Below are 72,089 nucleotides of genomic sequence, written 5' to 3' on the forward strand. Positions count from 1 at the left end.
TATACAAGACCCAGTTACATTACATTGAATGATATCACATTGCACCCTTACCGTGAGAAGCAGATGATCTCCAGCCATACAATACTCATATCCCTGATGAGACCTTGTGTGATGACTCCACAGCAATAATATCAGGTTAACCAGTTTGGCCAAATACAAAAGCACAGGGCTCATGGTCAGAGCTGTAGTGTAGGACTTTTAATGTCACAAAGAATTTAGGCATGGATAGAGGATTGTCTGCAGTCACCATCATGGAAAGTTTACTTGACCAACCATACGGCACCACCCAAGCCTTGAAAACAAGGGTCTTTGAATCCCTCCTTGCTCAACTGCCTTCCCTTGCCCATCAAGGTACTCTGAAAACATCCAAACAAGGTATGAGCACAATAAAAAAAAGTCCCTCAGTTAGAAAAGAGGAAAATATAACAGCTATATCTAGTTTTCTCATTGAACAAATATCAGTTTGTTAAAGCATGACCTCTTTAGTAAACTAAAAATGACAATCTCTTTTACAGACCAGGGATAATATGTACTACCCCAGGAATGTGTGCCATGACAGAAAAGGAGATTATACAGACAAGAGAAGGGGAGGTGGTGGTTTGTGGCATTCCTGTTGATCCTGATATGTTTATTTATGGGATTACAGTGTTACTTGATGGAATACCCCAGATTGGGAAGGCATGTTGGAGGATACCATCTGATTTTATTTTCAGACCAGTTTTGACCTTGGAATTTGTGGCAGGGACAATACTCTCATTTGATTTGTAAGGGTTAGTTGTGTCAGAGAAAATAATTGTTGTAGTTGGGACTAATTCAGACGGGTGTGAGTGGGACACTGTATTGTGCATTGAACTGACAGTAGCCTTATGAGAAGTGACAGATGCAAGATTGTTTGAGGACTGGGTTGATGATGGAGAGATAGTGTTGGCTATTTGCATACCCTGTAAAATAATGGTAAAATATCGTGGAGTGCAGTGTTCTTTGATGGCCTTCGTGACAGCACCCTCCTTCACTGAAACCAATCTAGAACAGGTGGCCGAAAGGCTATGGACAATCAGTGCCCACTATCCAAAGAGGCAGAGGAAGGCATAAGCGATACCATCTCTGCACTCTTACATTAAGGGATTATTGTACCTGCTAACTCCCCATGCAACACTGCTATATAACTGATTAAAAAGGCAAAAGGGGCAAGTTGGAAAATGATCCAAGATATATGCCCCTTGGATGGCATTATACTGGCAGAGTTCCCTGTAGTTCAAAATCCTATGACCATTTTGTGCAGCATCCCCAAGCAAGCAACACATTTTACTGTTATAGATTTGAAGAATGCCTTCTTCTCTATACCTTCGCACCCAGACTCTCAATACCTCACTGCGTTTACGCATGGCTGCCAGCGGTACAAGCACACAGGACTCAGGGGTACTGTGAATCCCCTAGTATCTTTAACAGGATACTTACATGCAGATTTGTGAAATATCCAAGTACCCAGCACCATTATTCAATATGTGGAACATCTGCTAGTATGTAGTGGCAATGAACAATAGTGTTAAAGGGACTCCATCATACTGCCGTACAGATCCGGTAATATTGGTCACAGGGTTCACTGTCACTCATGGACATTAAACCATTTTGGTTCATCAGCATTTCCATAATTCAGCACGTATCCTATGTCGACATGATCGGATTCTATGGGTTTTACTGTCACCCATAAACTTCAAACCACTCTGGTTCCAATAAAGCTTGTCAATATTAAAGCACATATTCAATGCAGATTTGTTCAGACAGTTAACCTTTTTGAATATGATGTATGCGCAGAGATTGTCTGTTGCTTTTTGACACACCCACCTGTGCAAGAGGATGTGTCCCAGCAGCACTGAACTTGATTGGTAACTATGCCAGCTGTTTACGTGGGGTATTTTTCCTATTCCCCGGCTGAGAGTTCGGCAGAGTTTCAGGCTCTCTCTCAGCCGTGGAACCCAGGGGCTCATCATAGTGTGAGCCTATCAAATGCCAGACCCATAGTTTGCTTGACTGCAAGCGCTTAGCCTTCCTGCAGCAAGTGATATTGCTCTGATCCAATGATCAACGAGGTGGAGCTTTTCCGGGTCCATGGCTTTTTGACCAACCACACTCACGTTCAGCCGACACACCCACCACTTCACAGCGAATCACAGCGCACTGCTTTCTCAGTTCCTTTGTCTGTGACACCCAAACTATGACTCAGCCTTCATAAAGACAGCTCGCACTTAGCGTTTTCATTACCCATGGCAGGGCCACCGCATCTAGTTCACTGAGACTAGATCTTCGTGAACAGAATACAAGCAGGTATGCAAGGTGAGCGCCTGCTTATTACTACCAGCACACAACACCACAGAAACAAGCGTGCATCGGTTCAAATAGACACGCCTTCTGTCCGCATAGCATTTTATCCAAATTCATAGCATGTATCCAAACTCACAGCTTATCCCTCTTTTACCCACCAGGATATACGAAATCAGATGACCTTGTCATCCCCATGGGACTGCGAGATTGGAGCCAATAACTAGAACGCCCAAATCCTACAAGTCGCAAATCTTCACTGAGGTTTCCAATTAAGGTACCTTGTTGCTCCCTTATCACAAAAAGATCTTTCATTTAACGTTTTTGCCAAGACAATGCAATACAAATAAAATACTGTCCCCTCATTTGAAAATATGCAATATCAGACCAACCTTTGGTTTGATTACTATTTCAGAATTACGCCTCCTTTGAGACATGAGCCTGTTTGTCTTCTTGCCCATGGCGTGCGCCTCGAACCACAGCCAGTTTCCAGCGAGCATACACATATTTTTGCTCTCTACTAAGGTAAGAATTCTCCCCTCTGAGTTTTCGCAATGCAATCTAAAATATGACATTTACTCCAGTGTAGCCCACAAGACTCTGAAAACAATCTTTTAAAAACTTATTTTTCTTTATGTGTCTGCTTCCACCTAGGGTCCAGTTTCTTTTTTTCGTCCTGATGAAGGCTTCTATCAAAATGTTGTGCCCAGCAGGTGGCATTTTCACCGAAACGTGATATGGATGTTGTTGCAAAAACCATTGAAGTTCATTTGGACTCTTCTCTGATGCAATTCCACCTCCGATACGGATGTTTTGTCTGAATAATTTTATAGTCTAGTTAATTTGGACTTTTTCTGACACAAGCACGTCGGCAGACCTGCATTTGACAAACAAAGTTTGTCCAACCAAACAAGTGGTTACTAATTGTGATATCTGTTTTGGATACACATCATTTGAAATCAATTTAAATTACTTTCAAAAACTAAACTTAGCTCAGTGGATACCATTGTTTGTTTTTTCTCTTTAATGTCCCGATCCACTTTTGCTTTAGGGACTCTCCCTAATTTCCTTTTTTGTATGAAACTCTATCATACTCTTGCAGCAGTTAGAATATAAAGGGTACAAGGTTGACAAAGCTGAGTTATAATATTTCCTCCAAGAGGTTCTCTATTTGGGACAACTGATATGTGTCCACAGAAACTAAATAATACCAGAACGCGAGGTGTTAGCTTGCTGTGCCCGATCCCCTAAGCCAACAACTGTGAAAGAAATGCAGAAATTCCTTGGACTGTGTAATCACTGCAGGGTGTGGATTCAAGATTATGTTGCATACACTAGGCCCCTGCTGCAGGCCCTCAAAGAAGCTCAAAAAGCAGACAACAAGATAACATGGACAGAGGACATGCTTACAAGCTTTAATGAACTGAAAGAGGTCATTTCCACTGCCCCAGTGTTAGCAACCCCTGACTATACTCAAGAGTTTTATTTGTTTTCCCATTCCAGTACTGGCACAGAAAAACACTATGGGCCACAAGCCATTGGTCTATTACAATGGAGTGCTACATTCATTAATGCAGGGCCAGTTCCCCTGCAAACAAGCGCTTGCAAACGCTGTGTTTGCAATTGAGAAGAGCTCCACAATTAACATTGGGTGTTTCGTGACACTGTAGGTGAAGCATGCAGTATTTGCAATCCATGTATGATACAAATCTTCTCTGACTCCACAGCGGGCATCAGCGTATGAAGTAATTTTATCCAGCCCAAACATCCACATAGTGAGGTGTAAAACAGTAAATCATGCTACTTTTATAACTGTACCTTGAAGAAGACCTGGCTAGGCATGATGGCCCAACATTCGAAGGGGAGGAGATGACATACCGAAAGCAAAAGACAGTCCACTTGAGGGTGGAGATGTGCCTTTCGTTTGACGGGTCAGCAACTATTGACCAGGTGATAGGCCACACACAGACTAGTGTGGCAGTGGTCCGCCTAGTAGATGGATTGTATGAGCTGGTGGTGCAGAAGAGATTACCCATGCACTACTCCGCTCAAGCAGCAGAGCTCATAGCACTGATTCAAGTGCTTCTCACATCCAAGGGGTGCTGTGTAACTATCTACTGTGACTCCGCCTATGTCACCACATCTGTGCATTCAGGGCTAGCATGATGGAAAAGGAAAGAGTTCAGAAGACCTGACGGGTCCCCAGTCCAACATGCAGCATTATTGGATAGACTGATTGAAGCACTTGCCCAAGCCTCTGTGATGGCGGTGGTTAAATGCACCACCCATTCCAATAATATACACAAAGTTTCACTTGGTAATGTCACTGCAGATGCATCAGCCAAACAAGCCACTATCTCCCGGTACCCGTCATCTCTGAATATATAGTGACACCACAAGGACGAGAACAGTTGCCAGCACCACTGCCAATACACAAATCATTTGAATACAAGGTCAAGCCCCCACGTCAAGAGAAGGATTTGGGTCAGAAAAGGGGATGCACACAGTCCCCTACTGATGTATTATGGCGGCAGAAATGTACGAGTAAAGTTGGCATGCCATATGAATTATTGTTGATTGCCTTCGAGAAGTTTCACCATCCATCTCATTTGTCAAAACAGCACATTGCTGCAGATATACAAGAGTTTTGGGTTGTTCACAAACTCCAGAGAATTCTTACTAAATTGGTGATAAACTGCATCACATGTCAAAGCTACAGTACGGGTCACACAATAAGAACAATACGAGGCACAATGCCTCACACTAATGGGCCATTTAGGGAGCTCCACATTGACAGTGCTGACATTGGAGAATGGTATAATGGGTGTAGATATTTGATTGTCGTTGTATGTCCCTTTTCCTGGTGGATAGAGACTGGTCCTTGTGCACATCCAGATGCTAAATGCGCTACCAAAATGCTAGTGTTCCCACGTAGGGGTGTTTGTGATGTGTTACGGTCTGATAATGTCACCCATTTATTTAATTAACTTTTCAAGGAAATGACCGTGTTACTAGGCATCAAGCATCGGATGTGCATAATTTACCACCCCGAGGGCAATGTGATTGTGGAGAGGATCAATGGCCTATTGAAATCAAAGCTCTCAAGCTATGCAACTCCCTACAGAGAAACTGGTTCCCTTCGCACTGTTCTGCCTGCACATGCAGCCCTGTGAGAATCATCATTTATCACCACATGAGGTGGTAACAGGCAGGCGAATGCACAGGCCTCTATCCCCTGTAAGGAGGATGTCTGATACTCACAGGAAAGTGTCTGTTTTAGGGGAGGAATTCAGGGATTATTTGACTGCATTAACTAGTTCAATAAAATGTAGTCCTGAACAGATAGCACCCCGGCGGTCTGAAAAAACAACCAGCGCTGCTACCACTCTAACAACTTTGCAACCTCTAAAATTGTCACCTGGTAATAAAATATTCTGTGAGGAACTTCGTCCGCAGGTGTAGTGAACCAAGATATAACGGCCCAATTCCCATTGTCTATGCCACTGCATTTGCGGTAAAGGTCCGGGAGCTGCAATATTGGGTGCACCTTTCAGATGTTCAGAGGGCTCCGGATGCCGCAACCCCCACTAACGAGCAAGAAAATAGTACATGAGTAAAAGTGCACATATATTTGCAGAATAACTTATCAGCTGTAGATAAAAGTTAGAGTATTGTTGCCGTTCGGTAAAGTGTTTTTCATACGTATTTTTAGTTCTCTCTTTGTTTCCATTTTACAATGTCAGTTATGCTGCTTATTGATGAACCAGTTCCCAGTGTACAAAATGCAGCAAAAGCCAAATATAATATGGCGATGCTTTTATCCATATGTGCATGATGCATTTTACACTGAAAATATTTTGTGTCTTTGTTTTTGGTTTAGCAGGATATTTAGTTTGTAATATTATATGATTGGGACATACAAAAGGGGGGTACACGAGGGAGGGGCTCCAGGGGTGGGTATACATATCAAAAAGCAGCTAACTATACAATACAGGGAATTTATACTAATCTACCGCCATAAGGGGACGTGATATACCCAAAAATGAATAACATAGTACCAGATGCAAAATGACAAGTGCCAAATGCAAGCATATTAAAACATATCAAAGGACAATCTAGGAGGTGATATGATGAGTACAGAGGTTTTGATATGATAGAGGATGTGCACCACCCAGAGATGAGTAACAGTTGGCACGCGGAGAGGAGCTCGGTGCAGAAACAGAGGGTAAATGGGAGTTGTTATATTTGCTCCTTAATAGCACAAGCGTCAGGAGCACCCAAGGTACTATTACCACAAGAGGTTCCGTTTTTGGATACTCAATGTCTTGTCCATCTAGCACTATGTAGATTGCGTAGCACATTCTAATTGCACAGCATCCACCTTGTGATGATAGATTCAGATGAACAACAGCGTGCTCGCAATGCCGGAAGTCTACAGGGATTGCAAAGACCGTACATGCAGCTAGAAGGAGTGAGATTCATGGCTAATCGGTAGGAATAGACTGTATTAAGATGCATGACAGGAGGACTTATTGGAAAGAAATAAGAAGTGATTCAGAGAGTGAATGAAGTATGCCAAGAATACTGAGGGAAACACGTGGAAAAGCTAACATGGATCAAAGCAAAAACAAAGTCAGTGAAAGTGCAGAAACAGGAAGAATATCAACTGTGCTTCTATAATGCAAGAGATGTCTCTGTGGTACCAATGACAAGTGCAATGTGACAATAAACATCCCAGATCTCAAAAAAAGGAACAGCTGCAGTAATGGATACCTATTGGGTCTGCGGCCAGCAGGCGTTCTTGCACCCCTCACCATCATATGGGACGAATGCTTGCTGACCACGCTGCACTCAGCATCCCCATTACAACCTCGAGTCTTCCGAATTCTTTCAGAGAAGAAGGGAAACATACTTCTGAAAAAAAGAAAGGGTCTAACTATCTATCGTCAAACTCAGCTTAACTGCTCAAAGAAATACCTGAGCAATACAGACTGTATAAAAGAGACACGGTTTGCTTCTTATCTTGTGCCAGGGATACAAGCAGCAACCAATGCCAAATGGCTGCAAATAGTTAGATACAAACTGATACAGCTGGCGATTGATACTGAACAAGGCTTCAACACAATCAAGGGTAAACTGAGAGCCATCCGGGTAAGGCCATTGCAGACTCGGCATTTGCTCGATCTGCTTAAAGCCTTGGAAGGGGAAGTTAGTAAAAAAAATTGGAGAATCCTGCTGTACATATGTTCCCCCAAATGATGCAGTGAATGTCTCTCTCACACAAATAAAAGAGGCTGTGCATACCCTCAGAGAACATATGCAGACAGAGGCTGGAATCCAGGAGAGTGACTGGTTCGATGATCTTTTTTCATGGGCACCATCGTGGATGTGAGTGATCATCAAGATGCTAGTGCCAGTGCTGGTGTTCGTGCTGATGATTTTGTGCATGTACCAGTTGGAACTTCGATGCTGTGCAAAAGCAATTCCTAATAGTGTGATGATGATGGTTTCAATTGGGGTCAGCAGTGCACTACGTGGCAAAAATGATGGGCAGGTACAAACAGATTACCCAAATAAGCTCCATATGGTGAGAACAGAGCAAATAATTGACCCCCTGGAACAGTTACTATGGCCCCACCTGACCCCGAAAATTGTGTGGAACACTGGGTTGATTGAGAAGGAGATGAGGGCTGTATATACCTTACATGCACCCCAGAGCAGTATGCCCAAGTGAGAGAAAGTTTGCAGTCAGAATGCAGAGTGTTGGTGCCAATGGAAGGAACATGCAGGTATGAGGAGGCTGAAAGATTGGCAATGGAATTCATTAATATGGAATTAATGAAAGGGGGTATGTTGGGAAGCAGGGGTGAAAGTCTCAGGCCCCCAGGCAATTTAGGATGAGGCGGTTGTAGAATGAGATGCTGTAGAGGAGCTAGGAGAATAGAGTGGGCCCACTCCTAGAAGCTGTATTGTAGTGGACATGTGGTGAATTGCGATATTAGAATCATGTGGGTAAGGACATTCCATTTTATAATTTCGGCTTAGTGCCACGGCTATGCTAGGACACATATATTCTGCTCTGAGGGTTAGAAGGATGTGCGTGCACGTTTTGCACACAGCTCTGGTAGCTTTGAAGAAGATTAATTTCTTGAACAACACACACAGTTGTTTGTTGCGTCTTATCAGCAGTGCATGCAACCCAGAAAGAATGTACCCTGCAAGGCCACAAGAAGGGCCCGAATGGGTCTTTGAAGAGTTATCCCATAGGGAAGAGGGTGAGGGCTCCAGGCCTTCACTGTCCTGACCTATAAATTATAGCAGCCCATGACCCCCAAACCCCCGTACACAAATATTTGAATACACTGACCAGCCCAAGAACCCCGGTCATAAAACTGTAAAATGACCAATTGATCAGCAAGATCAGAGAACATGAGCAGTGTCTTAGAGATAATTTGTATGTTAGTGCTTAATTCCTCCCACCTTAGAGACCACCATCTCTTTTGCTGGACTTTAGGACTTTTTCATTTTAATCCTGGAGTGAGTGAGACCATTTTCTCACTCCCTCATGTGTTTTGACCTGATTTGGACTATGTGTTTCCTCTGTTTTTTGAGTTTGACAAACTCCATAAGCATCTACTTTTTGTATGGTGAAACACAGCCCTGTCAGTGCAGTGTCACAGAGAAATCCTTTCGATTTCTGATAAGGTTTATTTTCTTGTATGATCTACCATTCCCAAGAATAGTAAAGTGAAATTGACTTTACTTACCTTTTCTCTTTATAGGTCCAGCACACCCCATCTTATGTGGAGTGCTGGGGGGTTACGTAGTAGCCCCTTATCCCACATTCTCATGTAAAAAATGTATGCTACCCTCACTACTTTAAATGGCTGGTGGCAGTGGTTTAATTTTACTACCATTGTGCTTTTCTACCACAAGCTTAATCCTCGGCTGCAGTATAGCACCCATGGGTGACCATTTTGTCAAAATGGCCCTGGTCTTCTTTTTTCACGAGTTTCTGTTTGTGAGGTCTTTCTTGGGGTTTAATATGTGTGTTGAGCCGGGTTTGAGCCTTTTGTTCATTTTGCCTTTGGCGGGCTTCAGGTCTGTAGCCCGCCTCTAGCTCCAGTGTGTCTGGAAAGGCAGGATGTGAGGGAGGTTCCCGAAACTCCAGTTTTTTTTTCTTTTTAGGAGTGCCTGAATGCAACCAGTCCTGACTGGCTGGCTTATCCTTTTAAGACAGCCACCCTGCTGTGTGATTGACAGCCTAGGCTCTGCAAGAATGGGAAAAACCTGCTTAAAAGGCAAGGGTTTTGGGACTAGAGGCAGAGTCAACCACTGGGAGAAACACCCAGTGAAGATACCGTGAACAAAACTTGCTGCTTCCTCCTGGATTTTTGAATTGCCTGGTGAAGCCCTGCTACTGTGCTGAAACTCCTTTTTCAATTCGACAGAGAAGCTCCGGAAGGGACAACTTCTTCCGTTGGGTTAGTGGGACCAACTAACCCCGAGACGAACTCCACTGGACCATCTTCCCTGATTGGCTGTACTTCTTCGCTGCTGCAAGAACCAAGTGCCAGGGATTGAGAAATCAGTAGTCGAGTGCAACGTCTGAAATCCGGCCAGGAGCTCCAGCAGTCTGTTAAGGACCCTCCAGAAGCAGGATGACCAGAGCTCGAGTCCCCTCACCAGAGTGCAGGAGCCAAGGAGTGAATGAAGCCCAACCGGTATCCGCGATCTGCAACAGTGTTGCTGAATCGAAAAGAGACCCTAGCTTCCCATGATCTCCAAACTACCGCCGCAGGAGCCCTCCAGACGTACTCCCTCTTGTCTCCATGACTGAGGCTCAGGTACACGGGGTCTGCACCTCTGTAATAGTACAGGATCCAGCTGTACCGCTCTTCTTCCAACCAGAGGTACTGTCTAGACTTGGGGTACCTACCTCATTGTCTTTTTAGCTGTGCTCTTCTCAGTTGGGAATTACATTGGCTTACCTTTAGAGTTGATTCCAACTCTTTTTTCACAGGCTTACCAGCTTGTGACCCTACAAGTGTTTTATCTTACAAACTCTCTAACCTTGTCCAAGACTTTGATTCTAAGAAGTGCCTCAGCTGCACAGACTGTTTTAAATTGACTTTGGCCGTCATGGCTCCCTGCAGACTCTTCTAGCCCATTGACTTTGATATTGCTGTGCCTTATAGGTGGTTACTTGTTTTAGACTGTTATTGGTGGCAAAGGCGTGCCTAGATTTCATTGGAAGATTTAAGTGTTCTCACATATACTGAGATCCTATTTAACATTTTTACTTCTTTAAACCTCTTCTTTCTGCAACCTCACAATCTGCAAAGTATAGCTAGTGTGATATATAAATGTCATTACTGTCCTTGTGAATGAAGATACCTCAGGGTGTAGGAATTGTGTAAGAAGCAGATCCAAATATTATCCACTCACTTGCTCTGATTCTGAAAAGTAATTTTAAAGTATATTTGCATTGTTACACAAATTGCTTTGTTAAGGAATGCTTATTTAAAACTTGACACAGTGTGACTACATCAATTCTTACCTAGCACTGTGAAATGATGGTCTGTATAAATACTTGCCAAATACTGTCTTTTTGTAGCATGATGCCAGAAGAAGATCCCTACGTGGAAAAAGAAGGACAGAAGATCCTGGGACAATCGCCTGTCATCCCATATGGAGCAGGCTATATGTGTACAGGGTCACATCAACCAGCTACCTAGATTTGTAGCCTATGTAATGTGTGTCAGTTATGACGCTATGTATCCTTGACGCGTACTTGTATTTTTGTAGATTAAACCGTGTTCTTCTTGCAAGAGGTGTGCTCGGCTTTTTTCCTAGTGGGTTGTATTTTTTCTGGTGTGAACGTTGAGGGGTTACTCTACATGGGTAATAGAATGGTGCTAGAGGGATGAATTAATGATTTGGAAGATGGCTGAAGGAATGAAAGCTAATGAGCATATCTCGTGAGAGGATGCATGGAAAAATAAATGCACAAATGTAGTTTGAATGATTGAATAAGCATTTAGAGATGGTATCATGAGAGTGATCGTGGACAGAAAAATGAAAACATGGGAACGTTTGAATCGTTGAGTTTTAAAATGGATGGATCAGTGAATGAGTTTGATGAGTGAGTACTCTGAGAAAGAACACAGTAAGTGAGCATGGGAGGGACGAAAAACAATAGGATTTTGTAGGTGGAGATTATAGTAAGCAGAGGGATGTGAGAACGGAGAGGGCAGAGAACTCCCAGGTGATAGGGGTGCACATGCTTGGATAGGGTGAACACAGAGCAGAGAGGAAAAGACAAAGCGAGAGAGAAAGAATGAGAGGAAGCAATAGAATGAGAGAACACGAGGTAGAGCAGCAGCTCAAGAGAGAACAAGAGGCAGAAAATGATATACGAGTCTGAGAGAACAAAATAAAGAGAATATAAGAGACACAGAATGAGAGAGTGAGAAAAAAGACAGCAAACTCACGATCAAGAGAGAAAGAGAGGGAGCAAGAGAAAGAGACAAGAGCAGAGGTCGAAGAGGACTTATTTTTAAGTCTCACCGTTCCTATACTTTTATTTTAAAAAGAAACCGTTCTGGAACAGTTTAGTTTTAAAATAAAAGTGTAGCAAGAAGTTGAAGCTTGCACTTCAGTGCACTGCACTGAATATGCACTTAAATATTAGGTGCGTTTGTTTGTGGGTTTGGATTGTGTGTGTGAGGGTGTGTGGCAGTGAGGTTTGTGGAGAGCGGGGGCAGACCGGCAGAAAATATAGTTCCACTACTTCCTTTCATACAATTCGACCACTGGACAAGAGAGAGAAAACAAGAGACAGTGAGAAAGAATGAGTGAGAGAATGTTAGAGAGGGCAAGAGAGACTACACAACGGTAAGTAACAGCTCATTTAAAGGAGGGAGACAGCGTATGGCCATTCATGCATCCATCCTCAAAAAAGTTAATTCAACCCTCGTTCACACACCCTCACACATTTATCTATCTTCAATCATTCAATCACACATACTCCCTGACTCTCAGACATTAATCCTCACATTATCTTACAAGAAATGTCACATGAGAAACTTCGATTGGGTTGGTAAAATACACGTCTTCACCAACGAAAACTGTGAAGCTAATAAGAACTTTTATTAAATGCAACAGAACACAAAATATCGATATGCGTTTTCTCAAGCAGAGGAACGTGTCACTATAAACATTAAATCGTGCTTAAGAGCATGATCCTGCGAAAAATATGAAAGCCATCAAGTGGGCTTACACCGATAGCTGTGAAGTACTGCCTGTGAAGGCTGTAAGTCTGGGATGGAAAAGGGATTCCTGAGAGTTGTGAGCTTAACATGGTAGGGGTGAGAGTCTGGATTGTAGATGTGATGCCAGAGAAAGGTGGGAACACAAAGTGGATAAATGACACCTTTTTAGTGACCAAAGATTGGTGTGAAGAGGTTCTTCATCAGAGGGGTGCAAGTAAGTCTGGAATGGTGGGAGTTGACTGAGAGGGTTCAGGCCTGGGTTCCGAGGCTCTCTATGATAGATACTTAAGTCTGTAGTGACAGTGCAATGCCGGGGAGGGGTATGAGCATGCAAAGTGCTTTCTTAAAAATACTAATGTTTTTAGTGCAGTGTGTATTTGTAACAGCATGGGTTAGTGCCATTTGTCCATTAATCCAAAGTGCACTTCACTTTACACTGTTTAAATAAATTAGAGGACTCCTGTAAATCAAAAGAGACTCCCTTCAACTCTGGAGTATTGTCTCTGTTAATGGCTGGCATGAGTTGAGTGTTTTGCATTAGTGAGTGGAATACTATTTTATCTGATCTGATGCATTGCATAAACTCGGGGTGTTTTGCGAGTCGTCTCTTCTCCATCTTTAACAAAGTCGGTCATACTCCCCTTATTACTGAACGTCACTGTTGCCAGTTCAGTAGTTGCAAGAATGTATTTTCATTTACTTTTGATCATGTGTTTAGTCACAGTCCCCCTCACCTTCCTCCTATGCCACAGATCAAGATAACTTAAAAGAAGACTGCTCACCTCCAGTCCCTGCCATCTGGATCATTTTACCGAGTGGCCTTGCAGCAGTGGCGTGTCCAGGCTCTTGACTGGGGGGCCCAAGTGGGGCACTGACTTATGCAAGGGTGTCATGAAGTAGGAGCATGCACACGCTTGCACACACACACATACAAATAGTCCTGCAGGTAATTGTCATAGTTTAGGATAACGGGGTGGCACCTGGGGCGTCTAAGCAGAATCCAGGGGTAGCACGTGTGTAGTATAATACCTGAAAGGATGCGCAGGCGGCTGTACGGCTCTGAATGATGTTGCTTTTTTTTATCTCTGCCAGCAACTAACGAAATACAGCTCTAATGAAACAATGCCAACAGGGCAACGGACCCTCAAACATAGGGCTGTGACTGAGAGTCTCAGGATTGCTTTATTAAGGCCTGTAGGCCAGTCCGGTGGAGGAGCAGGCAGGAGCCGATGCTGCTCTGTGCCCTCGCTCCAGGCTTCTCGTCCCACGGGAAGAGCCGGGCAGCATTTCCGCATCAGCGAGATCTCACGAGACCAGGAGGTCTCGCAATATCTCTACACACCTCCCTCTGATAATGCAACAGCAGTTATTGCAGAACATAGTCATTGTATCTCACCGGTCTTCTGTGTTCCCTTTTCGGCCGGTCATCTCTCTCTCTGCGAGTATCTTGCTCGTGATCATCTGCTTGCTCTTCTATGGGTGTATTTGCTTCAACTTCCTCTTCTCCGACTTCTCTTCTGCCGGCTCCTGGCTCTCTATCTCTCTCTCTCTCGTCGTCCATTACTTCCTCAGCTTCGGATCTTTCATAGGTCTTTTCTCTCCCTTGCTTCTTTTCGATCATGGCTACTCTCTCCATGTTCCATGTGCGCCCATCTTCGATGCAAACGTAATTGGTTCCTCTGCGAACCACCCTTACCGGTCTGCTGAACCTTGAGCCTGTAACTTGATGCTTGGCCGGCATCCGTATTTTGATCCAATCTCCCTCCGTTACATCTAACCTTTGCTTTGTTCGTCTTCCTCTGTCGCTCCACCTTTTCATGCGTGCTTTGCTGTTTTCTATCCTCCACACCACTTCTGACATGTCCACTTCCTCATCTTCTCTTACTCTGACCAACCATGGTGGCACAAGTGTGGAGGCTGCCCTTCTCCCTCGCAACATGCGAAAAGGGGAGATGTGGGTGATCCCGTTGGGAGTCAGTCTGTGAGCACAATGGCCTCCTTGGTCGTCTTGAGGGGATCCATTCCCGACGCAGTCGCTAATTGGATGGCTCTCTTGATAAACCTGTTGGCCCTCTCCACGAGCCCATTGGCTTGGGGATGATACAAAGCCGCTTTCTTCTGATGGATGTTGTGTTTCTTCAAGAATAGTTCCATGTCTCTGGATATGAGTTGTACCCCGTTGTCTGTTACTAACTCGATGGGGAGCACTTCCCGCTGGAAGATGGCGGTGAGAACTTCTATTACGGTGGTCGTCGTGATGTTGGGAACAAACTCGGCTTTGACCCACTTTGATAAGTAATCTACCAGCACTGTGCCAAAGCAATGTTCAGGTGCCGTTGCTTCCAGTGGTCCTATAAAGTCCAGGCCTACTTTTGACCACACCGCTTCAGGGGTTTCAGTGGGAATCATGGGTGCTTGTCTGATTTTTAGGCTCATGTCACTGTTGTGACACTCATGGCACCTCTCAATCATGGTGTGAATCTCTTGATCCATAGATGGCCACCAGTAGGCTTCCCTCACTCTGCACCATGTCATGGTATTTCCCAAATGGCCTGTATGGGCCCTGCACAGGATGGTTTTCCTCATGCCTGTGGGTGGAATTACTTGGTCGGTCTTCATGACTATGCCGTCACTCTCAGAGATTTCATCAGCCACTTTCCAATATGGTGTCAATCCTTCTGCCACTGCTCTTTCATCTGTCCATCCTTTCTTGACCCATTCTCTGATCCTTGCCATGGTGGGGTCTTTTCCGTCCTCTTCCATCCAATGTCTCTCACTCAGCTCTAAGTAGTCTGGGGCCTTGAGGTCAGTGGTGGATGCCACGATACACTCTTCCTGCAAGAAGGTGGTGGCATTGTCTTTTCCTTCTGGTAATCGTGACATGCAGTCTGCCTGCAAGTTCTTCCACCCTGAAATGTGTTGCACTTCAAAAGTGTATTCTTGCAGCTTGGCAGCTATGCGTGCTAATCTGGGCGTCGCCACTTTGGTGCCACCTGGGCTGAGCATGTGGATGAGTGGTTTGTGATCGGTAACTAACTTGAACTCCGTGCCCCACACGTATGTCCTGAAATGCTCCACAGCCCATGCACACGCAAGCATCTCCTTCTCGATGGTGGAGTAATTTTGCTCGGCTGACGATAAGGCTTTAAAGGCAAACGCTACCACGTGTTTCGTGTCGCCCTTTTTCTGGGTAAGAACAGCTCCTAAACCGTAGGCACTGGTGTCCGTGGTGATGACCGTACTCCAGTCTGGGTTAAACGGCTGTAGGCATGGCGCATCCACTATGTGTTGTTTGATGCTTTCTACCGCTTTCTTCTGGGCTTCTTGCCATATGTATTCTGACCCTTTTTTGAGAAGTTCGCGGAGTGGCACCGAGGTTTCGGGGATTTGGGGATGAATTTGGCGTAGTACTCCGCCAACCCGAGAAATGACCTCACTTCGTCTTTGTTGGTGGGTTCGGGGGCGTTGATTATTGCTTGTGGTAAGTTTTGCTTGGGGCTTATTCCTTGCTCCGATATCTTGTACCCCAAGTACTCAACTTCTTGTGCCTTGAACACACATTTTTCGTACCTTAACCTTACTCCTGCTTCTTGAAGTTTGGTGAGCACTGTTTTCAATGTGGCGTCATGTGTCTGTTCGTTTGCAGCGTATACTAGGATGTCATCCTGGAAATAGGATACATTCTTGACATTCCATAGTAAGACGTCCATCATGCGCTGAAACGCCGAGCCTGCAGATGATAGGCCAAATGGCATTTTTGTGAATTGATAGGTACCAAACGAAGTGATGAAGGCAGTTAATGGTTTGGATTCTTTGTGTAGCTGTATTTGATGGTACGCGTTCCTCATTTCTAGTTTCGAGAACACTCTGGCCTCCTTCATCATGAGGATTAATTTATTGATGTTTGGTAAAGGGTAACTGTCCGCGATTACTTCCAGGTTTAAACTGCGGAGATCGATGCATACCCTCAGCTCTTGTGAGTTCTGTTTTTAATGAGTACGACTGGGCTCAACCACTCAGATGCTTCAATATCTTCGATTGTGCCATCTTTCTTCATGTTGTTTAATTGATTTCTGAGGGTGCCTCTTGCGGTTGCCGGTACCGGACTTACCCTGTGTTTGACCGGGACTGCGTTGGCCTTAAGTAGTATTTTGTGGACAAAGCCCTTGATGTGTCCCGGCTCTTCCGAAAATAGCTTTGGGTAATCTTCCTTTGCTACCGGCGCTCTTCTGTACCTGACCAATAGTACTTGATCCTCTGTGTTTGGTCTAGTTTGATTTTCAGTTTTGCTTGGTCATCCCAACCTAGCACTACCGGGACTTCTTGGCTGAAGTAGACTTTGGTGGTGGTCTCTCTCCCTTTGAACTCCACTTTGCCCTTGATGTAGCCAAGCAGGTCTACTGACGCACCACCGAACACTGTAGGCCTGTGCCGTGTGCTGAGTGAGCACCTGGACTGTCTCTGCGCCCATCATCTCCTTGTATGTGCGCAGCGGTATTATGGTTAGGTCAGAGCCAGAGTCAGCCATGACTCTCGTTTCCAATCTATTGATTTGATGGCACAGTGAGGCTTCTCTCTTCTAGCTCGCGTGCTGTTCACCATTATGACGGTAGGTCTCCCTTCTTCGTCCGAGGACGATTCCCTCTCAGTATTGTGTTCGGCATTGACACTGGCGATTTTTTTTGTTGCCATTGGCACACTATGGAGAAATGTCCAATCTTCTTGCACACCGAGCATTCTTTGTCTCTTGCTGGGCACTCTTTGTCATACGCTAAGTGTTTCGTGCTGGTGCACCTGTGGCATTTCAACAGTTCTTTTCTCACTCATTTCCCTTCTCTCGAGTCGGGGACTGGCCTCTCTTTCTTGGGGCGGAAGGTTACCGCTTGTACTTTGGCTTGGCTGTGCCCACTTGCGTATTCTTTCCTCCTGCCTGCTGTCTCCTCCACTGCTCTCGCTATTTCAACCACTTTCTCCAGTTGCAGCTCTTTCTCCAGCACAAACTTATCCTGCACCTTCCTACTGTTGGTATAAACCACCAGCATGTCGCAGATCAAACTCTCAGCATTGTTTCCGAAGTTGCATAGCACCGCCAACTCGCGCAGCTTGTTCGCGTAGTCGTCTACTGGTTCCAACACTTCTTGTTTGCGGCTGTAAAATCTTATCCTGTGCAGGACTGTATTCTCTTTACTGGCGAACCGCTTGACAATTCCTCTCACAGCTTCTTTAAACATGTCATCATTGTCACCCGCTACCGGCTCTTGGGTGAGACTCTCGAACACCCTCTGTCCTTCGACGCCCAGGGCATTCAATAGCATCGCCCTGCGTCTCGCCGCCGAATAGCCTGCACCACCCAAGGCCTCCACATACGTGGTGAATAAGGGTTGCCATTGTGGCCATGGAATGGCTGGCCTACCTGGAGTCTGAAGGAAAGGTGGTGGTGGCGTTGCCCCTTGCATGGCACTGCGCAGATCCGGTGGTGATCCACGTCGCCAATTATGTAGTATAATACCTGAAAGGATGCGCAGGAGGCTGTAAGGCTCTGAATGATGTTGCTTTATTTATCTCTGCCAGCAACTAACAAAATGCAGCTCTAATGAAACAATGCCAACAGGGCAACAGGCCCTCAAACATAGAGCTGTGACTGAGAGTCTCAGGATTGCTTTATTAAGGCCTGTAGGCCAGTTCGGTGGAGGATCAGGCAGGAGCCGATGCTGCTCCGTGCCCTTGCTCCAGGCTTCTCGTCCCGCGGGAAGCGCCGGGCAGCATTTCCGCATCAGCGAGATCTTGCGCGACCGGGAGGTCTCCCGATATCTCTACAACGTGCCACCCCAGACCACTACCTGGACACGCCTATGCCTTGCAAACAGCCAGGCCGAATTGGTTGTGGTTGGGGGGCGATGAGGAGTGTTGAGGTGTGGGTGTGTGTGTGTGTCTGCTCCTCCTCATGGCATCATCGCATCCCGGCGTTGGCCGCGGAGGCACCTACTAACCTTGATACTCTGCTGACAGCTATGCCATGTCCTCAACGAGGCCTACCACTTATATATTCCCCTCTCCTCACTTGGACACCTCGAACCCGATTACACTTGCTTGTTTTGTAATTCTCTGAGATTGAAATTCAATGGCAGAAAACTCAAAACAAAAGCTGGGATTAAGCAGGATTTTAATTCTACATTTTATAACCTCCTGTCTAAATTGGGTGGTTTAGCATTCCAGCCTTGTGGGCATCCCATGCTTGGCATGTATGCATGAAAGGAGTGAGAGAGCGAGTGTGACCAGGGGAGAGAAAGAACAGTAGCACATACTCCCCAGGACAACCCTGCTTAAAGCAATTGCTCCAGCAGCTGACCCTCATATCAAGGCAGTGGTGGACGTGAAGAAAAGGAACCAGTGGTACTCTGGCTAAATACAAACAACAGTGAGTGGGGTGGGGGGAGAAAGAGAGGCAGGACGAGTTTGAGCAAGACAGTGCTTGACCTTTGGTTTGCAATCGTTATTGGCCCTTCTTGCATTGCGTCTTGACTAGACAATGCCCGTAATAATAAAACAAATGTCACTACATTAATTCTCGACAGAAATGTCCCAAAAATATATTGTGTAATAAGCTTAGGTATGGAGATGGTTTGTAACAAACTTTCAGCTCGTGGTTAAGCATGAGGTTAAGAACATTTGAGTATAGACATAAAGCAAGCCTTTTTTTTTGCATGTGAAGCTGGTGACATCAACGATATAAAAACAATTTAAATGGGGTCTTAATTCTGTTACTCACTTTAACCGATTTGGAAGTGGACAAATATTTTCAAGATAACCGGTACTGTTTGGGGTCTTTCAGCCAGAATGTCCCTGCCAACACACATAAGAAAGGCTATGTTCATTAAAAAAAAGAATCGAATATTAGACTGATTAACTATCAAATGCAGGAATTCAAACCTCAATTGATGTTTGTACCACAGATGCCACAAGACAATGTTATAGACACTTTGCAGAAAGCGTTAACAAATGACATTAATAAAACTCTACAAGCATGTAATAAGAAGTAGAGAAAATTCCAAAATACAGGCAATTTATTACATAATGAATTGATGGCTCTTAAAGATCTAAGACATGACAAATCAATCGTGGTCAAAGAAGCAGTCAAGGGAGGGAACATTGTCATAATGAATAGAACTGACTATATTTCTATGGCTATGCAACACTTAGAAACTCCAGGTTGCTATAAAATTCTTAAAGAAAATCCCAGGTAAGAAGTCATTGAACGTTTAGGTGAATTGATTTTGAAATGGTATAGACAAGGTGTAACAACGGATGGAGAGAAGGCGTTCCTTAGTGTTAAGGAACCGGTACTACCACCTATGTATTTCCACCCCAAGATACACCAAGATTTCATACATATTCCAGAGCGAGACCCATTCTAAGTGGAATAGGGTGGGCCACAGAACCGATTTCTGATTATATAGACTCCATGATCTGACCTTATGTCAGTAAGCTATGTGCATATCTCAAGAACACAACAAATGTACTTAATATTCTTAAGGAAGTCATCTGGGAACCATATGTCTCTTGGTCACACCAGACATTTGGCCTTTATACACCTCATTGCAGCATGAGTAAGCCCTTAAGACAATAGAATATACTTTCAGGGATAGCTCTGCCTTGCACTACAACACAAAAATATGCTCATGGCAATGCTGCAAGTAACCTTGCAGCACAACAAATTCATCTTCGATGAAACTTACTATCAACAAAGGGAGTGGCCATGGGCACCAAATATGCACCATCACTAGCTAATCTCTTTATGGGCCCATTTGAGGACACTGTAGTCTCCACGAATCATAGCTATCAAAAATATCTTTTGATGCAGACTAGATATATTGACTATAGCCTGATAATTTAGAAGGTAAGTTCAATCAACTTGGAAAAGTTTATAATGGAGTTGAATGCCAATACCTTTGGAATAACATTCACTGGAACGCACAATGAGAAGGAAATAAACTTCTTGGATTTAACGATTTATGTATCAGGACACAAATTACTGACTCACACATTCACAAAACTGACAGAAGTATATTCAACCTTATACACAACTAGCTGTCACTGTTACTCAGTGATTTGAAACATTCAGGTAGTAGAATTCATCAGGGCGAGAAGAAATTGAGGGGAGGAAACTATTTTTGAACAAGAATGCAATTTGTTACAGGCAAGATTTCAACAAAGGGGATATTCCAAAGAAAATATACTGGAGGCACAGAAGAAGGCAAAGCAAATTGCCAGAATGGAAACCTTAAAGCAGAAAGACAGGAGCACAGATGGAGCAGAAGCAAAAGTCAAATTTATTACAAAACACGGTCAGTCCCACTTCAAAACTAGAGATATTCTCAAGAGGCATTGGCATCTGCTCTGATTGGATTAAGATCTTGTTAAATATTTGGATGATAAAACTATGGTCATTTTCAAGAGAGCAGAAACATTGAAGAACAAACTGAGTCCTTCCTTTTTACCAAGTATTGACATTGAAAGACAAATGGCATGGCTACAACCGCTGAGACCAGGTTTCCACAAATGTGGAACATGCACGATATGCAAATTTGCACATAGGAACACAGACACATTTAGAGACCAGAGTGGAATAATGTTACAAAATCAAGGATTACATTGATTGTAAAACACCATTTGTAGTATATGTGTTAATATGTGTCTGCAAAAAGGTTTACATTGGTAGCACAATCAGGTCATTAAAAACCTGTATAAGGGAACATATGTCCTCTATCAGCAGCCAAGACCCTAAGCTGCCTTTGGCTCAGCATTGGCGAAAGGATCACCAAATGCAGAATAAAAATGAAATGAGATTTATAGGTCTTAAGAGAATCACATTAAGTAAGATAGAAGGCAATAAAGAGTGTCTTTTAAGACAAACCAGGATTGTATGTAGGTTTCTAGAAAAAGAGCTTGGCTTAAATGTGGATAATGAGATTAGCTCATTCCTCTAAGGGACAGATTCATGATACTTAGAGGTGTTCCTCTTTAGCAAGTTCATATAGACAGCCGCGCACATCGATTCATGGAAGTCCGTGCGTGTGTAAATCCTGGGATGTGCGCTAAAATCCTGCGTGGCGCACGCGGGTGCACACGTCATCAAACGGCATGCGCTAAGCGCACAGCGAAAGCGCACATAGCGCGGTGCACACAACAAAGTAGGCGGAACACAGGGCGTAACACGCAGAATGGGGAACAATGCGTGAAAATGTGGGCGTTACGGGGGAAGTACAAGAGTTAAATGCGCGGAACGCCCACAAGCGTGCCTACAACACGTATTCATGGAATCCAATAGGGGAAACACATGCGCCAAAAAAGACGCGCTAATCTGGAAACACGTACGCCCGCAGGAAGCAGGCGTACGCGGCCCCGCACAGCATAAAAGTGCACGCAAACAACAAACAAGCTCAGACGCTACAATGAATATACCATTCCTTGCAGCAGTGGTCGTGGGACACCGCAGGAGGAGGAGGATAGTCAGGCCCAGAATTTTGACACCGAGGACCAGCCTTTTTGGGATGCCTGATGACCAGGTGTATGGGAGGTACAGGTTTCCACCTCACATACACATAATACTCGACCTGGTCAGTGAATGGGAGGATGACCTCACATAACCCACCCTGTGCTCCCAAGCACTGAGCCCCTTGGAAAAGGTGCTCAATGTACTGCACTTCTTGGCCACTGGTTCATTTCAACGGACACGTGCCATAGTGGGTGGGTGTCACAGGCCACTCAGTCACGCTGCCTACACCAGGTGTTGGCCATCATGACTGCACGCTCTTCAGTCCGCAGGCACATATACCTGCCCAGAACACCTGCAGAAAGGCAGGCTGCTGTCCAGGATTTTTACGGGGTGGCACACTTTCCCTAAGTGCTAGGTGCCATTGATTGCACCCATGTGGCTCTAGGTCCTCCCAGGGCAACTGAGCACATCTATAGAAACCGCAAGCACTGGCATTCCATCAACGTGCAGGTAGTATGTGATGCCAAGGGAATCATCACCTCAGTATATGCCAACTATCCAGGGTCCACCCATGGCAGTTTCATTTTCAGAATGTCACCCCTAACCCGGGACCTAGAAGCTGGGCGGCATGGCGATAAATGGCTGCTTGGTGAGTATAAATGCCTCTGCACATGCATGCATGTCAGATACTGAGTAATGTCACAACCCCACTAATGATACCCATCATCACTTCCCCAGGGGACAGTGCCTACCCTCTGAGCACCCACATGATGATGCCAAATCGGAACCCCACCACACCACCCGAGGTAAGATACAACACAGCCCATATTGCAACCCGGGGCATAGTGGAGCGCACATTCGGAGTGCTCAAGTCATGCTTTCGCTCCCTTGACCGCTCTGGTGGGCAGCTGCTATACACACTCCCAGTAGTGTGCAGGATCATAGTGGCAGCATGTGTCCTGCACAACGCTGCAACCCAACGGGGCCTGCCGGTGGACATGGTGGTGCTCCCACATCCCCAACCACATGCACGGCCGCTGCGCATGGGAGGGGAAAGGGCACGTGGTGAGGCAGCCCGCACGCAGCTGGTGGCTAATTACTTCACCTAAAATCACACCCCTGCGGAGTGCACACAGCCCTGGCACATACCAGCTGACAATCAATGATGATGACATAAGGGACAGTCAACTGTCACAACCATACCAGCCTGAGATTGGTCACCTGGAAGTGTTACATTGTGTGCATCCCTACACACCGAAAGACAACCAATGCTGTGTCACAAAAAGACACACATTTATGCTGCATGAATGACTACCCCCTTGCAAAATACTACATGAAAATAGCGCCATGTCACCCAACCCCCTGCCCAGCTCCGCTACCCAACACACCATGGCATGTCATGCAATGTGAAAGCAAACAAAGGAATGCACAATACATGACACAAGTGTCACAAATTGCACTGTCCCAAATGGAATCAAAGTAGTGCAAGTCTTACATCCTGAATAAGCCAGCACATCGACCCCTTCCAACTGCAGAGTATTGCTGTCAGGCAAATGTGTCAGTGTACTGCATACAACATGAACTGCATCTGCAAAGGAGACGGCCTTGTGAAGACATGAAGAAGGTACCTGTGAATAAGGAGGAAGACATAGATGCACAAGCACATATCAATACACCATGCAGTGTTCAATACAACAACAATCCCCACTAGGGATGTCCACACAGTTTTGACCACAGACTGCCCACACAGCTCATGGGAGCCCAATGTTACTGTGTAAATCACTGTCACTTGGTCACACCCTTTGCAAGCCCATGCAAAGGGGAAGCAGGAGTGTGTGTGTCAGGAACCCAAGCATCTAACCCAAACACAGGACAAGCCTGCATGTGCCCAGCTGGAATACACAGTGGATGCCCACGGGAGCCACACAAGGCAACACACTGACAAAATGTAAAATAAAAAAAAATAAAAAAAAATGGACATGTGTGGGCCGGGGTGAGGGGGCACCCAGGAGGTTCGAGGACAGGGTGCACACCAACACCCACCTGCGTGGATGTTGCGGGGAAAAAAAAACTCCATGGGCTCATGGCCTGCACAGCTACACTAATGTAGGAGACCTGCTGCTGTCGCTCTCTTCACCCTCTGCTGCTACATCAGGAGGTGGCCGTGCTATGGGAGGCAGCCCAGCAAAGCCCTGGTATGGTCCTCCATGGCAGCAAGCATGCGGGTGTTGAAAGTCTGGTTTTGGAGGATGATAGTACGGAGATCCCCATGCAGCACCTCACGGGTTGCCTGCATTTCTGCACGCATGGCCTCGCGTGATGCCCGGATCTCCTCCCGAGTTGCCTGCAGCTCAGCTGAGAGCGAACGTGTTAGCTGCTCCAGCTGCTGTTCTGACCTTAAATTTTGGGAAGCCTCAAGTTCACTTAGAGTCTCCCTGAGGAACTGGAGTTCTAACCTCAGGGTTTCCCTATGGCCCTGTGACTCTACAGAAATGGCTTCCCGCAGAGTCTCCAGTGCCGCCCGTCGGTCCCTGTTGGACGCCAACATGTCTTCCCTGTGTGATTGGCAAATGGAGTCTGTTGCCTGCTGTTGTTGCTCCATCTGCCTTTCAGGGGGGAGAATGGAAGTGGCCACCCTCTCCATTGCCTGAGCCATCATTTCAACCGATGCTCCCTGTTGTGCTGCTATACTGTACATGGAGTTTTCCCATACAGTATTGCCTGGTGGTGTACGGCCACCGCGTCGGGCGGGTACCACACCTGTTTGGGGCAAGGCGATCTGCACCTTGCTGTGCTGGCACTGCCTGAGGCTGAAGGACTGCATTTCCCCCTGATCTGCTGGCCCAGGAACAGGATCAGATGTTGTGGAGTGTGACCCTGCATCCGTAACCGCCAAAGGCAGACTTACCAACACTGACATCCCCATAGAGTGTTCTACCCCTGGTACAGGTGGGTTGGACAGAACAGAATCCCTGCCAGAAACACTCACCTGCAACAGCACATAAGTCTCATCATCCGATTCAGCACCTGAATCATAGAGGTCTGGGGAGGTGCAACCAGAGACACCCCTGGACAGTATGGTCTGCAGTAAGATTGGGTTTTCACCCACCACCACACCACGTCCTCCACTGGTGCCCGGTTGTGGCTGAGATTCCTCCTGGGTCTGCACCATCTCCTCCACCTCAACAGCATCAAGTGCATCATCACCTGCAAAAACATGAAAGACAACAAATCGAAACATGCATGAGCACCATAGCACACACATAGGCCTGACAAGCCAGAGATCCAGTACATGAATTACACATGTCCCACATAACTATAACCCTGGCATGCATGCACTGTCAATGAGTTGGAAGGGAGGCAAAAAGCAGACACTGAGGACACCAAGATGGAAAAGCAACACATTTGCTGCATGCTGGGTAGCACTGGCATCACACAGCCTGTGAGTGGCATGTCCAATACACATACATGACACATGCCAGCGCATAGATGCCATGTAGCATAGCCATGGTACATTTGACAAGTACAGCCATATGTCAGTGAATGAGTACTGTCACCCATCCATGTGAGATGGACATGATGAGATGAAAAATGCAAAATAGTGTGACAAAATACGCATGTGCCACACACTGCAACACATCCAGTGTACAATCATACAGTGATGGCATGCAGATGGATACATCAATGGTTGGTCACTTCAACATGACACAAATAGACTATCATGTTCCACATTCAAACAGGCCCCAACATTTTTTGTGAGCAGGCCCTTACTCAATCAGCCTGAATGGTCTAATAATTCCCATAACAAGGTAATAAATGTGGCCCAATGTGGGGTGTAATCAATGACAGAAGCATATCACATATGTGGCATTAGGGCTGAAAAATGTGTTGGAAAAATGGGAGAATTGAAACAATCAGGCTGAATGAACACTGAAAAATTCAGAAGAATGTTGTTGCAAGATGACAGTTCAAGGGCAACTGCAGTAATGTTGCGCTAATTGGCTACTGTGGTCAAAAGGGATACTGTCATAGCCAAATCCAAGGCCGCTGAATGTTTTGGAGGAAGCACATGGGTGACCCATACCACTCAGGACTACACACCCTCACCTAGCACTCAATCTGAACACGTCACCCATGCAACATACACATGGATTACACACACATGCATGGGCACTCACCGGACAATGCTTCGTAATCTGGTAGGTCTCCCATGCCTTGGATCTGTTCCTCTGTGATGAAGGTTCCAGCAACAGACTCATGTTCAGTGAGTTGGTTGTCCTCTGGTGGAGACCCACCGCCAGTCACCAGAGCAGAGGCATGATTGGAAGCCAGCTTGTTCTTTGCTCTGCGTTTCAGGTCATTCCACCGCTTGTAGCAATCATCAGCTGTGCGTCTCACAAATCCAAGGGCACTAATGTTGTCCGTGATGGTCTGCCAGTGTGCCCTACGTTGACCAGGTGTGGTCTTGCACCCTGCAGTCACCAACATTTCGCGGCTATGTGCCGACACATAGGCCACAAGTGCATCAAGTTCGGCGTCATTAAAGCTAGGCTTCCTTGACGTGCCGGAGTGTGTAGCCATGTCTGAGGTCTCAGGCCGTAGTGCTAGAGCACCCTTCTTCTTCTTCTTGAAAGGTGGTACGGATCCTGAGTGGCTTACGTCACTCTGGTCAGTAGGGGCAGAATCACAGATTGACTGGGTAACAGAAGCCTGTAAAGGCACAATGACCATAGGTCTTGGTGCAGGCATTGGCTGCAGGGTGATGTTGGCAGGGCCAACGTTGGTTTGATGAACCTGGACCGACACTGTCACAGCTGGGAGACTCAGAGCTGGGGTGGATTGAGCTGCAGCTGCCCCTGCAGCCTCCCCACCCTGGCTACTTGGGGCAGCAGATGACATTGCTTCCCCAGATCCACGTGGCCTGGTGACAGCAACTTTCACTGCCACACGTGGCTTAGACTTGCTGACCTGGAAGTCAGCCTGGGAGTCATCCTGTGCCGGTTCAGGTGCCAAAATGGGCCGGTCCAACAAGAGCTGAGCTGGGATGGTGTCAGCTACGTTTCCCACAACCATTGGGGGGGGCATGGGTGTCCCCGATTGGTCCTCCACACACAGGGCTCTAGGGGCACCCTGCAAATCCTGTCCACGTCCCCTACCGCGCCCACCACGCCCACCTTTTGGAGGTCGGCCTCCTTTGCCTCCCTTACTGCTTGGTTGCCTCCCAACCATGGCACTGATGTTGTTGTGCGTATGGGAGTTGCAGTAAACAATTGTCCTGGGCAACTGGGGTGAAAGGGGTAGGGTACTAGATGGAATTCGTATCCTAGTGCTCTGGGAAGGCTGTATGTAACCACAGGGGGAAGATGGTGGGTCACGCAATGCACAGGCACCCCAAAAACAAAAGCACATGTTCACGCAACCCCTGGTAGACCACGTGCGTGGAAAAATAAACCTGCACTACGCTGTGGCACCCAGAAACACAAAAATAAGCATACGCGTGTTACACGCAGCCTACAATGACCTCTGAAGGGGTACGCGACACACGGGGCAATCACAGTTGGTAAATATGTGCGCGACTCACCGTCTGCCTTGAAAAAGAACATGAAAAAGACACGCGTGAGCATGTTGGCAACACCCCCGCCAAAAGAAGAAAAGAACACAGTCTGAGGAGACAGGGAGTACGAACTGGAAACGTTGTGAAGTAATCGCGTGTGGACCGACAAGAAGTACAAGATACACCCGCTCGCTCTCCACAAAAAGCACATACAAGGAAATAGTGTGATACTTGTACCTTTTTAGCAAGCCCACACGTGAAACGTCACTTACATGCTTACGCGCTAAGGCCCTTTCCTCCAATAGCACGGTGACGTGCAGTTTTCTCACGTGCTGATTCACTATGCACCCGTGTTGTGGGCAACGCCTACGCATATAACGTCACTGACGCGCTTACGCGCTAAGGGCCTTTCCTTGGATTTCACGCTGACGTGCAATTTTTTCACATGCCAAATCACTCCGTATCCAGCTGGCCACGCAAATACACACGGAAGACCACACCCCTGCCCAAAAGGCCATTTTCCTGCCCCCAAGAGCCCCGAACATGCTCCCGCCAGCCATCTGCTGCTGCCTGCCTGCTGCCCACGTGCCCTGCTATTTGGTGCCTGCACGTCAGCCATCTCCAGGGGTCCAGTTGCTGTGTCCACCCCTGCTGGAACAGAAGACTCCCGAATGGGATACCATCGCTCCACAGCCCAGCCCCAGGACCCAGTTGCCCACCCACGCCTGCCTCAGGGGTCGCCATGTCGGGGCAAACACCATCTGAGACTACTGGTGACCCCCAGTCAGAGAGGCAGAGGGCCACCAGCTTCAGTGAGAAGGAAGTTGGTGTCCTCGTGGAGCATGTCCTGGGGCATTATGATGCCCTCTCTGGAACATCACGCGCCAACAAGGAAGGACGGTCGCGGATCTGGGAGGACGCTGTGGTTGCCATCAACGCGGAGGGGGTGGCAACCTGCGACATCAAGCATGTCAAGAAGCGCTGGGAGGACTTCAGGTCCAGGACCCTCTACAAGGCCCGTCGCCTCGCGGAGGGGGGGCGGGGCAGCATGAGCAACATCCAGATGAGGGTCCTGGAATAGGTAGCCCCAGCGCTCCACGTCCAGATCCTTCAGAGGCAGACCCGTCTGGAGTTGAGCGGTAAGTGGCCAAACTTTGCCTTGTGAGACAGGGCATAATGCAGTGTGCTGGTAGTCTGATACTTGCCTGTATGTGTGACATAGGCCAGGTATGGATGTGTGTGTGCAGGGAAATCATGGTCATGCATGTGAGACCAGTAATGTGTGAACCACATGGATGGTGCATGTTTTCCAATGCAACATGGGGAGCTGTATGCGGAATGCACACATGAAAGCATGCCAGTCTCTGTTCTTGGACATGGAGGGGGTGTGAGGGATGGGTGCTGCTGTCAAGTACATGTATGGTGCACATGTGTGTGTGTCTGAGAAGTGTGTGTGTGACTTTGAAATGGCATGGATGCATGACACATGTCCATGATGATGTGTAGATTCACTCATGCAGTGCTGCCACCGTTGTATCCACTGTGTCTATCCACTGTGTCTGTGGTGTACAAGCCATGATGCATGACCCTCCGGTGATGTGTGTGCACGGGATCAGTGTGAGCCATGATGCATGTGAGTTTGAAGGCAACATTTTGGTTAACAGAGGTCCTTGTACATGGATGCTGATGTTGATTGCAGGCGCCGGGACTGTATCTGCATGTGTGTTGCGTGCATTCACCCATGTGTTGTGGAGGGACAGGATGGAAGTGACATTTGACAGTGCCACTCATGTGTTATTGCTTCCTGTCTAGGGGAATATTGTACTGTACCCTGATGCTTGTGTTCTATGTCTCCTTCTACGCAGCGTCAAGTGAAGAAGAGGGCGGAGACGGCGCTGTGGATCCAAGCGGCTGGGATGCCTCCACCGGGCGGCGACGCAAGTCAGCCACCCTCCCAGGAATTGCCATCAACCAGGAGCGAGGGGGCTGGTGCCACGTCTGCAACTACAGCTGTAGCGGAAGGGCCGGGTGAGCCCCCACAGGGACTTGCAATGGCGGAAGACGGTGTAGAGACATCCAGGTTGGTGGTCTCCACAGAGGACGAGGAGCCCGCTACTGAGCCGCACATGGGGCCTGGTGGGGGTAGTACCACTGGTGCAAGTGGTGCAGTCCAGGGCCAGGGTCAGGAGGCAGCACAGGTCACCGCGGAGGGGCCTGTGCATGTCGCTGTCCTTGACCCTGTGACTGCACCACCATGCACCAGCAGTGATGCCCCATCCCAGGCCCGTCCGCAGATAGGGGGGAGTGCCACATCATCTGCCTCTCCACTACCTGCGGACGAGGGGTCCCACGACAGTATGGGCTTCGTCCTGGTTGGTGTCGATTTGTGCATGTGTGACATTCGTGATGACGTGCGTGCTTCCTGGGCGGAGCACGCACACCATCACAAACAGCAGCGTTGAGACGTGGCACTGTTGGGAGGGGCCCTGGTTGGTGGGTTCCTACATGTGTCACGCACTCTGGCGGACCTCTCCTCCTCTGTGGAGAATACGCGCCAGTCGTTCTCCCTGCCGTCTTCTGGCCCAGATTCCACCAGGGCCCCCTGTGGACCTGGCCTGACCAACACAGCAAGCTTGGTGGAGATCCCATCCCTGCCACAGTCGGGAATCGGCGGTCCAGCAGGGGTGGACACCCCAACAACTGGAGACCAGCAGATGGAGGATATGCAGGCATCGGACAGGGCACATGGACAGCAGCAACAGCAACAGGCTCTAGGTGGGAGCAATGATGGCTCAGGGCCATCGACATCAGAGGGGCAGCCATCGGCCAGAGGGCAGGAGAACCCTGGAATGGGAGTGTCTTCCGTGTGGATGCGTTTGGGCCAGCGCATAGATGCGGAGTGCCGGCGGGCGGAAGAGGCACGGCTCACCATGGTCACGGCATAGTTCTGCATGCATCGGGCGTTGTGGCGGGCAGAGTGCCATGAGGCAACTCGCAGGGAGTTGGAACAGGCCATGAGTGCATCCCTGCGAGACCTCGGGGCCAGGGCAGAGGCCGGCCTCTGGGACATCGACATGGAGTTCGATGATGCCCTGGCCCGGGACATCACAGAGTGAGCCGCAGGACTTGCCCGCCACCATTGTATATAGTTAGATAGTGTTAGGTTTCCTTTGTTTTCTTTTAATTTGGAGTTAATGGACATTGCTCCACTTCGTGTGTATATAGTTTTTTCTTCAAAGGACTTTTTTGTAGGTTTCCTTTTTGTAAGCGATATTCAATCAACACTACAGCCAAGTCAATGCCTAGTCTGGGATGCTGAGGAAAACCCTTATTAATGTATTGTTATGTCTAGTTCAGTACTCTGGATGACCACCCTTGTATAACACACCCCTCTTAGAATCCCCCTGACCCCACTGAGCCAAGAAGTAGGTTTGTTTTGCAAATTAAAAGGTTTATTTGAGAATTTAAACAATATATATATATATCACACTTTATAATAAATTAATATCTGATAGTACACTTAGACATATGATGTTGATCAACAATGGGTAATCTGGCACTAGCACACTTCTTTACAATCAATGAGGAGTTAGTATAGGATGGATAAAGTAGCAAAAATACTTTTATGATTTCAAGGGAAAAGCAATGAGGAATAAAATGCAGTACAGAAATACTTGATATGATTTTAGCAAAAGATAAGATAATCACTTTTTCCCTGGCAATTCACCCCCACCCCTATGCAATGTAAGAAATGGAAGGAGATGGAAAGAGGAGCACACAGTTCTCAGGAATGCAATCAAATACAATACGAAATTCAGTTCCCCCCCAGCAAGCTTAGATGAAACAGGTAGGATTTTGAAACACAGGCCCAAAATGCTTTTTGAAATGTGAAGGCAATGGATGGGAAAATGTGCCAACTGATTTTAATTCCCTCTAGAGATTCAGGGTGAGTGGGAGATGCGTGTTGGTATTAGTTCAGGCTCATTTTAGCAATGCTCTAGGAGTTATTACCAAGTTGCAACGGATTTTAACAAAAGAAAGAATGGAGCTGCTATTTTGACAAGTGGAGAAATTGAGCCAAAATCGCAAATCGCGGTAAATTTCACAAGTGAGTGAATCGCGATTGCAGTATAAGGAGTAGGAAGCCGGTTCTAGGCTTGTCGGAAAGCGTAGATTCTAAGCTTTCAGAGGAAAGTTAAATCTCGTCCTAGCCCAAACGGTACCAGAGATACGGACGATTAAATAAAGGTAGTTTTTCGGATTTAAAGTAAACTCAAAATGACAGGTGACAGCTTGCAGCTGCAGAATTGACAGGTGACAGTTGTGCAGCTTTAAAAATGACAGATGACACGATATATAGGAGGCAGTTCTACTTAGGTTAAAATAGTTTGGATTAGATTATTTTAACTAAGAGATTGGTTCTGCACAGTTCTGCTAGGTACTCACAATATAAATTTGAACTAGGCCTCGTCATGGATCTGGTCAACACGCCCGGCTGCGGTTCTGTCTGCTCGGCAGGTCAATCAGGCACCGGTTCTGCTCACAGCGATCTGGGTCAGCTCTGCCCTGCTGGTCTAGCCTCTCTGGATTCTGGATATAACACTGCTTTCTGGGTACTGCTACAGGTTCTTGCAAAAATTCTCAGCAAAACTTCAATCAGCTCGCCCGGCTGTTGAATAGTTTGGTTAGTTTTGAGGCCTGCTGAAGAGGATTCAGCTGGTGGATTCAGGCCTCTTTGCTACAAATTCTGGAGTTCATTTCTGCTACAGGTTCTGGAGATTGATGGATTTGAAGTCTGGATCTCTGGATGTGAAGTCCTCGGTCAGCATGCTCCGCAGCAAATGGAATTGAATGTCTCTACCTGTCCCAGCAGTCTCTTTTTATGTGTTTTGAAAATGGGTGTGTGCCTGGGCCTAGCTAAGCCTGCCCCTCTCTACTTGTCACTGGCCCAATTCTCCCCTCTCCCATGATTGGGGGAAGGAAATGGATTGTCAGAGTGATGCTGTAGGTTTTATGGTCAGAGGAACCTCCCCTTGTCAGATTGCACACAAATCTATTTCTGACCCAAATGCATATTTATCTATGTACCATTTTTCTAATATTATAGGTCCAGTTAACATATTTTCTGTAGCACCAAATCATCCGATCCGTGTCTTTGTACGATGTTGTGTCCACTGATGACAGAATTCTCCCCTTTTCATCCAGATAACAACCTCTAAACCTTTCCAGACTTTACACAAATGTGCACCAGGGATATGGGTTACAGATGATAAAGTGTCAGATTTTTAACATGCATACATTTGGAGTGAGACCCTATTTTCCGCTAGCAACCCCCCAGAATACACCACAGGGTCCTAATGCCTCTTAAAATGTTCACAGAAAATCACAAAAATAATGATGTTACTTATATAATTCTGACAAGTCCTCACTATGAGTTATCTATCTTTTTAAAATTATGCTCTGGTCAAAAAGGGGTGTGGCTTCCCACATCACAGGGTGGAATAACTGGTTTATCCACTTCCCCCAAGCCAGCTTGTTCACAGAGGCACAGCTGCCCCCCAGTTTCTCCCAAGAGGAAGCTATTTTACGACACCCCCAATATAACATTTGCCTGAGTCCAGGACAGGCCTTTGTTCAACTCCCTGTAGTCCCCAGCTGCTGCACCCCTAATCTAATCAGAGAGGTGTTAACTCCTTTTGGCAAGGGGAAGAGTGGCTGAGCAGGTTTCAACTCCTGTCGGGGGTAGTTGTCAGGCAGAATCCAGTTTCATTAAGCAAGGTTTCAGCTAAATGTCACTTTTTGTTCCCAGTTTTCTACATTCAAATCAAACTGACAATTTTTACCTATACATTAAATAATTACTTCCTTCAAGTCATTTCAGAATATAGTTTTACATTGTATCCACCTCTTAGCAAGTCTTTCCTTGGTCTGGTTTGTTTTACACAAAAGTCTGGTGGTTTTAAAACGCCGGCTTTCTGATAGTGGTGAGTACTGGTAATGCAACCATTTTTGGGATTAAGAAAATGAATTCCCCACAGTTCTGAATTGCTTTTTGGCAATCAGCATTGCCATTCCCAATGGTTTCAGGCTACTGTGTGTGTATCCCAATGGTGGTTTTAGGCAGTGCCCTCCTGTGCTCACAACATAGGCAAAAATGGGTGGCAGCCTATTCTTCATGTTTTCCCTGTGCACTCTCTGGGGAGTTCTGGCCATCATGATGTTTTCCACGCCAGTACTGCACAGTTTTATGGTAGGGCTTGGATGCATGGGTAAAAACATCCCACATTTTGTCTGTGGATCATGGACCATTTGGACTTACATTGTATATAGTTGCAGATTTGTACATACTTTCTTTTTCTATATTCCCATGGATCAATGGTTTCTTTTTATTTGGATTATGTTTTTATATGGGCATTGGCAATGGACCACTTTTTTATTCTACATGATTTTTTTTTTTAACTTAATTGGATTTACAATATTTTTTTGCTACATCGGTCATTGTACATTGATTTTCATTTTACTATTCCTTCAAGTCAGTTCTTTATGTTTTTAATACATTTTTTATTACTTCTGAATTGGTGTTGTGTTCTGTAATTGGTTTTGTGCATGTCTCATTGAACATTTCTGTGTGGCTACGTTGTGCATTCCTGCATGGGCATGGTGGTTCATTTCGACTATCATAGCATGGGTAATTTGGGAGTGGGTTCTGTGGATGGTTGCATGCTTGGATTGGGGGCAAGGGGGATTAGGGTTGGCTTTAGGGACATGGGTCTGTTTTGTTAGGACATGTTGTTTGTTGGGACATGAGTCGGGGCCTGCTGGCAGGTACCCATCACTGCTGGGGCTGGGGGTGCTGGGGGACATGAGTCGGGGCCTGCTGGCAGGTGCCCCTCACTGCTGGGGGGTGGGGGTGCTGGGGGACATGAGTCAGGGCCTGAGGCTCACTGCTGGGTGGGTGGGGGTGCTAGGGGACATGAGTCGGGGCCTGCTGGCAGGTGCCCATCACTGCTGGGTGGGTGGGGGAGCTGGGGGACATGAGTCGGGGCCTGCTGGCAGGTGCCCATCACTGCTGGGGGGGCGGGGGTGCTGGGGGACATGAGTCGGGGCCTGCTGGCAGGTGCCCATCAGTGCTGGGTGGGTGGGGGTGCTGGGGGACATGAGTCAGGGCCTGCTGGCAGGTGCCCCTCACTGCTGTGGGGTGGGGGTGCTGGGGGACATGAGTTGGTAATCACTAGTGGAAGGTGACAAGTGGGCTGGCTGGGGGGCATGCCCATGGTGGATGGGCTGCCTGTGGGACATGACCAAGGGTGCAGGGTAGTCCCCTGTGGTGTGGGTTGCCTGCAGGGGCCATGGAGGGGGTAGAGGGCACACCTGGGAGGTCCCACACTGCCAATTCACATGTGGGACTCCCCGTGCACCCCACTGGATACATGTACCCCGCTCTGACAGCGAAATCGTTTGTGAATCTTCCCGCGCACCCCCGAAATCCACGTACCCCGCTCGCACAGGCCCAATCGCGTGTGGGACTCCCCGCGCACCCCAGTAATACACGTACCCCGCTCGCACGGGGCCAATCGCGTGTGGAACTTCCCATCTACCCCGGAAATACACGTATCCTGCTCGCACAGGGCCAATCACGTGTGAAACTTCCCGTGCACCCCCGAAATACACGTACCCCGCACGCACTGGGCCAATCGCGTGTGAAATTCTCTGCGCAGCGGGGTACGTGTATTCGGAGGGGTGCGCAGGGAGTTTTACAGGCGTTTTCGTGGTTGGGGGCCTGTGCGCCATGTACGGGATTTGTGCGCTGTACATGGCGCACGGGGAGGGGTAGGGGGCATAACTGGTGCTGCTGCAGGGTCGCTGTGCCACTCTGCGCCACGGCTGGTAATGGATGTTAAAATCCATGAATAGGCTGTGCGCGGAAATGGATTTTGGCGCACGTGGCTAGCGCAGAATGTCACACGCGCACACTGTGCGCCAGCTGCGTGGGCCACTTGTGCGCTGAATTCTATGAATTACCCCCTAAGTAATCAATGTAAATATATTCAAAAGTTTAAAATATAGATTGGTCTTGCAAATACTGGAAGCAAGAGAGAAATAATGATAAAAGAAAAAAGAGAGTAAATAGGGAAAAAATGACAACAACCAGGAACAGAACGAAAATGTGAGTTCTTGTTATGTTAGGGGAGGTTTGGGAAACTGGCTGTGATTGGGACTTATCTTAAAAAAAAATATTTTGTCATATATCCATCCAAGTTGGGTCATAAGGTGTGTGAGCTGAGGAGGTGTGTTGGTAAGCCACTGATCGGTATTCAAGGATTTCCAAAATGGCAACTGCATCTTAAGAACGGGACACGATTGCAGGGTATTAAACTCCAGTACTCAAGGCAAGTAACAACAATTTTGAAATGTTTTGCTTTCCAGTGCTTGAATGAACTGGTTGATGAAACAATATGTTTAGATGTTAGGAATGCTTAAGAACAACCAACACGTATTGCCATGTTGCAGAAATTGGTGGGGGTGGGTTTTTGGACCTTAGAAAAATCTTAAGAAAAATCTTTAGAAATTTGATCGAGGTAACAAGACCTTGGACAATATCATCAAAGTTGGGTCATGAGGCGTGTGAGTGGAGGAGGCGTGGTGGTAAGCCACCCGTCAGTATATAAACATTAAAAGAATTGAGACCGCGTCTTAAGAACGGGACGGGGTCGCGGGAGATTGAACTCCAGTACTCTAGGCAAGTAATAGGAACTGTGTAATGATTTGTTTTCCGGAGCTCGAAAGAACAGGTTGATGAAATAATATGCTTAGATGCTAGGAATGCTAAAGGACAACCATTTTGTATTGCCACGGTGCAGAAATAGGTGGGGCACAGGGCTTTAGACCGTAGAAAAATATTTGTTTTTAACATCCTTAAACATCTCTAACATTTCAATTGAGGTAACAAGACATGAGATAGAGGTAGATTTCAGATAAGGAATGCATACTGTGGGATGTTATTCAACACAGGAATTTAGAAGCATGTTGTTATTAAAAGTTGAGCCCAGACTAATGTTATGATATGTTTGGAGATCACACCGTAATGTCAACATTAATTGTTTCTATTGTAGAAACAGGGAACTAACCCGGGCATGCTTTAAAATCCATAACAATCATTGAATCATATGCATAACGAGCAGGGTGAGTATGATGTGAGATAAATATCCAAAGTGAATCTATTGAAGTCGTGAAGGCTGAGAGGCAACTATAATGGAATAGTATTGACAGGATTTGGTAAAATTTGACTAATGTAACATCTATTCTGTTCTTCTCTGTTTTTCCCACAAATCTACCTTTTGCCAACCCTTAATTTTCTGTCTATTATTTAATTATGAACTATTGTATCAATGTCCATAGAACTACAAATCATTGTTTGAGGATTAAGTCCTGTTTTGAAAAGGGCCCTTCAGGACTAAACACGTGTTGATTTAAGGACACCCTATTAATTTAGAAATTGAAGGACATCTGATGTATACATGTATATTAAAATTAAGTTTTAATTTTCACAAGACGATGTGTGCGTCTCGTGAAACTTGGGAAATGAGCAGTGCTTGCTTGAGCTGATTCTGAATTTGGACCAGAGAATGAAAATGCATCCAGGATTCTTCATGAGGTTTTGAACTAAAGGTACACACTGAAAATAGCAAGAATTGGCAATTCCAATAGTTTGGGCTTTTGTGTATTGTTACATGGTGGAGTAAGGAGTCAGACAAAGGGGTGGCATGTTTAAACAAGTTTTATTTGAAATATAAAGAAAAGGTCCTACCTCTCCATATCACTAAAAGGTTATCCCTGCCTAAACAAAAATCAACTTGGGTGCTCATCCTCAGGATGTTTGTCCAAATGAAAAGGTCCATCCTAGTCCAAAAATCTACTCTAACCATGCCAGTAGTCTACAAAAGGGTTCAGCATCCAAATGAAAATAGCACTAGGAGAATATCTCCCTTCTCGTGGTAAACTGGCTCAGTCTTTGTCTCTTATCAAATGAAAATAGCACTAGGAGAATATCTCCCTTCTCGTGGTAAACTGGCTCAGTCTTTATCTCTTTCTCATCAATCATTTCTGATTCAACAAAGAAAGTGTGGTCAGAAGAATGACTGCCTTCTCCTGACTCACCTCGCATAGTCTTGAAGACTCACTGCCTTGGGAAATTCTTTGACAATAGTCCTCAAACGTCTCTTCACTTCTTCCCAAGGGATCTGAAAGGTTGCTTTACAGTTCTAGCAATTCTTCCTTGTTGTAGAAGGTTGTAAAGATTATCTCCATATAGCTTGTGTTGTCTAGAATCCTCTTTAGTCTTACTTGGATTATCACTGTGATGAGGGAGATTCCTCGGAATGCACTCTTGATTTTCACACCTTTTGGATATGCATCACTACTGTGATGAGGGAGGTTACTCCGGGGCTTTCTTGACTTTAAATGCTCTGTTTGTCACCACTGTGATGAGGGAGATTACTCCTGAGGTTTTCCTGACTCTTGGTTCTCTGTATGTCACTACCTTGATATGATATGGCATTTATAACGTGCCTATACACAAGTGTTTCAAGGTGCGACAAGGCTAGGGAGGGGAAACAGAGGGAGGACACAGACAACGATCTTACTAGGCCGGGTAAACATTGAGATCGTGCAAATGCAGGGGAGGTGGGAGGGGAAAATGCCAGGGGAAAGGGGGAGGGGTGTGTGTCCTTGTCCTGTACTCCTTTTATCATGTGTGTTCTGTGTTGTTTTCTGCAAAGGAGTCCATGCGGGACTCCTAGCAGTGCAGCTCTTCCTCTTTTTGGTTAGGTATACAGACCCTTGAGATACCCTTATGGCACCCATGGGTGGGGGTACAACCCTGTACCCCTAGAATATGTTTTTGGGCACCTGTGTGTGGCCCACAGAGCAGGGTATGGGCTGGTGGCAACGCCATGCTGAATTTGACAGGTGCTCTGAGTATCCTCCATTTTGGGATACCCAGGCCCTGTCATTGGAATCAGTCGATTCCTGATAGAAGACTAGATGGCCCAGTGGCCTCTTACTTTCTATTGCCTGTAACTTGTTATCCCAAAGTCCTGGGAAGCCCCAAACCTGCCCCTTCCCATGATTGGCTGTTAGGTAGAAGTTCCATATATGGTATGGTGGGGGAAGACCAGGCCAGACTGGCTGGAGCCTTCCCAGTGACTGTATGTTGTGGGTACGCCCTTGGGGTGGGACCTGGGTGAATGTAGTGTGTGACCAATATACATTTCATGTTATGGGTGTCTGGTTTCTGGTGTGCGACACATTGAGTGAAATAGCCCTGCCCGAAACTGGTATGAATGCAGTGTGGAGTGCTGAATGGCTGGGTGCTTGTCCCAATCCACATTACTTGTTCTGAGTGTCTGGATGGAGAAGAATGGCCTGAATGCACTGTGAGCCTGATCGGCTGCCTGCCTGCATGAATGCTCCGCTGAATGATTGGCTGCTGAGCTTGGCCCAGCAATGTAAATGAGAGACAGAAGAGTATATCTGGGGACCTCTCACTTACTGGAATTGTTCAGAAGCTGAAGTCGAAACTTGATGCTTACCTTGAAGCCCAGCTGGCAGAAGAAGTCTTTGCTGCTGCTTTCCTTTGACTCAATCGGAAAGCTATCATGTCTCCAAGAACTGATCCAAGAGAGGACCTGGCTAGGGGACCGCTTTCCAAACTACAAGGGAACATTGTGCACCAGCTATCTTCACAAAGGCTCCCTGGAAGTCAATCATCTAAAGGCTGCCGACTGGAGACGGAGTCCGCTGAGGAATCTGAAGTGAAGCACCCGGACATTGAAGTCCATCGTCGTCAACCGAGGTTTGGAGGACCGCTATAACCTCGTCGACCGGAGCCACAATGCTCCATTGCCTATGACATTTGAATCAAGGACTCCCTTGCTCATCACCGTCAACTGCTTTGTCCCACCGGAGAAAGTCAAGGTCGCAGACAAACTGGGGAGATTCCGCCAGTGGGTTTCCCGCCACATGAAGTTCTCAAAGATGCTGATGTAGATGTGAAAGCCAGCCGTGGTCGAGTCCCGAACGCCGATGCCAACAGCCGACGACCCAACGCCCTTACTGGGCCTACGTTCTTCATTGATCTGCTTTGCGGCAACAAACTATCGTCATTGAGGTGCACCGCACGCCTCATCTTCGCAGGACGTCCACGACTGATCATCAATGAGCACTGCAAGGACCGAAGCTGCTGCCTTGACAACATTGTTCACCCTTTTCTTTGAGGAATCTCGACGATCCATGGCTCCTGACTTAAAGGGAGTTCACTCAAGAAGGATTTGTCGACGACCTGTCGACGAACTCTGCTAAACCAGGTACTTTGGGGTAGACGACTGGGCTTGTCAATATACTTTATTTACAGGTTGCCCAGGAGGGGGGATCCTCACACAGAACTGTGCCTAGTGTTAGGAGCCCAGTATTCTGCCAATTGTTTAACCAACTTGTTTTCCTCCCAGGACTATTGTTGACACCTTTTGCTATTGATTTGTATGCCATTTGAAACTGTCAGGAGTTCGTGCATTTTAATGGAATCAATAGTAATTGTGGTACCACATAGAGACTGTACATATTTATCATTATTGTATTGCTGAGAACAAAGTGTGTTATTGTGATTGTGTATATAACTTGAAACTTATTTATATAATGAACAGTGTTATCACTAACATAGTGTGTGGACATTCCTTTGTGGGGGATTGGGGACTATACTGCACTTAACAACCAGCCTGCATCACCTCCTGACAGCTTAAGCCGTGATTGCTCGCCCAGCGTTATTATATAGAGAATCTTGGCTGGGGTGCTTTGTGCTTCTGCTCAGCCATATAGAGAGCAGGATTACAGATAACCCCCACTTCAGTCTTTACAAAGAGGCAGTGCAGTACATGGAATCAAACAATAACAAGAAGTGTGGCCAGCAGTGGCAGGTGCAAGGGTGCAGACAGCAGGTGACCAAAGGGCATGTAGGGGGACTGTAGGGTTACAGATACAGACCCAAGTACAAGGGTTGCCAGGAGGCAGTGCAGGTGTGCAACTGGGCGTGCAGGGACCTGGGCCCAAAATCTGAGGGTAACGAGTTGACCAGTGCAGTATCAGGCAGGAATCAGCAGGGGAGAGGAAGAGAGAATGCAGAAGCAAAGAGGAAGGTCTTGAGGTGCTTCCAGAACCAGAGGTGGTTCTCCTCAAGTTTCAGAGAGGCAAGCAGGCTGTTCCAGAGGGAGGCCCCAGCCGAAGAAAGAGATCTACCAACAACTTGTTGTCTTGGAGAAGCGACTGACCCTGAGGGAGTTGGAGGTGAAGGAGAGAAGAGCTTGAGTAGGAAGGTATTTACGAAGAGAGAGCTGGAGGTATTCAGGGCTCAGACCCCAGAAGGCCTTGTGGACAATGCAGAGGGTCTTGAATGTAATCCTTGCAGCGACTGGGAGCAAATGCAGAGATTTCAGTGCTGGAGGGATACGATCCCTGGGCTTGAGGCCAAGGACAAGTCTTGCTGTCCTGTTCTAGATTTTTAAAGAGGCTATTGCAGTAGTCCAGCCTAGAGAGGACGATAGCTCTAGAGACAGTGAGCTTCTGGGGGAAGGAGGGGAAAGAAAGAATACCTCTGAGGAGGAGCAGTTGGTAGTTTGACTTCTTAGAGACATCAGAGATGTTAGGAGAAAAGGAGAGTGTGGAGTCGAAGATGACCCCGAGAGGGCCAAGGGAGGCGGCCAGATAGTGAAAGGAAAGGTGCGTGCAGGTGTGCTGATGAGGAGAATCTCCATTTTACTGGCATTAAGGCAAAGATCGTTGGCGGCACACCACTCCTGGATAGCAGACAGGAAGTCAGAGATGGGAGAAGGAGAAGAGGTGGCAGAGGGGAGTCAGAAAACAAGATGAGTGTCATCCGCATAGCACGGAAAGTTAGAGCAAAGAGCGGCAATGTGGTGGGCGAGAGGAGCCAGGTATTGGTTGAACAACCAGGGAGAGAGGTTAGACCCCTGGGGAAACCACAGGAAGAGAGTGAGATAGCGGAAAGCAAGGGTCCAAGTTGGACCTGAGAGAGTTGACTGGCGAGGAAAGAGATCAGCCAGGCCAGGGCCTGATCAGTGATACCCAAGTTATCACGGAGACGATTGAGAAGGATGGCATGGTTGACCATGTCAAAGGCAGAAGAGAGAACGAGTAGGATGAGGAAAGAGGGGAGTTTAGAGTCATGGTTAGAGAGCAGGTCTTCACGGATGTTCAGGAGAGCAGTTTCCGTGCTTCTGGCAGCTCTGAAGCAAGACTGATGGTCATTGGGAATGCCAACAGATTCGGTTTGAAGATTAATCTGGGAGATGGCCAGCTTTTCCAGGAGTTTGCCCAGGAAAGGAGTGATGGAGATCAGGCGATAGTTAGCCGGGCAGGAGGGGTTGGCTGAGGGTTTCTTTAGAAGAGGGTGCTAGAGAGTACTTCAGGCGGAAGGGAATAGTCCAGTGGCTTAGGGGTGGTTGCAGAAGTCAGCCAGGGCAGGAGCAAGGGTATTGATGTGGTCCTTGATGCTTTTGGAATAACCGGGAAGAACCTGTTTTGATGAGACGTTCATAGATCGGAATTGTTTAGAAACCTTATCAGGGGAGAACAGAGGAAAGGCAGAGAAAGAGGGAGGAGAGGTGGTCACAGGGGGCCCGCAGGTAGAGGGAGGACTAGAGAGAGGAGGAGCAGAGGAAGAGAGGGTGGACAGGATGTCCTGAGTTTTAGAGATGACATTAGAAGCCAGGACCGTGCAAATGGCCTGGGAGGGGACAGGAGATACAGAGACTGCAGCAGGATTGGCCATCTCCTTGCAGATTTGAAAGAGTTTGGCCCAGTTGTTGGATGCCACAGGGAAGCAGACTTGGGTGTGGGCTCTCTTCTTAGTCTGGATAGAGAGCTGGTATTGCCTTTGGAGCAGGCAGCAGGCAAGTTTGTCAGAGGGTGCACAAGAAACTAGCCATTTCCTCTCAGCCACCCTGCACTTGCATTTAAGAGTGACGAGGTCAGAGTCATACCAGGAGTTGCACTTGGAGTTGGGCTTCAAGCGGATCCTCATGACAGGGGCAAACACATCAAGAGTATCAGAGATAGAAGAGTGGAGTATGAAGAGGGCTGTGTCAGGATGCGAGTCAGCCCAAGGAGGAGGAGGGGGAGAGAAAGTGGCGGGGAAAGCCTCAACTGACACAAACTTAATGGCAATGCTGGAGTTGGCTTGGCCTGAGGGGTAGAGAGGGAGAGATGGGAGGAAAGGAGAAGGTGATCACTTCAGGAGAGAGGAGTAGTCAGAGGGATAGAGAGGGGGGTCTGAGGAGATCAGAACATCCAGAGTGTGCCCTGCAGAGTTCGTCGGGCCAGAGGGGAGAATAAAAAGAGAGAGTCACAGAGGACGCAAAAGAGTCCAGAGGAGGGACAGGAAGGAGGAGTTGAGTGGTCGAGGCCAGGAGGGAGGGGGAGAGATCCGCCCACTCAGAGAGTAAGGATGTGATCTCACTAGCTGGCCGATAGATAGTAGCCACGTTAAGAGAGTGGCCAGGAGAGAGAGAAAGCCTACAGACGAGGCATTCAAAAGAGGAGTAGGCCTGCATAGGAATTACAGAGGCAGGAATCCACTCCGGGAAGATCAAGGCTACACCCCCTCCAGAATGATTCAATCTAGGCACAGAGAGGATCTTGTAGCCGTCGGGGAGGAGAGTGTCAAAGCTTGTGACTGAGCTGTCCGCGAACCATGTCTCAGTGAGATGGAGGACATTGAGGTCAAGTTCTTCCAGGAGGTGGCAGATGTCCGAGGAGTGTTTGAAAGCTGAGTGAGAGGTGAGAGTGGCAATATGGAGAAGGTTTCCAGCCTTGAAACACTTCTGGGGAGGGGTGAAAATCAGAGGTATGCCTTGCAGTGGTATAGTAGGAGCCCGAGGGTGGGCAGAAGAGGAGGGAGGAGAGGGCAAGGTAGCCAAGGAGGAGGCAGAGCGGGGAGGCAAGGAAGCTGTGGAAGGGAAAGAAGGGACAGCAGGAGAGGAAAGGAATTTGATGAAGCGCGAGAAGCGTCTATCAAAGAGGAAAAGGTTGGCCTGATGGCCTTGGACCAAGATGGTGCCATTCAGGTAAATATTAATGACCTAAGAAGAGCTGAAGGGGACAGGAGGGCCTCCCATCGGGTGCCACCATTAATGTGAGAAGAAGAGAAAGAAGAGAGCACAGCGACCATATGAAGAGTCCATAGGTCTGGCGAGGGAACGACAAAGAACATGTTGATGAGGGTCTGTCTGGAGGAAGCACTGTTATAGTTAACAGCGATAGGGAGACCTGGGTTGGAGACCAGGATATCCTTTTTGAACTTCTTTCTACCAGACTTAGTGAGAAGAGCAGGATAGTTGATAGAGAAGCAGTTATAAAAGATAGGAGAAACAGAGAGCACCATAGAGCAGGTAGGGGAAGAGGAGAGATGAGGAGGGGTAAGGGAGGGGAGGAGACACTAGGGGAGGACACAAGGAGGGGGGATGAGGGAGATTACTCCTGAGGCTTTCTTGACTCTTGGTTCTCTGAATGTCACCACTGTGATGAGGGAGATTACTCCTTGGTCTCTCTTGACTCTTGTTTCTCTGGATGTCACCACTGTCACAAGGGAGATTATTCCAGGGGCTTTCTTGACTCTTGGTTCTCTGGGTATCACTACTGTGATGAGGGAGATTACTCCTGAGGCTTTTTTGACTCTTGGTTCTCTGTATGTCACCACTGAGATGAAGGAGATTACTCCCGGGTGTCTCTAGACTCTTGGTTCACTGGATGTCACCACTGTCACAAGGGAGATTACTCCAGAGGCTTTCTTGACTCTTGGTTCTCTTGGAATCTCTACTGTGATGAGGGAGATTACTCCTGATGTTTTCCTGACTCTTGGTTCTCAGGGTATCACCACTGTGTCCAGGGAGATTACCCCTGAGACTTTCTTGACTCTTGGTTCTCAGGGTATCACTACTGTGATAAGGGAAATTACTCCAGAGACTTTCTTGACTCTTGGTTCTTTGTGTATCACTACTGTGACGAGGGAGATTACTCACAAGGCTTTCTTGACTTTTTGGTCTCCTCTTACCTGACCCTGGTCTCCTGCAGTTGGTGGGAACGCGTGTCCATTTCTTTCCAGGGTTGGAGGCAGTTTGCTGTTCATTCAGCGCTTTTTTCTGGTTCAGCTGCACCTCTCTTCAAATACCTGGGGCGGGCGGTCTCTGGTCCATTGTCAGACTGAACGCTACAAATCCTAGAGGTCACGCCACCACCTTGACTTCCCCAGCACTGAAGTGAGTCGACTCTGCCAGCTCACGGACATTTATTCAAGACTTCCACTCTTCCATGTCATCTCTTCCGAGGAAAAACATCTCTGCACAGCTGACAGATTGCCAGGTTCGAACGTCCCGGGCATTGCTGGCTCCTTACTGACTTCTCTCTTCTTTCAGTCCTTCCTCTGTTTTCATCTCTCCTGGCTGGGCCCACGCAGCAAAGTGTCATCGTTTTTTGGTTGCTTCCCTGAGGTACTCGTCATGCTTCCTCATGGCCACCTCTTCCCAGTAGTTTTAGAAAAAGGTTTGTCATCATTCTTATTCTTCTTCATGACAGTGGTGTCAAGTCTCGAGGAAGGAAGCAGGACGTTACAGTAACGCACAGTAATACTTTCAGTTGCACTCTCTGCAGAATTCAGGGTTTTTATGGTCGTAAGGGCAAGAGGGTTAGGGAGTTCCTTCATGGAACGGGAGTCCTTAACCCCATGAGGGTAGTCTCTTCCTGTGAAGTCCCGTTTTCCACCAATGATATTATCCTGTGAATTGTCACATTAGGCTTAGGAAAGGCACTTGCTAGACACTGCCATAGTGGTATTAACTGGCAATTGATGATAGCAGGTGCAACATTGGTCAAGTACCTGAGAATGTAATAGTTGTGCCTGGCATATGCCCAATACCTATACACAAGCCAAAACTGTTGGCTTTGCCAATGCTTGTTTTTAACAGTACTTCAGTGAAGGACATGCATAGTGCTTATAAATTGAGTGAATTTTTATTACACCAGTAGCACATGTATAGCCCCAATTTAAGTCATGCGACCCCACTTCTTGCTACCGTCACTTCATTCGTTCAAAATAAATTCAATTTTAACGACCACATTTAGAGAACGCTGCAGTCCAATAGGGGTCTGGTAAAAAAGGACCAGGCCACCAGCATAGGCCACATAATGGATTATTGCTGCGCCCAGACACGGAGGACAGGCATTAACTGGATCCAGGAAGCACCTCAAATCATTGTTGTAAAAATTAACTAACAATTGTGCTAGGACACAGCCTTGACGGAGACCTCTATGCAAAAATATTTGGCAGGACAAATTGTCAGCTTGATCAAGGCGAACTCTAATTCTAGATTTAGAATCAAGAGTGACCAATATATTTAACAGATTACTAAGGCACCCAATCTGCTTCAATTTACTCCAGTGCGCATGACTATTCACCCTATCTAAAGCTTACGTTAAGTCCAAAAAGGAAACCAATAATGTCTGTTTGGACAGAGAGACATGTGTTGAGAGTAAGCACAGTAGAAAGCAGTTAAATGAAGTGCCTACCTCTTTTTTGAAGCTGTACTGAAACTTATCTATAACACCAGCAGTGGCTGCCCAAGTTGGAAGTTACTTTAAGAGAAACACTGAAAAGATTTTGCTCGAAGCATCAAGAATGGAGATTGGCCTCTAATTACAGGGATTCAGACTATCCCACTTCTTGAACATCAATGATATGATATGATATGATATGATATGATATGATAAGGCATGTAAAACGTGCCTATACACAAGTGTTTCAAGGCGCGACGAGGCAGGGAGGAGGACAAAGGGAAGACAAACAACAATCTTACTAGGCCAGGTGTCATTCAAATCGCGCAAGTGCAAGGGAAGAGGGGAAGGGAAAGTGCGAGGGGCAGGGGAGAGGGGAAAGTGCAGTACATGGGGTAGTAGAATAATAAGATAAATAAATAAAGGGCCAGCTGGTGGCAAGTGCAAGGCTGTAGTGATACAGAGACAGTCCCGCAGTGCAAGGGTTGCCAGGGAGGCAGTGCAGGGGGCAAGTGGCTGGGCCAGGGACCGAGATCAGTGAGAGTGGCCCAGTGCAGATTGAGTGCAGTTTCAATCAGTAATTTAGCAGGGGAGAGGGGGAGAGAAAGCAGAAGCAATGAGTAAGGTTTTGAGGTGCTTCCGGAACCGGAGATGGTTCTCCTCAAGTTTCAGGGAAGCAGGAAGGCTGTTCCAGAGGGAGGCCCCTGCCGCAGAGGGAGATCTACCCCAACTCGTTGCTTGGAGAAGTAGCTGACCCTGAGGGAGTTGGAGGCGGATGAGCGAAGAGCTCGAGAAGGAAGATATTTAGGAAGAGAGAGTTGCAGGTATTTCGGCGCCAGGCCACAGTAGGCCTTGTGGACAATGCAGAGGGTTTTGAACTTAATCCTCGCAGCCACTGGGAGCCAGCGAAGAGATTTCAGTCCTGGAGAGATACGGTCCCTGAGATTGAGGCCAAGGACAAGTCTTGCAGTCCTGTTCTGGATGAGTTGCAGAGGGCGGAGAGTAGAGCAGGCAGATTTAGATAGAGGCTGTTACAGTAGTCCAGCTTAGAGAGAACCAGGGCTCTGGAGACAGTGTGCTTCTGGGGGAAGGAGAGGAAAGGAAGAATACCTCTGAGGAGGTGCAGTGGGTAGTGTGACTTCTTTGAAACGTCAGTAATGAGAGGAGAGAAGGAGAGTGTGGAGTCAAAGATGACCCCGAGGTTTTTTGCCTTGCAGGTAGGAGCAGGAAGAGGGCCAAGAGAGGCCGGCCAGAGAGCTGCAGGGAAGGAGGGAGTGGGTGTGCCGATGAGTACAATCTCAGTCTTACTGGCATTAAGGCAGAGGTCATTGGCGGCACACCACTACTGGATAGCAGACAGACAGTCAGAGATGAAGGGAGGAGAGGCGGAGGCCGAGGGTAGCCTGAAAATGAGCTGGGTATCATACGCATAACACTGAAATTTGGGGCAGAGAGCAGCGATGCGGTGGGCAAGGAGTGCCAGATATTGGTTGAACAGCCAGGGAGAGAGGTTAGATCCCTGGGGGCCACCACAGGTAGAGAAAAAGATGTCAGAGAGGAAAGGACCCAAGTTGGGCCTGGGAGGGTCGATTGGAGAGGAAAGAAGTCAGCCACGCCAGAGCCTAACCAGTGTTACCCAGGTTATCATGGAGACGGTTTAGCACGATGGCAGGGTTGACAGTATCAAACGCAGAAGAGAGATCAAGCAAGATGAGAACACACGGGGTGTTAGAGTCAAGGTTGGAGAGCAGGTCTTCACGGATGTTCAGGAGAGCAGTTTCCATGCTTCTGGCCGCTCTGAAGCCAGACTGATGGTCATGAAGACAACCCACAGATTCAGCCTGGAGATTAAGCTGGGAGATGGCCAGTTTCTCCAGGAGCTTGCCCAGGAAGGGAGTGATGGAGATTAGGCAATAGTTAGCTCAGCAGGAGGGGTCGGAAGAGGCTTTTTAACAGGACTTCAGTGAAGGACACGCAGAGTGCTTATAAATTGTGTTGCTGAAGACAGGCCTGGTAAGACGTTTTTATTACATGAGCAGTGTGTTTACAACTCAAATTAAGTCATTAAGTCTCAGAAGAATGCTTTGAAAATAATCCTGGCTGGCAAAGTCTGATGGTAACGCTTCATTAAAGCAAGCTCAAAGAGTTCCCATGAGTCAGGAATTGGTAGGAATGGCCATAGGGATTAGCATGGCCATGGACAGTAAATGGATGGGCTCATAACCAAATAACACCTATATACTCTGTGTCCCTCCTCATATGTCATTCCTCCCTATCTGTACTCTATTGCAATAGTTTAGGCCTATAGGTGTCACATGCAACAACTAAAAGCCCAAACAAAAAATTAACTAGTGGTGTGGCATACCAATGGTTTGTATCCCACTTCCACCACTGGAATTAGGCATGAAGTCCAACTTCTCCTCAATGAGCTGCCTACTCGTCATCCGGCAGCTGTTCTTGATCTCAGTTCTGCAATCACCAAAAGAGCACATATGCCCAACACTATCTCTCCAATCAGCACCTTCAGCAATTTTCTCGTGGTCGAGTGTTTCTTGACAACTGACTCTTGACAGCAACACTCCCTGGTCACATGACTCTCCAGCAGCAGCCAGAGTGATAAGCTTGAAACATGACAAACATTACATTTCTTATGCTGCTGCCTGCATTCTTGTTGAAGTACGGAAGCCCGTTGGAAATTATTTAAGGACAACCCTTCCCTATTAACACACTGTTAGGGCTTTTTTCGCCTAATATGGTCACCATAATGATATTCATCAGATCTCTATAGTATGCAACCTGGTGTCTTAGTATGAGCCTACCACAAAGTGGACATTTGATTCTTGCATTTTCATAGGAGGAGGACTGACTCCTAATATGGTGAGCCTGCATGTGGCACACTGGTGGCAAAAAACCTTCTAAGATGCCATAAAAATTCAGATACACCGGAAACCCACTACAAGAGCCCCAAAGTCAGGGCATTGGGGTGAGGTCGTGAAGACTGGACAGCTGTTCCTGGGCTGCTATCTCCAGCAGCAATTCTATCATGGGTTTAAAAAAGGGAGGAGGAATGAGAAGTGATCATCCAATCAGGGTGTGGCTGAGGTTGCAATGTTAATCTCAGGTTAAAACATGAGTGTATGAAGGCCTAGTTATGTTGTATATGCACCCAATTTGGGGGTGCCTTATGCTACCATGACGGTCTCATTCAAAATTCAGATTCGATGAACGTTCAACAGGAAGGCAACACCAAAGCAAACTAATGATGTATGCTTACACACATGCAGAAGCCCACACTACAAATGGCTATTATGGCCTAAATTGGCTGTGCCTTTTTTCAGCAAAAACTAAAACATGCTTTTTAAAACGCATTAATTAAGTTGTACGCTGGGCACATTTGTGCAACTAAGCTACCAGAAAATTGTGTGAGATCTAAATTGGCAATCGATCTGCTCATACTTTATTTGTAAATGATTTAATAGGCAGGTGTGTTGCTCTTGCCCTTAATTCAACTTTCCTCTACGTTATACATCTCCAGTGAATTGTATTTTTTTTAAATTAAATACTTATTTTCAAGAGGATGTATCGTCTGTGCCTGTTTAGGATTGTGCACCTTCTTTTGCTGGATAGCGTCTAATCAGTTTTACCCCATTTTGCATATTTTACTATTTTTGTGTCCAACACACTTTTTTGGGTGGCTAGGGCCAGTTTAAGTTACTTCACCATGCTATTAGTAGTTTTGACCAGTGTTACTGAATAGATATTCATTAAAATGCACAATTTGCATCACATTTTCTCAAAAACCTTCCCCATGGGGGACTACTCAAACAGTCTGTCACAAAGCAATGAATTGCCATTTGACACTGTGGGCCACTTTTTCATTGGTGCCCGAGACAATTGTATACCCCAGTACGACCCTGATGACCAGGGGGGTACATCGATGGTAACTGTCAAATGTCGAATTAATAAGTTTGTGTTTTAGATTATAAAATACTTTTCTATTGTACAAATTGAAGTAGAACTTCTCCATTTGGTGTGTGTCATTTAGATAGGAGGATCGGGACTGCAGTTGTGACAGGTGTCGCACTGCACAGTGTTGCCTTTACACAAAGGGCGACGACTTCATCTGCTGTTTTGTGGGGGACAATTATGTGCTACAAGAAGCTCTGTGGAGAGACAGGAAGCATGACATTACTATTTCCATCAAGGGTGTAACCAATGATAGGAATGCATGAAAGGATATGCCTCCAGGCCTACGAGCAAAAGATGCTCATAACATAAGTGTGTTAAAGGAAGTGGGCACAAGGGACAGATTTATTGAGTAAGAGTCACATTGTTGGACGTGTCTGATAAGAAAAAACTAAAGGCATTTGACAGGTCTTTACAACGTTTTTACAGCAGGGTGCGTTTGCAACAATGTAAAAGCACACATGAAATAGATATTATTATTATTATTATTATTATTATGGGTGTACAGGGTATACTTTAGAAATACAAAGATTCGAGTACTGGGGTTGCCTCTTTTGTGCAGTGAAAATAAACATTCCCCAGCGCCAAAGCAAAAACAACGTTGTAAGTGCATAACAATATAAATGCAGCTTTGCTGGCTTCATTACAAGTTAGGCAATGTGGGAAAAAAAGTGGCAGTAATTCCATTACCAACACTTTTCCTGCACCGCCAAACTGCAAGTATGCCGGTGGAGGTTGACTGATTCACCTCCAGTCAAGGGCTTGAGGTAAATCAGGCCCCCACTGGCACAAAATAGCAGGTATTACCCGCGCCGGTAATACCAGCAATTCCCCCCATGGAGTCCTATAAGATGGAATGGGGGATTACCGCCGTTGCTGGAACCTGTAATATCCTAGAAATTAGAGGATATCAGGCACCGCTAACAATAGGTCCGTTTGATGGTATCATGCCGGAATTACTGGCCTGATACCTGCAAACCTATTCACAGCAGAATCATTCCTCTTTCAAGGGGCAATTTGCAGCATGAAAAGAATTGGTTTCTTGGTGAGATATGAGAAATGGTTAATTATTTTGAAGGCATGGTCTAGTAAAAAATGTATTTAAAAAATAGATAGGCAACATAAAAAAAAAATACTAGCATTCTCTTTTTTAAAACTTCCTATGTAAAATTTTGAGCTATTCAAGCTCAAAATTTGCAAAAGCAAGCACATGGGCGCATCCATTTTGTGAAAAGGATGCCCTTCTGTGCTGGATTTTGCTTTTGCGGCACTAATGAAGGAAAAGCCAGCCAGCTGTAGTAAACAAAAGCTACCGCTGGGTGGCTTTCCCTTCATTAGTGCTGTACGCGGAGGACGGGGACCGGAGACCAGAGCAGGAAATCTGCAGCTGAATCTCGGTAAGTGCTATTTATTTTTTTTTTTAAATAAGCACTAGCTGCAGTTTTTTTTCTAAGTTTTCCGGGCTGGAGGAGCCCGGAAAACTTATAAATAAAACTGCAGCTTTACAAACGTTGTATTTATGTTTGCGGTCACTTTTGAAGCAACCGCAAACATAAATACAATGTTATTGTGTTGGAAAACGCTGTGGTTTTTCTTTCCAAGTTTCTCAGGCTCCTCCGGTTCGGAGGAGCCTGAGAAACTCAGAAAGAAAAACCGCAGCGTTTTCCAACACAACCGCGTTGTGTTTCTGCCTGCTGTGGCTATCACTTTGGGTCTCCGGTGCTCCACCGGAGACCCAAAGTGATAGCCACAGCAGGCAGAAACACAACGCGGTTGTGTTTACATGCCGCGTAGTGTTTCTGCCTACAGCTGATTTCCCATTTGGGGCTCTCGGGCTCCCCGTGGAGGAGCCCGAGAGCCCCAAATGGGAAAGCAGATTCAGGCAGAAACAACGTGGTTGTTTTCCACAATGCTGCGTTGTTTCTGCCTGAATCTGTTTTCCCATTTGGGGCTCTCGGGCTCCCCGTGGAGGAGCCCGAGAGCCCCAAATGGGAAAGCAGATTCAGGCAGAAACACAACGCGGTTGTGTTGGAAAACGCTGCGGTTTTTCTTTCCAAGTTTCTCAGGCTCCTAGAAACTTGGAAAGAAAAACTGCAGCGTTTTCCAACACAATAACTTTGTATTTATGTTTGCGGTCACTTCAAAAGCAACCGCAAACATAAATACAACATTTTTAAAGCTGCAGTTTTATTTCTAAGTTTTTCGGGCTCCTCCAGCCCGGAAAACTTAGAAAAAAAACCCAGCTAGTGCTTATTTTTAAAAAAAAATAAATAGCACTTACCGAGATTCAGCTGCAGCTTTCCTGCTCTGGTCTCCGGTCCCCGTCCTCCGCAAACAGCACTAATGAAGGGAAAGCCACCCAGCGGTAGCTTTTGTTTACTACAGCTGGCTGGCTTTTCCTTCATTAGTGCCGCAAAAGCAAAAGCCAGCACAGGAGGGCACCCATTTCACAAAATGGATGCGCCCATGTGCTTGCTTTTGCGAATTTTGAGCTTGAATAGCTCAAAATTTTACATAGGAAGTTTTAAAAAAGAGAATGCAGTATTTGTTTTTTATGTTGCCCATCTATTTTTTAAATAAAATGTTTTACTAGACCATGCCTTTTATATTTTTTTTCATTCGGTAGTATTCGTTGGCAAAAGATTGCTAATGTTTTGAGCTGACCGCTAATGCATTTGTTCAATACCAATGGCTTGGTACTGTGAGGAAGGAATGGTATTGAGTAGTCGACACAGACACAAAGGATACAAGTTTCGAAAACCTTTATTTGGTATTTTGGTTGGGTTGGTAGAATTCCTAAGTGGCCCTAGCTATAGAATCGGAGTAGTCTCGAGCATTAAACAAATAATAGACATGTCCAAGTCAGTCTGATCAAAATGAAAAGGTCCATACTAAGAAAACCTAACCTTGCCCTCCTCAAAATGACAAACGTGTCAAGGGAATACAAAGGAAAATAGTGTCTGAAAAGGAATGTCAGAATGGCTTAAGTAAAAATTCCCTTGCCCACGTTCAGCCCCACAGGGTCTATAGAGTTTCTTAAAAACAAGTATAGGTGAATGGCACAGTTCTATCAGTCTTGCACACTTTGGCTTATTGGCACTATTCAACAGTTCATTCTTGGGTTTTAAAGTTCTGGTAGTTCAATCACTTCCTTAAGGCTTCGCCCGCCTTGTCTCGGGAGGATAGCTCAGGGGTCACGCACTTGCCTTGGAAGCAAAACGATGTGGAGCAACACAGGTTCGATCCCCGGGTCCGTGCTTAGAAACCTCTGGGTATTAAGCGCGTTATAAATAGCATAACATCATATCATATCAATACTCTGTTCACATTGACTTTCTCAATGTCTCATAGTTCTGCACAGGCTTCCCTCTGCCGGGACTCAGCCTGTCTCTCTTTCGTGGGGGTACTCTTCACCACGTTTTATCCTAGGTATCTTTTCACTGTCGAAGACTTTCGAAACTGCAAGGCTTTTACATTGACCTCTGCATGACAACTTTGACCTCAGCAATTCCACAAGTTACATGCTTTCTTATCTTGCAACACAAATGCCTCTTGGTACTTTTAGTTCTTATTCTCTTTAGTTTGCCCTCCTGGCATTTTCCACAGTTCTTATACTTTGCCCTCTTGGCATATTCAAAGTTCACATATTTCACTTTCCTCTTTTTCAACTTTCTTTCCTTATCGGGGGTTACTTTCTTTTCTTTGGTCCCTGCTGTAATATCATTGAACTCTCATAACATTTCACAGAGACTTTCAAATGTGTGACTTCGCCTCGCTGGACCGCTCTGTTACTTTGTATCCTTTCCTTTTATAATTCAGCACTTGTACTTTACATTCACATTTTATCGGCACATGCGCAACCTTCAACTTTCATTTTGCAGGTCCTTTTGCTTTCAACGCAACCAGCCTGTTGTTCCCTTTGATATCTCGACAGACGTGTTAATGGATCTTCTTTCACATTTTCATGCAGCAGTCAAGACCATTACCATCGCCTCCTCTGCTCCTCCCAAACTCTGCTGTTCACACAGGAGGGTTGCAGGCCACTTTCTGGCAATTTGAAGGTTTCTTTCCTCTGCTCACTCGGTTTCGGTCTTGGAACGCTTACGGCTTCCTGAAAGTGTGGATTTCTCGCTGGGCTCTCTCACGATCCTTGCAATTGCTGATCAGCCCGTTGGCCTTCCAACTACCAAAGCCTGGTTTGCATCAGCCCTGAAAGAGCTGTTCCTTCTTGTGCCCAGCCTCGCTCAAAGTGTGTCTGTGCACAACACCTTTTATTCTCACAGGGAGTGTTAATAAGTGGCAGGTGTGCATTGCTGGAACTACATGCCTGACCCTGCCTGGCCTCATTACAGGCATAGAGCCAATGCAAGTCAGTGGACCTAATCTTTCTGAGCTCATTCCTCATCTCAGTTCTGTTATCAATGTAAAGTAGGTAGGAATTATGGGAGCTGGAGTTTCCCATAAAATAGGCAGCGATAGGGGTTAGATGTGTTGTGGAAAAAGGGGGATACCATGGCTCACTATTGGGTGCCTTTCCCCCATTTCTTGAGGAGCACCTACCCAGGGGATCCTCGCTCTCTTGTCCACCCCCAGGGTTGGGATCTAAAAGCAATTGCCTTTCCCTGGCCATCTGAGTACGGGATCCCCGGGGAATAAGTTATGAAACACCCTCTGGTTTGTCACATTATCGACTAATGTTTTTATATTAATTGCTTATGTCAAACAGGGGACAATGAATGAAAACCAAAACTTATGACAGCCATTTGTGTACCCATGGAATGATACTAAGATGCAGTACACTGATACCCACATTCAGACAGGTGATACAATTGAGATGACATTTGGACCACTGGAAAGTACATTTCACTGTCTTCATATCATGGGTGGCAACCTGATGTATACACATCATCGAACAGGGGTCCGCAACCTGTGGCTGGCCAATATTTGGGACTAGGAGCCCCATGATCTCTTATCATTGACTATGCTGGCTAGAGCGGATGGGAGTTGTGGTCCAAAGCATCTAGAGAGACAAAGGCTGCAGAGAATTGCCATATAAAGTACAGTATGCTGCATTATGACGGTATGTTGTGTGAGCATGCTCTGTGATTTTAATTAACTAAATGAAGTCCATGCTGCCAAATCATAAAACCAGCCAATGCACTCTCTGACCAATATAAATGCCCCCAACATAAGATTAATATTAAGTGCAAGCCACATTTGGAGCACTCTGTGCAATCAATCACAACCAACAAAACAGATGGAGCAAAATTTCAAGCAAACACTGTTATACCACACTTCAAAACCTGTCAACATACACTCCAAATAATATAATACTTCCCTGTAGTAGTGATGAAATCGAACGCAACAAATATGAAAAGTGCACTTTGTAATGTGTAAATCAAACATGCACTTTGTGCATTTTCAAACAACCTGCATACTAATGTCCCTAATGAAGTATTCTTCACCAACGTATAATCGAAGTCACATGTGAGCAAAATGTACATGCTCTCCGTAATATCTAATCCATAAAGGGTGCAGCATAACACAATCTTCAAGCAGGTGGCGTTATCGCACACAACCAAATTACGCGGCTACCGATAAAAAAAAATAAGTGCTCCAAAATATCTTGGTGAAATCAACTGCGTTCCAAATTCATTTAAAGATCCTTGCATGATCAGAATAAGATATCTGGCCCTGGCGTATTCACATGTTTGCCAGCTTCACTCAGATGTAATGATTTTAAGTGTAAGGAATGTTTTATGTATCATTATATGTCGTTCTATAGGCTGCCATGGCAAAAACAACTAGCTCTTAACATGATCCTGTTCAGTGGGTGGCTAGGCAGGATGTTTTGTGTGTGACGTAACGCCAGCTGCTTGATTATTTTGCTCCGCTTGATTTAACGATTATACATAGCAGAGAGCAGTCATTTGAGGCTGCATTGGCAAATACTTTTGGGGTGAATACATTGTTCAAATGGGGCGTAGAGAGGCGGTTTTGTTCTGCAGTGTAGTATATCATGCTTGGGGTTTTTCGGCCATGGACAAAATCTTCACGCAGGGTGTGATGAAATGATTTCTGCGCTACAGAAGTACAAGGATGTGTGGTGGATAAAACGCATAGTCAGTCACACACTCTTACTCAAATAGCTATGATCCCAATCATAACGGCTAAGCAGGCACAGGCCGAGAGTTATACCCCCTTCACCTCTATTGCAGAATGAGCAAGGGAAGGCTATACTCTTCAGGAGGGATGTGAGCTAGCACAGAAGCAAACCAAACAACAATAGTACTGTGGCACCAAAAAAGAATGTTCAACCAAGGTTCTGAGAATATGGGATACTTTAATTAGGAGAATACTAAAAACACACTAATTGAAAACACTATAACATACACCTGCAAAGAAAGACAAAGAATATGCAGACTTTTAAAGAAAGAGGGCACTCTGTGTCTGAAGAAAAGGGGTGGACCAGCAATACATCCAGCAGCAATATCAGATCTCTCAAGATTTATTATTAAAAAAATAGTCTAGGTTCTTACTAGTCATTAGGGGGACAGAACCACTTTGAATGCCTTTCCGAGCATCAACCCAGGCTTCTAGGCACTCTCAATGGGTAAAGTCAGCATCAAGTCATTTCGAGTTGGTGGTTCCCAATGGATCATGGATTGTGGGCATCAAGACAGTCGAGTTGACTCGAGACTATCCGGTGATGTGATGCGGTCCTGTAGCAGCGATTGGCTCAATTGTTGGGAAGAAACCAGGCAGGAGGGGGGTCGAGTCTGCGTCCCGAATCAGTGGAGGCCTCTCGAAAAGGTGAAACGATACCAAGTGGTTCTTCTTTGGTAATCAGTTATAAAATGCTGGCGTGCAGGCAGGCGACGGCTCGACAGCAGACCAGAACATAGTGAGTGCCAAAAGCAGATCCAGATGCTTGCAGCAGTTCAAAAAGGGCCCTAGTGCTGTTTCCTGACTTCTGGTGCTGGGGTTCGCATCCAGGGTTTCCAGGGGCAAAATACGTCCTTTAGTCTGCACTTTCCAGCCAGGAAGTTTTCAGAGAACACTTGCAGGGTTCTGTCACCATCAGGTTCCTAAGTATCAGTAGTCCCAGTAGCAGTAGGCCTTGCTAGCCACCAGATTACCTCAAATGTTCCACAGGATTTGGTAAGAGAAGGGCATTTCTGTTTTCTCAGAGCCTTTATCTTCCCTCTAAGGCAGAGGGGTTTGGAGCAGACGGTACTCCCATTAAAGGTCTGGATGTAATCCTTTTTCTTCATATGTTAAACAGTGATTCCATATGGTGGTGGTCTCCCCCTTAAATAGAACATTTTCTTGAGTGGATTGATCCCATTGTAATCTTCTGTAAGGGGTCCAATTCTGTCTCCTGTTTCAGAATCTTCTGTCTGTCTACATAGAGTGCTTTGTCTGCAGGAAATGGGGAGATGGTTTACAAAGTTGGACATCCACGGAGAATCCAAGATAGTGTGACTGTTCTGTGAACTGATGCTTCTCTCCTAGCTACTCTAGTTATGCACGTTTCTCCTGTCTTCATACATCAAAGAGTCTCTGTTAATTACCTCTCTGGTGTGGTCTGTTAGAGCCTGTCCTCTGAAGCATTTGACCTCCCCCCTGCCGCCTGTGGGCAGGTACTGTCTTCCTCGAAGGTGACAACCTTTTCCCAGGGAAGACAAGGGCTTTTGCTGGGGCAGAGAAGAAATTGTCTGTTTTGGGTGGAATACAGTCCAATACACTGAATACAAAGGAGTTTCTGACAGGAAGGTCACTGTAAACTAAATGGAAAATAACATGATACAAAAAGGTTTTTGGCCAGTATCGTGGTGCATTCCTAGATATCACCCTGCCATAACCAGACATGGCTTATATTTAGATGTATATTTGCCATCAGGATATCTGAGCACACAATTATATGATTTCATTCATTTGAGGACTACCCATGGTTAAAGGCAAAGCCTGGCTTTTGGAGCATTATGCCCCATCAGTCTGTTAGCAGGAACACACCTGCCACTTTTTACTCCCATGTACCAAATTCCAAGGCAGGTTCTGTGAGGTTTCAGTAGATAGGTCCATCAAAGTTACATGTTTGCACTAGGTTTTTCAGAATGGAGCATTATGAAAGGGGGTGTCTGATTAGACAACCTCACTTTCAGAGAAAGATCTCCCACCATTATTTTATTAACACACAGAGTCTGTTCCCATCCTCCATAAATGTAACACTCCCTACAAGGTGTGATGAAATGACAACTGCCAGGAGAAAAGGATGGGTAGAGCCTAAAATATCTACTCGGCACTCAGACATCGAAAAACCAAGAGCCAACACAATCCTAAAGGTAAAACAGGCACAGCTACGAAATATACCTCCTATGCCTTTTGTGTTAACGTGGGTCGTGTGTAGGCCATACTCTCAAGAGGGGTGTGAATGTGGTTCTGTAGCAACCCAAACAGCAAAGTATAACAGTGCAAAATAAAGAAATGTCCAATCAGGATTCCATAAAATATACATACTTCAATCAAACACGCCATGTAAAATTATAACTAACTAGAAAACACTACAAGAACCCACCCGTGTAGAAAGAGCACAGTATGTGCAGAGATAAAAGATGCAGCACTCTGTGTAATGAGACAGGGGGGAGAAAAGGCAATTAAAACCACAATGTTCAAAAAGGATATATTATTGAGGTTACAAAAGGGACTCTTGGGCACAAAGATGGATCACAGGGGCAGATATCAGTCAATACACCTTTGCAGGGGTCTTGGCACCTAGACAGTACCGAACCAGACTTCTTGGTACAGTTCAATGGTTTTAATTGATTCGAGGATGCAGCATTGCTGGAGATGCAGTGGCAAACATGTGTCAAGTCGGGGTTGAACAAAAGGTAGCTGTGGTTTGAAATGTTACTCAAGCTGTGTCAATCAAGCAGTCACCAGGTTCAAATCAGAGTAGACCGGGTATCAATATAGGCAGGTGAGTCAGTGCGATGCAGACTTTCAAGGGTCACTGTTCGGAAGAAACCAGGTTCAATCAACATACAGCAATGGTGATGAAGAAGCTGGCAGTTCAAATGGGAGTTTGAGCAATGCAGCGCCAGCAGTACTTATTGGTTAGAGCTGAGATTATGACCGGCTTCAGCTGGCACAGTGCAGCAGAAAAACTGGTTTGATCTGGGTGTACTGCAGTTCGATTAACAATTAATGACAAAGACAGCTGCAGAATGTCCTGCTTGTTTGAAATGTGGCAAACATGCTTAAATCACATCTCAAAGCAGTTTGATGGTTAAATCACAGTAATCCTTGCTGTTCTGGCTTTTAGGTGCTGTGAGGCCCAATACAGGGTATCAGAGACAAGATGGGTCCTTGTTCACATGCTCTCAAACCCACTGGAAGCTGGCACACAACAACAGAGGTCCTCCAACTTGGTGAGGTCCTGGGTACCACTGTGATTGGCAGAGAGGCAGGTCCTGTTCCAGTAGCATGTCGCCACCAATTTTCCCTGGGGGTTGTTAGGAGACAGAGCTCACCTCTGCCTTGGAACACTTGCCTTCAACTCGCAACCTGACTACTCTGGAAAGTTCTGCTCTTCCGGTAGGGTCTAATGAAATCTTCTTTAAGGAATAAAGTCTAAAGAAGTGATGTGAGGCTCTTGCTTTTAAAGGGAAAAGTCGACAGTTGATTGGACTAAAGCTAGCCTGTTTTATGGGTCCAATCCATGTTCTTGAAAGAAGTGGATGATGCCCTTCTGACATCACACCCAAAGTGCTTTGTGCTAGAGGAAGTGGAGGGAACAGGAAGGAGAGGCAAAGGCAGAGAGAAACAAGATGGTGGAAGCTTCCCTCAACTGTACAGGGCACTACCTGCCTACAGTAACCCGCCCACATCCATTTTCAATAGGATCAAAGGCCCCTTTGGTATCCAGCACCCTGCTGTGAGGTTACTTCTTTTGAATGTGTGTGCGCCTTTGATTCCTGGGCCCAGAACAGTTTCCTGTTGAGTGGGTGTCTCTGGGGAGGGTGTCTGTCACCTACTCTCACAAAGCAATCAAAGAAGAGGCATGGCCATTTGAATTCCGGTCATGTCCCTTGGCAGGACCATCGTTTCAGGCCACAAAACAGATCACCTTCAGCAGCTGAACTGGCTCAAAGGACCCAGCACAGATGTGATATCAAATTGGAAGTGGCTGAAATGTTTATGACCAGTGCCATGCACTTACAATGTGGAGATCAATGAGTGCAAGCTCCTTATAAAAGTGATGTTTGCCTGATTTTTAGCACTCTATTAGCATGTTGGTACTGTTATCATTCATTTACAATTGACATTGAAGCATCCTTCTTTTAACACATGTAGGGATTTGTTAGGTTCATATTTGTTTTTTACACTGAACTACACTTCCCAGTAGCATTGGTAGTTTTGGACATTACTTAATAGGTCTACAAGGCATAGCTGGTTTGTGTTAACTGTGGGAAAGCATGTTGGTTGTGTGTGAAGATTAGTAAGTGCAAGCTCCTCATAAAAGTCATGTATGCCTGATTATTAGCACTTTGTTAGAATTTTAGCACTGTTACCATTTATTTGCACTCCAGCGCATCAACAAGGCGTTGCCAATTAGTATGAGTGGTGCAGCCCGGATTTGTTACACAACTAGTAGGTACTTGTTTAGTTAATTCTTAATCATGCTGCTCTGTTGTTATAGTGAGGTATTAGGATAAAAAAACGTTGCTTCATGATGTACAAGGCACGTAGTCAAGCCATTTTGGGAAAATATTTGAACATCAGCCTTGATCCTTTACCACTATCACCTGTAGCTCAGCTGAGCTCCAAGGGTTTCTACAATCAAGAGGATGAGTTAGTTAGGCCTCCTTCTAATATGGGGTCTTTAGTAGATAACTAAAAGTAAAAGTCTTTAGTGACTCTGTACAGATAATACAAACTCTTGTTGCTCTATATCACATGATTTAATTCATGTAGATCAGGTCTCTTCGCATAATGTTTTGATGGATAACTCTAGTGTTGCATCGGTAGTCGTAGATAGAACTGGAATGGATACTGGCACCAAACAGCTTTGCTGTTTTTTAGCAGCAAGCATTCATTACTAAAACGCTCACTAGAGGTGGCCGATTTTAGTATAGATTTCAATATTGATATTACCTTTGTTACAGAAACCTGGTTCAACAATTCTTCAGGGTTAGATATGGCATTAGCAGTGCCAGATGTATATTACATTGTGCAAAATGATAGAAAATCTAGTGTCGGAGGAGGTGTAGCGATTATTTATCGTACATCTTTGCATGTACACCAAACTCAGATTGAAGCCCCAGATGGTACAGAGGTGCTATCCGTTAAGCTGCGAGCTAACCCCAATATGTCTTACAATTGTATTCTATTATACAACCCCCCACAGATCTCTAACATATTGAGAAACAGTTGCTTTCTGCATTACATGCCCTTATTAAGCCCTCTACTAGTGCCATCATGCTAGGTGATTTTAATCTATGGTTACACGATAGCCAAGATTCTATGGCTGCATTTATGAATCCGGGAATTGCAGATCTAGGTTTCTCACATGTTATTTTAAAACCCACACATAAGAGTGGGACACTTTTAAACTGGATAAGTACTCATGGTATTCTAGTAGAAATTATTGATATCTTATATCTGTGGTCGGACCATTATACTGCTCTTTTCTCGGTTGATATTGTGGTTTAGTTCCAAGAATCTACCAATAACAGGGGGTGAGGGAAATACAGACATTACATAAAATCGCAGTAATGAACATGAAGACTTTTATGGGTGCTGGTTGTGTTAATCTGTCTAACATCATCTCACCTGACCCTTAGCTTTAAGATACAATACACTGTTATCCTTAGCCCTTGAAACCATTGCACCCATGAGATTGTGCCTATCTACTGTGATGAATAAGCCAATACAAACCTGGTATACTCAGGAACTTCATGCACAACAAGCCCAAAGAATAAGACCTATTGTTGCTGGCAAAAGTCTCTGTCATGTATTGACAAAGACACTTATACCGTTGTGTCCAAGATATATAAGAATTTAGTTGTTCTAGCTAAAAAGGAATATCTGAAAAACTATATTAGCCAGACGCTTCTAACTCTAAGCAATTGTTTGCGTCCTTACAGAATTGGAGAATCCTAAGGTTAAACGTCCTGAATTCATTGTTAAGGATCACGACTGGTGTTCCAGCATCCAACAGGCACATTTTCAGAAAGTGAAATTGTTGAATCTAGACATTATTCAAAAGAAGATAATGTCGTCACCTCCTCTGAATCCATTATTACCTTTTGAGGCTGGCCCACCACATTTTGATTTTAAGGAAGTGACTGTAGCTGAGGTAGAGAACATGCTTTGAGGGCTGAAACCTACGTACTGCGCTGATGATCCATGCCCCTCCAAAATGATCAGGAGATGTATTATGGCTTTGGCCCCACTAATTGCTAAATTTGTGAATGCTTCCTTTTTATCCTCCTATCCTCCTCTCTGCCTGCTTGCATTAAACATGCATGGATTATGCCATTGCTAAAAAAACAGCTTTGGATCCCAAGATGCCCACAGACTATAGACTGATCACTAGTGTGCCTTGTGTACTAAAGATTCTGGATCATGTGGCAAAGAAGAATGTAATCTTCCTGGATCTGTTCAATCTGGTTTTAGAGCCTACTATGGCACAGAGTCAGCGCTTCTTGATCTAAAGGCAATAATGGCTCAATTTATGGACAATGGATTTTACAGTATTTATCAGGGCCTTTCATTTAATTGATTTTAATATACTCTATAATAGATTGCTATCCTCTGCTCATTTATCTGTAAGAGTGGCCGATTGGGTCTTGTCATTGTTATCGGGTAGATGGGCAAGAGTATTCCACAAAACTAACATGGCTGCCCCTGTAGAGCTTACTTGTGGAGTGCCTCAGGGCTCTTGCCTATCGCCTACTCTTTTTGATCTTTTAATGAAGCCAATGTTTAATATGTTAGATGAGCAGGATATTTTATATGCTAATTATGCAGATGAAACACACATTTTGAAACAGCTTACAGGTGATTATTCCACAGATGTGTAGAGAGGAAATTATGTTTTTAATCTCATTCACCGCTGGATGGTGCAAAACTCCCTTGTGCTGAATGATCCAAAAACAGAGTTGTTAATAGTTGGCACACAACAAAGAATACTGAAGCGTTCAGAGTGTTAAAATAATGTTTTGATTGCAGATTGCAAACTACATGTCCTATTGAAGGTTAAAACATTAGGAGTAGTTCTTGACTGTACATTATCTATAAAGGATCAAGTCAATGTGATTATCTCATAATCTACATACTATCTGAAGCTCTTGTGCCACATTAAACCTTTTCTTTCTAATGGGAACTATGCTACCATTGCACGTGCCATTATAGGCACACAAATTGATTATGGTGGCACTCTTTTGGTTGGCACTGCTCAGAAGTATTTGATGAAGCTGAAGTGCTAAAAAACAGCCAAGTGCAAATTGTGTCTAATATTCAAAGAATAGCACACATCACTTCAGCTCGAAGGGCTCTGCACCGGCTCCAGGTAGAAGACTGCCTGCATTTTACAATCCTGACCATCATACATAAATGTATTTATGGCAAAAATCCTATCTACCTGAGGAATAGGATTCAGGAAAGGCAATGCTCTCGATTGCTGAGATCTAGTCAAGGTATGCTGCTCCAGACACGACAAGCAAAACCTGAGAGAGCAGGAAGATGCTCCTTCAGTTTTTTAGCTCTGACCCTCTGGAATAAATTACCTGTAAACCTGAGATTCAATTCCTCCCAGTTATATTTTAAGAAGGCCTTGAAGACTTCTTGTTTATTTAGCTGTACTGGTCTGCTCAGTTGCTTGTATCCTGCTGATATCCTGCTGTTGTAATCCTTTTATTTTTTTAATGATTTTGTGTTTTAATTGTCTATGTTTTTATTCTGGTGGTTTTAGACTGTATTGTATTGCTTTGTATCTGTGACTTGTTGTATTTGTATTGATTCAGTGTATATGTTTGGTATTTTGTGTGCACCCGCTTGCCTTTGGGTCTAAGGTGCGTTATACGTAATCAAACATAAACATAAACAAAAACAGAGGGACCAGAAAGGAGCATCATCACAGGTTCGATTGTCTTCATACAAAAACAGAAATCAACCTTATTCGCACACCTCTGGCTTATAATACTAGATTTTTCCAAACATTGTATATTTAGTACATCTATCACAACAATACTTAATATAACACAGTATACAGTAGTGTACAGGTATATTCTTCCAACACTAGCTGCATAGATTCCTAGCTTAGTGTATGATACATTCAAAACAGCACCCATCGCAATCAACACAGACTATCAGTGACATGAGAAGACCATACCAATATTCATGTGGGCACATGGACCACTTGATATATAGAAAAACATGAGATACAAAATCTATTTAAAAGGTTTCCATTTACATTTCTTTCAAAGAAACCAACTACTCCAACATGTTTCAGTTCCCACTATTTGGATCCTTCTTCAGGGGGATTATGTAGAGGCTTTGTTAGCTACAATTTAAATTATACGCACATTGCTGATACTTTATCTAAAGATGGCCAACTTATATATAAATCATTTTGAGGAAGTGTATTTACAGTATTAACAATCAATACCAAAGACATATATACATTTGGAAGCATTACATTGTTGATTGATACAATGGAGAAGGATCCCAGTGCAGATTCAATTCAGCCCTTCCCTGATGCAAAGGTCAACATGTACACCTCCAAACTATGCATGGTACAAAAACCTGAATCCCCAATGCAAGAACCGCAGAATGACAAACCAGCGCTCCATCAACCAGAGCAGATGCAACAAAAGGCAGATAGAAACGCTGAGCTGGAACAGCTGCTCTGACAGGAAATGCACTTGCACCCCCAAATTTCTGATGTACATTTCAGACCCTGCACCAAACAACCGACCTTTGTCTGAGATCCTGTCGTACTGTAGCAGCCGTACACAAAGCTGCAGTTTTCCGTAGACAGATGCAAGCCCTCACACCATTTACAAACCAGTTTGCGCTTTATGAGCGCCACTCAATCCCTTCCAAGAAGGAACCTGCTTCAAAAATCTGACTTCTAGACAAAGCTCATTGTTATTGTTGTTACATTTCTTTATTATTTTATTCCTAAATTGATTATCATGAAAAATACATCTACAAAATATACAATAAAAATAATTGTCTACCCATGATTAAAAACCAATTGTAAAAAACATACACATATCACACCAACCAGTGAACACATATCACACATCATTCATCCCATCTACTTTCATCCCCATTCATACCCAAAACCTTTCATACTTGTGCAATAAACGCAATGTAATCTATTCTGAAACCAGCGTATCTATCAATATTGTAGACATTTCACTGCTGGATATTTGTTCATTTTTCAGCTAAAATGCATCAACATAAATCTTGAGAGTGGAATATGTTGTCAACCTGGCTTGCAACATATATACACTGCCACACATTTCTTTGTAAGTGAACCCAAGTCAGAGCCAACTCCCAGTGGAGTTGGATCTAAGGTTGTGTCTACTCGAGTTTCGGGCAACTAGACAGTCATATAATATCCATCTAGTGCACCTCATCAGGATATATACTCTAGAAAACAGCAATTTGTTAATTCAATAGTTGACATATAGATTCTTCCAGCTTGCAGTTTCAAAACCTTCTGAAAAGTCAGATGTATTACTAAGAAAAGGTGATTGGAGAGAAGAGGGAGGAAAAAAGAACATAGTAAAGCACTGTGCTCCAAACATTTTTTCCAACATCCTCTAATTTGTAGACAATGTCATTTAAAAAAAATCCATAACATTGTTTTTTGTCTTTTCAATGCCCCCAACCATCTGGGAGCATCATCTAAACTAACTCAGTTTTAGTATGCTCACATAGAAGAAAGCCCATATCCTTTCCTGGTAATTTATAGAAGGATCGTGTGGCTGACCATTGCTGACACCCAGTGGACTCAGGCACCCTGACCCAACCCAACCATGCCTTGGTTACAGGGCCCTGCTTGCTGCATCTATCAGTAATCACAGACCCCAATTTGTATCCGGGGTGTTGACAACTCCAAAAAGTTCAAAAGATTCCAGACAACCACAAGTAGACCAATATACTGCAGAGTGTACAGAATGTGCAAATGCAATAGTCTTACCCAATAGCTTATGGATAAGACACTGATGGATATATTGCGGCGCGCATTCCCATTTGTTGGGAAAGACTTCTGTGACGTGTACCTGTGGATAGCTCAACAATTTGTGTTTCGTCGGTTCGGTGTTCTACTCCATCTATAGTGTAAGCATATATATTTATGAAGGTGTGAAGGTGTTCTGTGCACCCCACACGGTTACTGCATCATTTCCTGCAACTGTCTGATTGAGTGGACTGCAGGATGTCATTTCAGAGTGGAAAGAGTTACCTTGCTCAGAAGTCGTACCTACTTCAAAAAACAATTGTTTCACCCCAGCACATGAACAACAGATGAAAAACAGGCTCCAGGAAAACACGGTTTCTCGTCCTGTTCGAAGTGCTGAGTGGTGGCACTTCCTTATTTGCTGCGTTACTCCATCCACTATATGCTGTTTGTAAGGTCACACATAAGTGGACAAAGAGCAGGAGATGGGGGCCGAAGGGGAAGGAGTAAAAGGGAAGGAAGAAAAGAGAGAAAAAAAAGAAAAAAAGGGAGAGAAAAGAAAAAAAGGAGACGCTTCAAAAAGTGTTCCATTTTGGTCCCTCTATGCATCTCGGCATGGTGCGAGATGTGGCTCAGATCAATGATCCTGCTCCCCCCCGCCGTGAGCCACTGCAAAATGCAAGCCACCCAGGGGGTCAGCAGACCGGTTGCTGGGCCCCGGGGACATCCACCCATGCGGCCATCCTGGCACACAGTCAGAGACTCGGCCCGCAACCAACGTGCGGCAGGTGGAACACGTGCATTGACTAGTGCCCAACACTTGAGATTCTGTTAACTCACAACCGGGGAAGCAAATTCCCTCGGTCTTGGGAAGTTCCAACTCCTGCCCTAAAATGAGCACAAAAAAGGCGCCTACCTCTGACAAGCCTGTTGTCCGGACTACGTTTAGTCGATGATTTCCCACTCGCACGCCCCCTGCACTAGTGTAAGCTGAGTGTGACTGTTCAATGTATTACCCTCTTGGCCATCCACGTTAACCCACGTGACCACATTGCACGTTTAAAAGGAGGAGCCACTGCTGCCATCCCCGACCACACACTGTCACGTGTCTTTCTGAAGACGTTTTTATTAAAGAGCAAGTGAAATAGTGAGGGATCGAATTCCATCGCGCATGAATCCCCCACAATAGCCAATTGGGACCACCAGCCACATTTCCATGATATAATACCACCTTGGGGTGACCATAAAATGTGTGTAGCTGTGCTTAAGTGGTAAAGAACGACCACTATGCTTATTCCTAGATTTGATTGCATACTTGTTGTCCCAAAGGGAGACAATTGACACAGAGTACCCAGGTATGGAGTTTAGAGGCATGGAGTGCCGATCCCACTAATGTTGCAGCAAGAAAGGCCATTGTATGTCCTCATTTAAATCAATTTCGTGGGTTTTAAGTCTGTGGATCCCTTTTTGCTCTGGTTTGGTCAATCTATATTGCATTTAATATTGACTGCTGTCTGGTGTCAATTGATCTATAATGACCCAGTGCAGATCCTCCTCTGTGTGGTTTTCCAACACATAGTGTTGGACCATAGGGGCAGCTGTACACTTTGTGCAGATACATGACCTGTGTTCACTGATCAGAACCAAAGATTTCCTACTGGTCATACCTACATAAAGCAGGTCAGAAGGGCATCGTATAGCATAGATGACGTTGCTAGATTGACAATTTGTGAATTGTCGAAGTTGCCAGTTAAATGTGCCGTGCCTAAACCTGGTGGTTTTTGAGGTCAGATGACAAACACTACACTTACCACATGAGTGATGCCCCATGATACATTCTTTATCATGGCTCCAGGCAGCTCTCAGGCTGTTCTGTGAGAAATACTGTAGCAGCCTGCATATCTCATTGTCTGGCAGTGCCAACCTATGTTTGCAATAGTCTCTTAATGCTTACTTGTGTCTGCTATGGTGTCCCAATTTGTTTCTCGATTGTCATGCAGCACCTGTCTCTCTCTGATCTGTCCCACAGCATGGACCTGTGACTCAGATCCAGTGTCACAACACAAAATGTATGGCTAGAGTGCTTGCCCACAATCCTGATGCATCTGTAATGCAGACACAATGCACGGACCAGATTTTACCCGTGACTTATGACACTTCTTGTTTCTTTTAACGCACATGTGTTTGGTCAAATAGGTTCTACTTTGGTGTAGTTGACTGTGTCAGTTGTAAGTTTGGTGAAATACATTTTTTGGCATTCTGAACTGTAGTGCATTTGTACTGGGAGATTGTGTGAGAGCAAGGACCCCCCCAGCTCATCAGTGGTAAGGCCTGGGACCCCCCCAGCAGCTCTCTGTACACAGCATTTATTTTTCCATCTCACCACACTGCCTGCACTTTCAGAGGCATCCGTGTCTCTCTGCTCCCTCCCCAGCTCGTTCATGCTCCCTTTCCACGCCCACCACCTCCCTGATAGGATGCTTGCTTCCAGGAAGCACAGCATAGAACTGTTAGGCCAAGACAGCCCTCTCCCGTTCGCACCAGGAGATTCCGCGAGAGCCAGTACCCTCCAGCTCAGCAGTGGTAAGGCCTGCAAACCACTAGCCACTTTCTTCACGCGGAATTAATTTTTCTATTTTGCTGTATTGCCCACACTTTCAGAGGCAGCTGTGTCTCCTCCCTGTTCCCTCCCCAGCCCCTTCCTCCTCCCTTCCCATGCCCTCGCTGATAGGCTGTTTGCTTCCTGGAAGCACAGCGTATAATTGTTAGGACAGGGCAGCCCTCTCCCCTACGTTCTAGGAAATGGTGAGAAAGCCAGGATTCTCCACATTACCAGTGGTGAGGCCTGTGACACCCACTAGCTTCTCTCCGCACACCATTTATTTTTCTATTTCACCGGGAAACCCGTGCATTCAGAGGCATCCATGTCTCTCTGCTCTCTCCCCAGCTCCTTCCTCCTCTCTTCCCACATCCACCCCCTCCCTGATAGGATGTTTGCTTGCAGGAAGCACAGTGTATAATTGTTAGGACAGGGCAGCCCTCTCCCCTATGTTCTAGGAAATGGTGTGAAAGCCAGGATTCTCCACATTACCAGTGGTGAGGCCTGTGACACCCACTAGCTTCTCTCCGCACACCATTTATTTTTCTATTTCACCGGGAAACCCGTGCATTCAGAGGCATCCATGTCTCTCTGCTCTCTCCCCAGCTCCTTCCTCCTCTCTTCCCACATCAACCCACTCCCTGATAGGATGTTTGCTTGCAGGAAGCACAGTGTATAATTGTGTATAATTGTTAGGATATGGCAAGCCTCTCCCCTATGCACTGGGAGATTGGTGAGAGCCAGGACCCCCCAGCTCTCCAGTAGTAAGGCCTGCGACCCCCTGGCCGTTCTCTGCACACCATTTATTTTTCTATTTCAGTGAGCTGCCCGTGCATTCAGAGGCATCCATGTCTCTCTGTTCTCAACCCAGCGCCTTCCTCCTCCCTCCCAAGCGCCTTCCTCCTCCCTTCCCATGCCCTCCCCCTCCTGATAAGCTGTTAGCTTCTAGGAAGCACAGCATATAATTGTTAGGCCAGAACAGCCCTCTCCCCAGGGGTGTTGCTAGGTCTGGAAAAGACCCGGGGCTACGCTTATGTCGGAACTGTCGGGACTGGGGGCCAGCTAGCCTTTTGGTTGTAGCTCCTGAGATTCTTTTTGGAGATACAACCAAAAGATCAGGGGCTATAGCCCCTTGGCCCCCCCCCTAGCAACGCCTCTCCCTCTACCATCCGCACTGGGTGATTACGTGAGAGCCAGGACCCTCCAGCTCACCAGTTGTAAGGCCTGCGACCTCCTGGGCGCATTCTGCACACAGCATTTATTTTTCTATTTCACTGCATTGCCCACGCATTCAGAGACACCCATGTCTCTCTGTTCCCCCCCCAATCCCTTCCTCCTACCTTCCCATGCCCACCCTGTCCCTGATAGGATGTATGTTTCCAGGAAGAACAGGATTTAGTTGAGAGACCCAAGGCAGCTTTGCCTATGCAGCTGGCTAAGGGCCAAGGGAAAGGGCATTTCCCGTGAGCTCCACCATCACTTCTTTGCCTTTTCGCACTGGGTGCCCCAGCCAGGCCTCTAAAGCTGCATGAAGCAACTTCCAGGTAAGAGACAATTTGGGAGACAAAGTTTGTTTATTGAAACTTTAAGTGTATGGAGTATCCAGAACCTATACTGAATAAACAAATTGGAATTAACATAACCAAGTGATTGAGTAATTCTTCCCAAGGAGCGCACTAAAGGGTACCAACTTTATTTCTCGAAAGAGACGACTATTAGGTTGCATAGCCAGTGCTGTTCTAATGATCTCATGACACAGTCGTGTATCTACCTGAACTAAAATGCTAACACGTCTATTGCTGTGCATTGCAATTTGCCACTGAGTTAAATTCAGCTGCAACTTTGAGTCTAGCCACTCTGCTGAAGTTAGCCACACTAGTACTTGCCCCATCTAAATCTAGCTGCATTGTGATTTAAATCCTGTTTTAAATTCAGCTGCATTCTGAGTATTGTCACTGAGTTAAATTGAGACACATTTTTTAGTATAACCACTGTGTTATATCTAGCTGCATTGTTTAGTATAGCCACTGTGTTATATGTAGCTGCACTTTGAATTAGCTAGCCACTGTGTTAAAATTAACCGTGCTTTGTTTTCACCGCCATCTAAATCCAACTGCATTGTAATTATAGCCACTGTTTTAAATGTAGCTGCATTTTGAATATAGCCACTGTGTTAAAATGTTGCTGCATTTTTTAGTATTGCCAGTGTATAGAATTTAGCTTGAACTCGCCCATTTAAATCTAGCTGCATTGTGATTATAGCCCTATTTTAAATGCATATGCATTTTTTAGTATAGCCTCAGTTAGATTCAGCTGCATTCTCAGTATAGCCACTGAGTTAAATGCGGATGCATTGTTTAGTATATCTATTGTGTTAAATTCAGCTGAAATTATAGTATTGCCACTGTGTCATTTTCAGCTGTCTTTTTGATTATGGCCACTGAGTTAAATTCAGCTGCATTTTGACTATAGCCACTGAGTTAAATTCAACTGCATTTTGAGTATATCCATTGAGTTAAATTCAGCTGCATTTTGATTATAGCCACTGTGTAGAATTTTGTCACGCTTTAATTTGCTGCCTTCTGAATTAAGCTTCATGTACGAAACCAAGAAACCAGCCAGGGGACAAAGGTACGTATCACATTCCTTGCTTATGGAAGATAGCCGATGGCACGGCCACCCACCCGCATGCTTCTGCTATCATACACTACTTTAAGATACATTGCACAACACCTCTGCCATAAGAATGCAGCTATCCCCCACAACAAAAATTCAATCTAGTGGGACACATAATCATTCTCCTGAACTCGCATTCTCTCCAGACTACCTCACAGCATGCATCCACATTCCAGATCAACATGGGTAGCTCGCAGGGAGTTGGCCACCCCTACTTACCTTCGTATTGGCTAAAATGCACACTCACATTCTAAACAACTCTGACAAATTTCCCATAACCTGGACTTCGGTGCCCTGAGGGCATTCACCTATAGCGCTTTGAGGACATACCACTGGGAAAAGGTGCTATACAAATGACGTTTACATTAAATTACACCTGGGAAGGACTA

Source organism: Ambystoma mexicanum, chromosome 11, assembly GCF_040938575.1.
Source record: "Ambystoma mexicanum isolate Mex_15411 chromosome 11, UKY_AmexF1_1, whole genome shotgun sequence".
Lineage (NCBI taxonomy): Eukaryota > Metazoa > Chordata > Amphibia > Caudata > Ambystomatidae > Ambystoma > Ambystoma mexicanum.